General features: G+C 32.0%; 2 protein-coding genes across 3 annotated transcripts; both read left to right on the top strand.

The window, feature by feature from the left end:
• The first annotated feature begins 1,320 nt into the window (after nucleotides 1–1,320).
• On the top strand, nucleotides 1,321–15,750 carry LOC134685613 (eukaryotic translation initiation factor 3 subunit E-A-like). Its single transcript, XM_063545525.1, has 13 exons — nucleotides 1,321–1,430; nucleotides 2,456–2,573; nucleotides 2,917–3,034; nucleotides 7,776–7,818; nucleotides 8,123–8,227; nucleotides 9,311–9,436; nucleotides 9,894–10,018; nucleotides 10,301–10,421; nucleotides 11,580–11,681; nucleotides 12,285–12,394; nucleotides 13,111–13,213; nucleotides 14,264–14,398; nucleotides 15,574–15,750. Exons 1-13 carry the CDS (start codon nucleotides 1,341–1,343, stop codon nucleotides 15,595–15,597), a joined length of 1,320 nt encoding a protein of 439 aa, XP_063401595.1. The 5' UTR covers nucleotides 1,321–1,340; the 3' UTR covers nucleotides 15,598–15,750.
• A 19,495-nt stretch (nucleotides 15,751–35,245) lies between these two features.
• On the top strand, nucleotides 35,246–71,434 carry LOC134685650 (R-spondin-2-like). Of its 2 annotated transcripts, XM_063545602.1 has the most exons (5): nucleotides 35,246–35,613; nucleotides 58,944–59,114; nucleotides 64,063–64,212; nucleotides 64,896–65,081; nucleotides 67,913–71,434. In XM_063545602.1, exons 1-5 carry the CDS (start codon nucleotides 35,538–35,540, stop codon nucleotides 68,224–68,226), a joined length of 897 nt encoding a protein of 298 aa, XP_063401672.1. In that variant the 5' UTR covers nucleotides 35,246–35,537; the 3' UTR covers nucleotides 68,227–71,434. The 2 variants fall into 2 exon arrangements, with proteins under 2 accessions (XP_063401672.1, XP_063401680.1); XM_063545610.1 differs by lacking the exon at nucleotides 64,063–64,212.
• The last annotated feature ends 655 nt before the right edge of the window (nucleotides 71,435–72,089 follow it).

The following is a 72,089-nucleotide window of genomic DNA, read 5'->3' as shown; positions in this document are numbered from 1 at the left end:
CCCAAATTCTTATCTTCTTGGTTAATCGCAGTATCTAAAAACCATTATTTAGGGAATCGCTGAACATGGCTTGAGCGGCCAGGTCCCTTCTTTAGCTTTCAATGGCTAATATACGCAACGTAACTATGTAACAAAACTAAACTAGAGGCTCTCAAGAGCCTTGTCGCTCACCTTGGTTTATGTGCATATTAAACAATGGACACAGATAAATTCATAACAAATTTGTGTTTTGATGATGGTGGTGTGTTTGTAGATTTCACTTCTCTGAACGTTCTTGTTGCTACAATTATCTCTATCTATAATGAACTTGGCCCAGTAATTACAGTGGAAAATATTATCTGAATATCTACAAAAATTTATGAAAAATGTACAAAATTGACTATAAAGGGCTATAACTCCTAAAGGGGTCAACTGACCATTTCGGTCGTGTTGACTTATTTGTAAATCTTACTTTGATGAACATTCTTGCTGGTTTCTGTTTATCGCTATCTATAATATTATTCAAGATAATAACCAAAAACAGCAAAATTTTCTTAAAATTACCAATTTAGAGGCAGCAACCAAACAACGGGTTGTTTGATTCATCTGCAGATAGATATTGACCTGATTAACAAAATAACCCCATGCCAGATTTGCTCTAAATGCTTTGGTTTTTGATTTATAAGCCAAACACTGCATTTTACCCCTATGTTCTATATTTAGCCATAGCGTCCATCTTGGTTTGTTGACAGGGTCACCGCACACATTTTTTAAACTAGATACCCTAATAATGATTGTAGCTACTTCTAGTGCAAAAATAAACTTTTCTAATTAATTATGATTCTCCACAAGACAACCACAAGTCTGTGTCCACACTTGTATAATTTACAACTTGAAAAACTGTCTGGATTCTATAATACGACATCTACATTTTTAACACATATCGGTTATAAAGAAGTCAAATTATACACCTCTTTAAAAAAAAATAAAAAAAATAGCAATTACCCAAAAATTGGAAACTAAAACATCGAGTGGTGATATTATCTAGAAGAGTTTAAAATAGCAAGTGTTCTACAATCAATGAGACCAACTTGGATTTGTAAGATGCAAATCCTTGATGAGACAATCAAAATCCTTGTACTTGACTGAAGGTTCGGAAATCCGATTAATTTTAGCCCCGCTTTCATGTTCATCGTGTAAGAAATTAACTGTCATACCCATTTGTTTCTAAAAATGCAATTGCGTCTGAATGTAATGCATGCATTAAAAAAAAACTGTATAAAAAAATCAAAGAATATTCCTATCCGTACCCGACATTTGTTTTATGATTTATAATTCTTTTTGACAAGCGCACCGGCAGCATGGCGGAATGGGACTTGACTTCGCGAATGGGACAGTATTTAGACCGTCATTTGGTCTTCCCTTTACTAGAATTTTTATCTGTGAAAGAAGTAAGCAGTATACTAAACATACATCACACAGAAAGAAACGTATCGTGATCCCAAGCTACGATTCAAATGAAGGTTTATCCCATCTGTCATTGCTAACCTTTCCGTATTGACTATTGTATATCATAGATGGTATATCATATCAAACCCGATACCGGACGGACCCCAAGCTACGATTCAAATGACTGTTTATCCAATCTGTCATAGCTAACCTTACCATATTGACCTTTGTATACCACATAAAACCAGATACCGGTACTTTCGATTTGAAATATTTTATAGATCATTAGATGTTAACAATAAAAAATAATAGAATAGCAAACCAAAACTATAAACAACTCTCCTATATTATTATTATCAAGATTGAAAATTTAGACCAGATTTGATCCCTTTTATGGTAGTGTATCTAAGATTAATGCACCTTATCTTTATTTCCCGCCATTACTGGACAACATACAGGTTCCCGTACAGTTTTGACACCACAATTCAAAATATCTGATGGCACTATTGAAAAGTGATTGTGGTATGATGTCGGTCAATAGTTCAAGCGTGACAGATTCTTTGGTCAGGAGGGAATAGCGATAAGGTGTATACTAGAATTAGATCAATTTCTGATTTGACCACTTTCAGAAATCCCTCATCAAGCACAGAGTAACTGGAAATGTTAGAAAAATGTTTTATGTCAAAACAGTGTTCAGTTTCTTTAAGTCGAGCTATTTATTTGTAGAATAAGGTGTTTGATGATAAAAATCATCCTTATAGTTATACATAGAAAAAGTATTAATATTGTGATATAACAGAGACACATAATTCAAGATAATTGCAACTTGGAGAACTACCATCATATCTCTTGTGTCTTGTGAGATCTTCTTAGGTAATTAAAAGTATTGAAAGCAGGGAGTAATGATGAATGTTCTAGAAATAACTTTATTTTAACCATTGTTCAGGTTGTTTGAGATAATTTTGTTGTCTATAATCCTAACTGCACATATTAGACCTTAGTTAAGAACATATTTTTATGTTTTCAGCTGTATGATGAAAAACAGATGTTAAAAGGGAAGTTGGATCTTCTCAGTAATACAAACATGGTGGACTTTGCAATGGATGTTCATAAAAATTTATATCCTGACAAAGATGTTCCACAAAGTAATTATACAGTAACATAGATATGTCGACAATAAAGACAACAACACTCAGGTCCTGATGACGCCTATTTATACTTTAGAGCCCCTACATTTTGTAGTTTTATGGTCTCAAAACATTTTTGTATGAGCTAAAAAGAGTTAAAAAAAAAGACATGTACAAAATACAAGTTTAAAATTAATTTTCTTTGGCTGCATTTATCATTCAGACCTATCAAAAAGAGTCAAAGAAGCTAACAGTGAAACTATATAATTTTTTTATGAATCAATAATCGCTTAAAACTGACAGGATCTTAACAGCTCTATGTTCCTTTGTTATATAATTATGCTTTTGCATTTTATTTTAGCTCTAAAGGACAAAAGAACTGATGTAGTATCACAGTTGAAATATTTACAGAGTGAAACCGAAATTATCACAAAAATATTTGAAGACCCAGAGGTCATTAGACAGGTCCAGAGTTCAAGGTGAATATTCATCATGAATTTACCGTGTGGATTTTGTAACCCTAAATTAATTTAAATGGCATTTTGAATTAACCTTCATTATGCAAAATACTTGATGATTCATCAAATGCTATTTATTCTAAAGCTAGCCTTCAATACTTAATCAAATGTTAAAGGATTTTTTTCACTAGTGTGTAAAAAGATAATGGGGTAATTTTACAGTGTTAAAAATGGATATATGGACTATAATTTGCTATTGGGCTGGTTTCCTATAGGGGTAAATTCAGTAAAAAATCTCCCATTGACTTTAATGCTAATCTATGTGTGGAAATAAATTTATGCCTGATTTACCTTTAGAAATTAAAATCTTTCCTATATCATTCATGAAAGTACAAATGTAGCCCTATCTTTTGAAACAATAAAAACATAGGGTCATGTGGCATTTTTGGGCATTCACATGGCCTTGTTTACAAACAATGTAGATTCGCACTGAATTCCCATACTGACCCCCATTACTTTTCAACCCTGAAGGGGAAAAAATTAGTACATTCAGCATTTATTTTTTATTTTTTTTCAACTCTAGTTTTGATCCATCTACCAAAAAATATTTATTACAAACATTATCTGCCAATCAGAAGACCATATAACTTCAGTGTTATACAGAAAGCTCTCCCCTAAATGGGCGGTCCCTGATGACGTATATTTATTTACTGAATTTACCCCTATAACTATAGAAAAGTGAAAAAAATGTGAATTACTGTAAGAAAAGTGGTAACTACATCTAAAGATGCCATTATTTTTATCAAAATACAAGTGTATGCTACTCTTCCCTAGAAAAAAAATTGAAATATACAAATTTCAAAGATTCTACAACGGTATTTTTGTGTCGTTTCTCGCGTTACTTTTTGCGTCCGAAGAGCATAACGCTGACTGATTTATAGATTATCGTCACCGGCAAATTCGTAACTTTTGCTTTCAAATAACAAAGAACATCGACCGATAACAATAGTCAGAAGAAAATGCCGAGAACTATAAGTATTTATGTAGCAGATGTAAGAACAGTGGCGTGACTTTTGTGTCCGATTTCGTAACGCAAATTTTAGATGATGAAATCTGCTTTGTTGTAATAGAATTCTTAAAAAACAATATGGAAATATGAACTCTCGCAAGATGTTCAAACAGGTAAATCAGAGATGATTTACATTCTTGTTTTGATCTTCAAAATAATTAAGTAAGAAAATGACGTTATCATTATGCGTTACATTTCACATGAAACAGAAGTCCAGTTATTTATTAAAATTGTTTTTGTCCTTAAGTTCTAATCATTTCCGGTCATACGAGAAACATGTGACTAACATGTGATCACGCCCTTACAGCCGGACATACGATATACTAGTTCTAAACATTGTTTTTGTTTCCAACGGGATGTTAGCAAACATAATCTGTAGACTTGTTTCGACTTGCTTAAAAAAGGAAAATACAATGTTTAAAGAGATTGCGCCGGGGGTCTATTATTTTTCCTATGTGCATAATGTTACATACGATCTTGTGTGAAAATAAATGCCCAATGACTTGACAAAATCGATTTCAGATTTGACCGACGTTTAAACACACTACGTTTCCCAATAACGATGTAAAAGGTCCTTGGAAAATTCAATCGAAATACGTCTCTTATCATGGTGCCGATGTTCGTTGGATTGATTTTGCTTCAGCAGTAAATATTACTGGATATTTTAGGTGAATAAAGATAATTAAATGAAAAATGCATGTTAATATACCGTTACACTTGGAATGTACAAAGTTGGTAACTTTGTTACAATTTTTAATTAATTCTTTCTATTCATGTTCTGCAAACACTTTTCAGAAACGCAATAAATTTGTCAAAGGAAAAGTAAACTTTTACCAGGCATGACTTGAAAGGAAGTACTTTATTGATTTTAGCCCACTAAAGTAGGTTAAAATGTGGAAACCATGTAGATTGTGTACAGGTCACAAATATCACATGGTGCCTATTTTAAAGATTTTAATTCAAAGTTAAAAGTTTTTTTTCTTTACTGGATTTAAAGAATTTTACATTGCCAATGATTTGGAATAAATTTTATATAATTGGAATTTCAAAACCAAATATAAATATATGTTTTTGGCCAAAACATCAAGATACAACGATTATGGTATCCTGTATCAATGAAGAAAATATGGAAAATTCTGAATAAATTGTACTATTTGTTTTCAAAACAAGCACATATTTAGGAGTTTTATAATACTGTTACATTTAAGATGGATTTTAAGAAAAAGTATACTGTTCAGATTATTTTAAGCAGATTTTGCAATAAAATAAAACTAAAAAAATGCTTTCGGTTTCTTATGGTTTCCTGTCACTTTTAAAAAAAACTTTAATATAACATTGAAAATAGATTTTAAATATTAACATGAAGCAAGTAACACTAGTAATGGTGTTTATTTATGCCTTTTGAATTATATTGTGCAAAATAAAGAAAAAAAAGATTGGTTTCCTGTTTGGTTTCCTGTCGTGAAATGGTGAATCAAAATGTATTAATTTTTTCTCGAAAAACTCAATTGTTCCATTCGTACTGTACGAATCACATAAAGTTTAACTTAGGGCGAAGAGATGAGTATGCGAGTTAACCATGTATCTATCTTTTATTCTTTTATAAAAATCATATGGTCGCTAACAATCGATTCTCTACAAATAAAGAATAATTCTACATAAGTAAAAATACATAAATTATAATAAGATGTACATGTTTAAGTATTCACATTAAACTAAGCAAACAATAAAACCATTTCATTCATGTATCATAATTTCTCTCGTAAGTTAAATTACGTTTAAAATAATAATTAAAAGTTACGCATATTTCTAATAAATAGTATACAATGTTTTCTCTCTTTAAATAAGTTTTGATATAATAAAAAGATAGTATACATAAAAAGTTTCTTACCAACTTTAATCTGTCTAATAAAACAATGTGCATCCGTATGTTATCAAAATAAAGTCTAGACGACAAAGCGCACGTCAAAGGCGTAACGTCATAAAACAGAAACGGGAAAATGTGTTGTTCAAAAGAGCGCAACGTTACATTAGCGCTTTCATAAATAAATAGTAAAAACTGTGTTTCTTATTCTTACAAGAATAAATGAATATGTTAGTTAAACATTTAATAAATAATAAACTTATATTTAAAATTTGAATATTTCAAATCTTACACGTACTATTCTAACACCAACACAACCCACAAAATAAAAGTTGAAATTTTAGAACTTATAAAAAAGGATACAAAAAGAAACCAAAGGCCGAATACTAAATTATGGTCCATATATATTTTAGATATTTTGTGCTAAGAATAACGTTTTTAGATCATAGATCAGTCAATTTTATTTTGTAATGAAAAGTGTAACAGAAATAGCAAAATTATTGGACAGTACAACAGACCATATCAACCAATATGTGGTAAATATGAAATATTACCTCAACATGAGAGGATATGTTTATATTGTAATTCAAATTGTATTGAAAATGAAATGCACTTTCTTCTGGTATGTCCTCTTTACAATAACCTCAGAAGAGATATGACTGATAATTTAAAAAAATACCCCAGTTTAGATCATTTAAATAGAAAAGATATATTTTCATGGATCATGATTAATTTAGATAGCAGATTTTTATCAATCTTATGTGCATACCTGGATAAAGGCCTGCAACTTAGAAAATCAGAAAACTAGTTAACTCAAATACTCTAAATTATCTCCCCATGACCAAGGATCCTTTCCTCATGCATTTGAATTATTATTTTATGTTTCTTTAATCGCTCTGTAATGTTTATGTCATGTTGTAATTAATGTAATGCTCTTAATTGGCCCCTCAATTTGGAAAATAAAATTTTAAAATAGCACCAAGTGCTCTTTTCACAAAATAAATCTTTTGAGAAAAAAGATATTTCTAACATGTCTAATTAAGGCATGATTATTTTGAACTTCAATAAATGTTTTGTGAAAAGAGCTGCAGACTCCTCCATACAAACAACGCATAGTCTAGAAAGCCTGACTTGTTACAGCCACACATTATGGTCTAATTCAATTATATGTGCTTCAATCTCCTCTGTTGATTGTCTTGGTCTTTATTGATAAATATAAAACACATTTATCATAACACAATTCTGAAGGAGGGGTAGACTGGTTTACATCTGTTTGTTTGTCCCATAGTATGTACACCACTTTTTTCTCTTGAACTATAAATCAGACCTCCTTAAATTTAGTAGCAAGCGCCATAGTATGCTGTGTAAACTGATGCATTGCCACATTCACTACTTATTAAATTTCTGTTTAAGAAATACTTGTAATTAATTTTAACATATATTGGTCAAGTACATGTATGACCTACGCATTGCATTTTGTCTGAAACTGTGGAGAAGAGCTTCCTGTTAATATGAAAATAAGATTGCCAATTAAAAACAACTATCCACATCTGAAGCATGCTATTCTGTATGATGTGTTTTCACATTGAAAGTTCTCCAACTACCTGTTAACTGAATATTTATCATGCTTATAGCAGGAATATCACAATGAGCAGTTCAAAGTGTCTAATCAGCTTTAAAATTATTTAATTCAGTACACATTTAATAGATGGTGACTGACCAAATTGAAGGCAATAGTCTAATGAATATTAAATGAAAGTCTTGGCTATAAAAAATGTAATTCAAATTATTAAACCATTGACACATTTAAACACACTGACATATTTCAGAGATGGGAGACAACTCTTTGAATTCCTAAGTAAAGAATTTGGGGTAAGTTTTAATGATGTATTAAGGAATTCATGCTTTTTTTCCACCTTTCTCTTTATATGCTACATGTTTGGTCTCCAACAGTATTATTGGATACATATGCTAAAAAAAAGAAGAAAGATAAAGAGTGCGCTTGCCAATTTGATTTCTTCTTAATTATATTTCATAAAGAAAATAATTTTTAGGAGTTGAATTTGTCATTGCTAATTATAATTTCTACATAAATAATAATATAAACAGAAATTTAACGATCTGTCTATTTTTTAGGATACATGTATGTATGTGCTATTATTCATTTTCTTTACAGTTTCAAAGTAAAATGATTGACACTCTATACAACTTTGCAAAGTTTCAATATGAATGTGGAAACTATTCTGGTGCAGCAGAGTATTTATACTTTGTCAGAGTTCTGGTAAGTGAAATTTCAATAGTTTTATTGAATATTCAAATGCAAAGGTTATAGACTTCTTGTTTATAAAACTATACTGTAAAGTTAAGGAATTTAAGTAAGTTATTTATTTGTGTACTTGATTTTTATGAGCTGTAGAATAACATGTACACAATTTATATCTACATGAAAAATAAGTGAAACTTGAATCTTCTCTTACATTTAAATACACAAACAAAGTATAAAATTATTTTGCTAAAGTGAATTGCCAACGAGTGCTGGAAAGCTACAAACATTTAAAACATATTTGTGTATACATTGGTTTATAGCAATTAAAGCCTGGTGGATTTAGAAAATCGATTACGATTTAGATATATTCATTGTAGTAATGGGATATGACCATCGTCTTTTGTGTTTATTTGATACATTCAACATACCATGCAATCTTGGAGAGTTAATGAGTATTTATGATTTGTTTGTGAAGAACTGTAAAGGAGTTGGTCTGGTAAGGACTGATTTTGGCCTCAAATTTCAGGTTCATCTAACGAAAATTTTTGGACACTTTTGAAACACTTTAAGTGTCCATTTCAATTGATTTGATCAGTTTATGTGAAAGATTTTAACTGATTTAGCCATTAAAAACGCTCTGATTCAAGCTTAAATAAGAAAAATCTATCAAATATGCAAAAAAACGTCACTTTTCAGATGGTTTCTGTCAAAATGAAAGTGGCAGCATCTGTGTTCATCCTCAACCTTTATTTATGTTTTGTATTATCATCAAATACAACTTACATTTCAATATTATGAATGAACAGGAATGTGGCCACTTTCATTTTAGACAGAAACTGTCAAAAAATTAACCAAAATGCTAAAATTTTGAAGATTTCAGTAATTTAGCCTGACTTAATGATGCTAAAACGCGATATTTGTTCATTGTATTGTCAAAAACAGCACATATTTATGTAGCAGAAGCATTTTACTTTCAACATTATAGCTTTAAGATTTCATTTTCACAATTTTATATAACTGCTATATTTTGGGGCCAAAAAAGGGTCTTACTGAACATACTCCTTTAAATATAACTATAAAAATATTTTGTTTTGACAGTTACTGTCTACAGATAAGAACTTTTTAGATGCTCTGTGGGGTAAGCTTGCCTCTGAGATACTTATGCAGAACTGGGAAACAGCATTAGATGATTTAACTAAACTGAAAGAAATCATTGATGGAAATGTAAGTTAACTAGGTATACATGTATCTTGTGTTAGACACTTTTTAAAGTATGTTTTTTATAAAGTTTATGTTTATCTTAATACAAATTCAATTACTTGCTGGATACAGTGAAACATTCCACAGATATGTAAAACTACTAATCATTCAACATTTTAGTTTCTTCTAAAAAAAATCATTGCAGATTTGCTGGCATCAGATGACACAATAAAAAATGATGCTGGTAAATCTTTCAATACAGCTCTTTATTTCCATTTTAATACAACTGAAAGAAAACACAGCTAATCATACATTTTAAGGTACATATTATGACGTTTCTGCTTGCTAACTACATAATCATACCATCAATTGTGAGACTGATGCCTGTGTAGCATAATCCAATTGAAAGGAATGTCATTATAATGATACAAACATTCTTTTAATAATAAGCACTTCTATCCCTCTTCTTTATTTATTTCAGACTTTTGGATCAGCTTTACAAAATTTACAACAGAGAACATGGTTGATACATTGGAGTTTATTTGTTTTCTTCAATCATCCAAAAGGACGAGATCTTATCATAGATATGTTCCTGTATCAGCCATTGTAAGTACAAATATTTATTTTTGTTTAAAATTTATTCTGAGTCTTATTGATAATTTGTGTCATTGGATATTTTTCTCATTGACATATATGTATACCCACATTTCCTTTTACACTCCTCTTAAACTCTATAGATATACACAATTATATATAAATGCACAAGAGTTCACCCTCAGTGATGTTCTTGTTGTCCAATCTGATGTTTTCTGTGTATTATATAAGATTTGATACTGCCCATGATTTCATTGCTCCATCTGGTTAATACTTATTTTTATTAATACATAGGTATCTTAATGCTATACAGACCACCTGTCCACATATACTGAGGTATTTAACAACAGCAGTTATCACCAACAAAAGTAGACGGAGGGTTGTACTCAAAGATTTAGTCAAAGTGATTCAACAGGTAACTAGTGTACAGATAAAAATAACATGGTTATGTACACATACAAGTTTAACATTATTTAAAGGAAAAAAAAAATGTTTTTTGGGTTTTTTTTTAAAGGGGCACTAGCTGTCAAATTCATGGTAACCGATTTGACTCAAATTCTCATATTTGATTTATAACAATGTAAAACATTTATCCAAACTATCAAAAGTCTAAAATAAACAGTTTACAGAGCATGGGGTAGATAATATATAGGTTTGTTTCGTGTGTATTTTAGTCAAGACATCATCTAATTAACTATCGATTTGACCTCAGAAGACCATATAAGCGATGTAAACATAAATAAATATATGAATAGATTAAACCAACAGGTGCAATTGAATTTTTATAGGTCTGCTTGATTTTATTTATAGATTAAAAATAGATGTTTCTCATTGTTTTTAACCGTATAAGAATGATTTTATGTGCATCAAATTTGTAATCAAATGATTTACCGTATTTTCACTTTCATAGTTGACATTCTTTTTCTTTAAATAACCAGTACACGTACAATGACTGCGTTGTCAATCTCTAGCTAGGGGTTGAATTGAAGTTCACATGAATACAGATTTAAAGAGGTCGACTCATTCACTTGCAAGTGAATGACTAATTATCAATGTTTCTTAGCATAATTTGACAAAATTGAACCTTTTTGGCTGCAAAAAGCGAATTGTTATTTCACTATTGATTGAACAGAAAAAAATCAAACTTTCGATTTTTTATATACCTCGTAGCTAGTGCCCCTTTAAGAATTATTCTTAATAGTATTTAAAAAAATGAAGAAAATTCCTTTTAGAACTTGTTATAAGATGAATATCTTCAAAGTGATTTGTTTGAAATCTTCTACATGTTAAATAGAACATTAACATGAAAAGTGTTTAAAGACTAATAGTCCCTCAGCAAAGAAGTTAGAACTTCAACATGAGAAGTGTGTTTAAACAAAGTTAGACCTTCACAAAATGAACTACCCAATACAAATATAATTTGCACCACCACCATTGATCAATACAAAAAATGTATAACAAATAAGAAGATTGTAAAAAAACAGTACATTTGAGTATTTAGTGCTAAACAATTAAGATAGAATAGAATTCTCTCTCAAAAAAGTTTGCATATGACCATGATTATCTCTTCTAGGAATCCTATACATATAAAGATCCAATCACAGAGTTTGTAGAATGTCTGTACGTCAACTTTGATTTTGATGGAGCCCAGCAGAAACTCAGAGAATGTGAAGAAGTAAGTGTATAAAGTTTGATCCATATCTTCTTAGTTTTTTACTTCAATTAAATCAATATTTTCAATACCTATTTATTACACATTAGATGAAACTGTCCTCTCATTTAACTATACAGGCTTTTCATTTTGTATATCTATAGTCTCTCTCCCCTAAAATGAAATTGTATTATTAATTACAAACAGTTTTGTTCAATTTCTCTCAGTGTCAGATAGAGATGCTGTTTATGAGAAGTTATAAGCTTTCAAAACTTTTATATTTTCCCGCATTTGTGCAGAAATCTCTTTCTTCCGGTCTTGTTTGTCATGAGACCTTGAATATCCTTACAGTTGAATTTTTTCAACAGGTACAAAAATATGAAAAAGCATTTCACCAAAACATCTACATATTTTGGATTAATTTATTGTAGTGGATACCAATTTCTTTCATTGATAATTGAATTTGTAGTTTTGCCAAAGATGGCATTCAAGCCTTTGGAAATTTTGTACTTCATTGAACATTTGAATTCATGGTTTACTGTCAGATACAAAGAAAACTGGTATATTTATCAATTATAAAAAATGACTAAATGACTTATAAATAAGTGAACTTTATCTTTCTTTCAGGTTTTAGTGAATGACTTTTTCTTGGTAGCCTGTTTAGAAGATTTCATAGAAAATGCCAGACTGTTGATATTTGAGACTTTCTGTAGAATCCATGAATGTATCAGTATAAGGTTAGTAGTTTAAATTGTCTTGTGTATAAATATGCAATAAATAGTAAAATTTATAACATGTATCAAGGGCTTTCAGAAGTTATTTGAGCCAGCTGGACATTTTATATCTGATCCTGATTTTTATCCCTTAAGACTGAGTCACAACAGGCAATTTGGGTAATCAGATGGCCATCCCAATGTTTGACATTAGATTAAAAAAAAAAGATTTTAAACTTTACTTTGATATGAATTTGATGTTCGGATGTAAACTGTAAAATTGGCAGTGCATCATTCAAAGTGTGCACATTAGTGTGCTCATATCTGCCTTAGACTCTTTATTTGTGCAAAAGGACATTGTCAAAAACTTTACTTTTGTTTTTAAAATTACATTTTTCTATAACCGGATGTTGACTTGACAATGGTAAAACATGGACCATAAACGAATACGTAAAATCTGTGTACGTTTACAAAGCACGACTGAGTGAAGAAGCTCTTTCCATGTTATTTCTTCAACAAAGTACTTGAAATGAACGTTAGATACAGGTACGAACGATAAAAAAAGTTTTATGAAGGATAAAATTACATTATAGTTGTAAAATATGGGCCTGGTATAAAAAAACTTATGTAATATACACAAAACAAATTCAGATGTTTTTTGAAAAAGAAAATAACATACATGATAAAATGCTCCCTAAAAAATCAATAGTTATAAGAAATGAATTTCTTTTTGAAAATAGAATGTTGGCTGAGAAGTTGAATATGACAGAAGAAGAAGCAGAAAGATGGATTGTTAATTTGATACGAAATGCCCGTCTAGATGCTAAAATTGATTCTAAACTTGTAAGTATTGGTGGAAATTGATGTTCTCTTTGTGTTAAAAGCTAGTCTAGTACCAGCTCCTCTCTGTTTTATTAGACATAAAGAATGGTTTGTGTTGTACTTAACATCAACAGATTTTCTTCTACATTATGCAAACCTTCCATGTAATTACACAGACATTGAAGATGTTAAAATTTTTGATTTTTTTCTCAGGGTTTATTGTTTCCTGAATTAAGTTGATTTTACTATTGAATACTAAGGAAGGTACCGAGATTGTGCAACGTCAGTACTTTTCTATTTTCTGTGTATTATAAATCACCAATTGCAATTTTGTTTTTTACAAGCAACCTGACATGTTATTCAAATTGTACATTAATTAGTTATATCTTGCCTAAGTTTTATAAAGATGATACCATCCCTTTGTTGTAGACTTTGATACAACAGGAACTTCTGTCAACTTCAATCATTTGGATGTTTGAACCTATCTCAATTATATAAATTCTGTTTACTAGTTATGTTATATAATTAAATAAGACACGTCACCAATGTCTGTCAGTTGCCAGGTCTACCATTTTCCTGGAGACAAAATGGTTGAGACAATTATTTAAATGAATATGTAAAAATTAGTGAATTACTCGAGACATGTAGAAACTGATTATAGCACCATTTTCCATGTTGTTGCTGGTTCATATATCTATTTTTGACCAATTGTATGCCCTATAGCTTCAGTCAAAATCTCAGGCTTGACATTGTAGATAATAATGTGTTTTGTAGAAATTTTATAGTCTCTCATAACTCTTTTTAGAGTGGCTCATGTTGTTTTAAATATTACTGTAATTTTATTAATGTATAAATGTATGTTAATTTTGAGGTGAGACTCTAATAAAGTATTTGTCTTTGTCTTGTCTTGTCTGGGAGTGTTAGATCAATGTTATTTCTAATATGAACAATGCAATACACTTAACTACATTATTGTACTCTTGATATCTAACTTTTTGTAAAAAATAAAGCATATATTTATATATATACAATAATAACAGTAAGAGTTTATGTTTATTTTTATATCCACAGGGTCATGTTGTAATGGGAACACAAGCTATTTCCCCTTACCAACAAGTTATCGAGAAGACTAAAACATTGGCATTTAAATCTCAGATGTTAGCTATGAATATAGAGAAGAAATTAGGTCTTAAAACAGACACTACTGTAAGTATATAATGTTTAAAGTGCATAGTTGGGCATAGTTTGACATACTATTATGTTAATTTTGATATGGAGAAAAGCTACAATTGAGAAATTTATGAAGTGTAAACTTATGTCTGTGTAACTAAAAAATGATAGAAATAGTAGAACTGCAATTTATAGAATTGAATTTGCATGAAAGTTTTAAGACGTTTAAATATACGCAAGATCAAGGAACTTTTATCATCTAGTTAACTTTGTGCTGTTGAGTTTCATCTACAGATCAACCTATATCATATAAAAAGTAGACTGCAATTTTCAAATCTTGTATGAATTTAAGTTCATAATAAAGCTGATGCAAAAAGACTTGCTGGGAATTCTTTTTGATGATATCTTTCCATTTCTATGGCTGGCATGCTGATACTGATCATTTTGCATTTTGGGGCATAGAAATACTTGACCTCCATATGCTCATGATTGATCTCTTGTGTATTCAATTCTTGCCAGTATTTCATAAAACATATCTGAAGTGTATGTTAGCAATGTCTCAGAGTCAGACAAGTCCTAATCAATTATTTTAGGAGTTATGTCCCTTGGAAATATGAAATACAGTCAAATCTGCTTAAAAGACCACCTGTATTAAGCAAAAACCTATGTTAAAAGACCACCAACTTTAGATTCCCCTGTAGTATATTTTATATGAATTAAATCTGTATTAAGAGACCACTTTTTTGCTCTCCCCTAAGTGGTCTCTTAAAACAGGTTTGACTGTATATTGAAATCTCTTTGTCAGCCCTCTCATGTGTACAACTCTTGCTAGATTATTTGAAACATATATCATAGGTTTATATCAGCAATGTCACAGACTAGTTTGAAATACAGTGCCAATCTATTATTTTTCAAATAGTTATGGCCTTTGATAATTTTAATTATATAGGAAATAACGTTGCTTTTCTCTCAGTCCTACATTTTGCTTTAGATATTTAGCAAAAGTTTTAAAGCACAAAAAAAAAGATAATTTTTAAATTATTGCTCTTGGACAGATAAAATATTTGCAACACAGGGGACATTGTAACTCTGTTCTGTTCTTTTATTGTATTTTATTTTCTAATGCTTATTTCAAGACTTGAATTTTACATTCAAAAATAAATAACTGCATTTCTCAATAAAATATAAACTAATGTACTTTTTAATTTCAGACAAATACCTGGGGTCAAGAATAGTTGCCATAGAAACCAGTTATCAGCATTAAAGTCCTGTTCAATAAATTAGACTGTCAAGTGTTGAAATAGAACTGATATTTTTAAAAATAGAAAATGACATTAAAATATAAAATCCATCATATGCTGTCAATAATAAATTATTATTCTCGGAAAGTCTTCATTCACTTTTGTAGAACCTGCAACATTTGTTGGGGAAGGAATACAGTGATACTACACTATGTCTTCACCAATGCCAATATTTAGATTCAGTGTGTGGTTAAGGTCTTTTAAACAACAATAATTTCCATTATCGAATTTAATTAAAGGTAGAATAGAAGCAATTTTGCATTCAAGTCTGTTTTACCAGAGCATATTCATTGTCTTTGGTCAAAGGAGTAGGTCCGGTAAGGGCCGATTTTGGCCTCAAATTTCAGGTTCATCTAACGAAAGATTTTGAACAGTTTTTAAACACTTTTAAGTGTCTATTTCAATTGATTCAATTAGTATATATGTGAAAGATTTTAGCTGATTAAGTTATTAAAAACCCTCCGATTCAAGCAAAAATATGAAAAATCTATCAAATATGCCAAAAATAGTCACTTATCAGATTGTTTTTGTCAAAAATTAAAGTGGCCGCATCCGTGTTCATCCTCAACCTTTATATATGTCATGTATTATCATTAAATACAACTTACATTTCAATATTATGAAAGAACACGAATGCAGCCACTTTCATTTGAGACGGAAACCGTCTAAAATTTAACCAAAATGCTAAAATTGTGAAGATTTCAGTAATTTAGCATGACTTAATGATGTTAGTACCTGATATACATGCATTGTATTGTCAAAAATATACCATATTTTTGTAGCAGAAGCATTCCATTTCTCAATAAATAGCTAAAGGATTACATTGACACAATTTTGCAAAACTGCTATATTTTGGGGCCAAAATGGGGTCTTATTGAACCTACTCCTTTGAATAAGAAAAAAAATCAAAGCATCCCCAAAAAGATTCAACAAAAATCATCAACCTCCTACAATTTTCAACATACCATTGAGATCAATAAGTAATAAAAGAAGTTTATCGATTCTCACACCTAAACCAGAAATAATCATCCCAAACACAAAGTTTTATTTAATATCAATACACACATAGCCAGTGACCCAACAACATTAGTGGCAGAATACTTTAAAAATCAAAATGTAACACCAATTTTAATTGGTTGTAAACAATTTATGACTGCAAACACAAATATAACAAGAGCATACAAAAAATGAAAAAATACAATAAATGGAATTGCATACCAATCTTTCACACTTGAAAAAGAAGGAACATGTCATTGCAAAACATTTAATTAACTACATAAAAATATCAACCTATGAAATCCAAACTTGGCATATGACCCCCTGATTCTGAAACATAAGTATCATTTTATGTATAAGAAATTGTTTCCAACTGCAACAAGAAATTTCCAAAATAGATCTTATCATTGTGGACCTTTCCAAACAGTTAAAAAAGTTCCACACCAGATTTGAGGGCAAGCTTAATTTCCTTTATTATATATGTGTATTCTATATGTTTCCATTTCATTGTTGCCCCAAAAATTGTATCATTTTGCTAGAGGTTATGGCATTTAGAGGAATGACTGGTGAGCTTTGATTCAAAATAATGTATCTAGGTATGACGAATCTTTGTAGCATGACTGTTATCTGGTAGACAAGAATATTTTAATTCGGATTCAGTGTTTTTGACACAGAAAAAGATAACAAGGGTTTGAAATACATTGAAAGTACTGGTTACATTCATTATCTGCCAATAAAACTCTTATAATTAAAATCTGATCTTAACTGTAATTCATTCGGGACTTATTATTATTGACCAAAAAAGGTCAATCTTGTAACATCTATTACTAGTGTATGATAGTTGTCAGGGTTATAATACTTGGGTTAAAAGATTTTGAATGAATATCATACCTGTATTCTATTTTTCAACTGACCAAAATAAGATTGGCTGCATGTATTTCCTTTTCTTTTGACAAAGTTTCAGTTTTTGAAGTGTTAGCTGTTTCCGTTTTATTTTTTTTATACAATATGCCTTCAAGAATGGTATCATATACATATAACAAATAGAGAAAATTGAAAATAATTGTAGAAAAATAAAATATAATTTAGATACATTTATATTCCCACCTTAAAGAGGGTGGTGCAAATGTTTGTATGTCCATCTGTCACCTGTTGGTTTCATTGGGACAAATATTCTGTAATTTGTGGACAGTTTGTAGGACCATGAAACAAAAACATAGATTTTGATGGTTTTGACATCATATCATTCAAGAGATATGCCCCTTAGTTACACTAGAAATAAGAACTTATATGGCTATCAGATTTGTTTGTTGGTAATATTTAAATAAGAACACAAACACGAATTTTATTTTTGACTTTCAAAAGTATCAAGTAAAAAAGTATAAGTCTGAGAATTCTGGACCGTTGGCATATATGTTCCACAATCAATAAACATTGTTGATCGTAAAGTTTAACTGAACATACAAAGAAAGATAACTGATGAAGATACAGGTAATCATACCTTGGATACCTTCAGTAAAATCATTTTTAGCTAAGGCAGTCTGTAACCACCTAGTTGTGTAGAAATGGACTGGTGACGAGTTTTTGAATATTGAACTATTCTATTATGACAAACATAAACATCGTTCTGATGCAATATCAAATAAGGCTAAGATTGTCTGGTGCTCTAAGCCAGTTTCTTTTAATTTATTCTAAGGTATAAGTGTATACCTACAGCATATTTGTCAGAACGAAAGATTTGGCATTGAACACACAAGGAAATACACATCATTGGATGCCATTTCTAAGGTTGCGTACATTTGGCTACATATATATAATGTTTTCCTTGTGAATTTTCTATCCCATTGTGTTTCACTACCTGTATTTATTCGTATACAAATGTCTCACTACGCATAAAAATGTCATAATTTTTAAACAAAAAGAACAGAAGTTATAGCATATAGATTAATAATGTGGCTTTAAAATTCTGCATAACGATTTTTATGACAATTTAATAATGTGAAAGTTATGAAAGGATTGTTAAAAGTTTATTTAGTGTGCCATTCACACTTTTCTCGCCCATTGATTGCATCATTTACAAAACCATAAACTTTTATTAGAATTGGAGTTCTATTTATAAAGATGCATTCTGCTGTGCTACTGTACATGACTCCCTAGTCGTAAGACTACATTTTTCATATATGTAAAATCTTTTTTTCTTCAAATATTTCCTATTTTGCAAGGAATTTTATGTATATTTATTTGGGATGAATATCCTTGTAATGCTTTGAATTTACGAACCAAGTTACACATTTGACTTTAATGAAGTGCTATCGCTGGAGTAAAGTCAGTTTTTAGTTCCAAAGGGTATCATCCGTCTCAGTAGACGTGTTATTCTTCTGCACCAGCTTTGTTTATATCATAAGTTTCAACAACTACCCGTTTGATAAATTTTGGTAAAAGTAATTATTCAGTATGTTTTTCTACAGATTAAAACGATGTAACACAGCGTCTCTTATGTTTGAATCGTGTTAGCACCAAAACAGTAGAGTTTCTGTAAGATGTTAGTCTATGTTTAATCTCCGTATACTGTTGTGGTAATACACTTGTTTTGTTTGAAACATTTCTGTATGATTTGGTTTATTTCATTTCAGTGTTTCATAATGTTTGGTTACATTTTGAGGGGTTTACATAGTCCGAGATTACTCTGACGTCCGACGGCTGTTTTGCCAGACAAACTGGGGCCGTTGGACGTCAGAGCTCGTCCCATATCAAAAAGTGGATATTTGCCCACCCAAAATAGATGCGCTGCTTTGTCGCTTCTGGAGCCGACTGAGGGCCTTGGAATTATATAAATAGGGCTTCAATCTCTTCATTTTTCATTTATCTCTTCATTTATGTAAGTTTCACCTACCTGCCAAACCTTTGTTTTTCTATATTTTAACATTTTTCACACAGACCCATGATTGCTCGGACGTCAGAGTTATCTCGGACTAGGTTTACAGTGGTAGCATAATCATATTTTTTTTACAGTAGGAACTCATAATATATAAAAACTGTGAACCATGGATGATATGATATTGACAACAAGGAATGACTGTTGACAACTGGGAAGACCAGATGAGAGCCAACAATAAGAGTAAGATATGTCAGAACCCAAACTTCATGAAGTGATATCAACTATAAAGAAGGCGATAGCAGCATCAGCACCAGGGCAAAACGGTATTCTATACAGAGTTTAGAAGAACTTGGGGTTCGTGTTGTTTATTCTTTAGTTTTCTATGTTGTGTCATGTGTACTATTGTTTTTCTGTTTGTCTTTTTCATTTTTAGCCATGGCGTTGTCAGTTTGTTTTAGATTTACGAGTTTGACTGTCCCTTTGGTATCTTTCGTCCCTCTTTTACAAACCTCGTAACACAACTATGTAAACTTATCAGAGTAATATGAAAAAGATATCGGTTACCAGATGAGTGGTTTCAATCAGTTTGCTGTTTTATTCCAAAGGAGAAGGTTCTAAAGAGCTAAAACAGTTCAGGAGCATATCACTTCTCAATGTTGAGGGAAAGGTTTCTTGCAATCTTGGCGAAGCGGGTCACAACATATATGCTTGAGAACAACTACTAGTATATAGACAAATCAGTTCAGAAAGGTGAAGTACTAGGAGTATTAGAGTGCCTCGAACATACAAGCGTTTAAAAGAATATATCCCAGAAAGCCATGCAAAGAGAACAAAGTTAAGTTGACTGTCCCGTGGTTATACTTGTCATACAAGCTAGTAGACTTAACCCTGAAAAAATACCACATACCTGGTTAGGTTAGAGAAATGCTTCTGCACTGTTTCAACAGTTGCAGACTACACAATAGCGTGTCAAAGGGTAGAAGTAGGAATAGTTATAGGATGTACCATATCAGTTGTTCTAATTTCAACAGCAATGAATTTACTTCTAAAATCATCAGAGAAGATAACCACAGGACCTGTAATGTCATCTGGGGTCGTTCAGACACAAACAAGCACATTCATGGATGTCACGACAATACAACAAATTCAGTCCTGGAAGGCAAGTAGATGCTGTAAAATCATCAGAGAAGATGAGCAGAGGACCTGTTATGTCATCTGGGGTCATTCAGACACAAACAAGCACATTCATGGATGACACGACAATACAGCAAATTCAGTCCTGTAAGCCACGTAGATGCTGTGAGATCTGGATGAGCTTATAAACTGGGCACGTATGAAGTTCAAGCAATCAAAATCAAGGAGTCTGAAATTAAAGAAAGGAAAGGTGCAGGACAGAATTGAAGGAGACATCATTCCAACAATCATATGGAGAAACCGGTCAAAAGCTTGGGCAAGTGGTTTAGAGACTCATTGAACGACAGAGAAAGTGTAGATGAGATGGTATCACAGGCAGGAAAGTGGATGGACATTATTTACAAAACTGGTTTATCTAGGAAGTACAAGGCATGGGACTATCATCATGGAACATGATCAAGGATAACATGGCCTCTGTAATGTACGAAGTACGTCTAACTAGAGTTGAAAAGTTTAGAGAGGATGTTCAATAGACACTTACGCAAATGGCTTAGGGTTTCAATGAGTTTTAGTAGCATTGGTATGAACAGCACCAGTTCACAACTTCAAATATCACCGTCTTCTTTTATTACAGAGGAGTTTAAAGTCACCAAAACCAGTCAATTCATGATGTTAAGAGACAGTAAATATGACAAGGGGAAAGAAGGAAATGTTGATGTCAGGACAAAAAGGATATGGGTAGCTAAGAGCGCTGTTGAAGATGCATACAGCAGATTAAGACAAAGGGAAATAGTTGGAGTGGTAATATTAGAACTACTTGGTTTGGCAACATTCAGCAACCATTATGGCAGTCACCATATGCAATGCATAGATGGGAACTTGTTTAGCAAGAAGTTCGTCGGGAGAAAGAGTAAGAGCCGTCAGTATGAAAAAACAAGGGAACGATATGAAATAGGAGATGACAAGACCAAGAAGATCAGTTGGTATGAGATGTGGAGAATGGACAGACAATATATAAGTTTCCTACTTAGATCAGTATATGACGTGCAACCAACACCCAAAAACCTTACAATGTATAAACTTATGGAAGACCCTAGTTGTAAGTTGTGAGGTAAGTCAGCAAATCTAGAACATATTTTGTCGTTTTGCAGGCCAGCTCTTGAGGATGGCAGATACATGGCGCCATAATCAAGTCCTTTGAGATATAGCAGCAGTCTTGGACACAGAGGGGAGGAAGAGACATTAAGATATAAAAGTGACACTAGTTCATCAACTTCACCATAGGAGGTGGAGAGTCATCCAGAAACACACACAATAAAGCCAGTGGTATCCTAGCAACAGCAAATGACTGGGAGATGCAAGACGACATAGGGAAAAAAGACTACCTTCCCAAGAGATGTTTTAATAACAACCCTCAGAATAGACATTGTGATGTGGTCCAGAATCAGCAGACAGGCCATTCTTGTAGAGCTTACAGTGCCACAGGAAACAAGACTGGAAGAAGCCCAAGAGAAAAAGCTTGCCAATAACCAGGATTTGGTAACAGACATTAAAGAGAAGAATTGGAGGACATGGTATTTTCCAGTGGAGGAAGGTTGTAGAGGCTTTGTTTCTCAATCTTTTTAGAGAGCCTTGGGGTCCCTTGGACTAACTGGACCAGTAAGAAGAATTTTGATAGAAGAAGTTGGGAGACAGGCAGTTTGGTTGGGTATTGAAGAATACAGAAGACCAGTGGAATAGAAAGCTGGTTCCTGGCTGATCCTGATCAACTCGGACCTCCTTGAGATTGCCACGGACAGCGCCGATACAGTCGAGGAACAGGGATCAACCTGATGATGGAACCAGCTGTGCAGTGGAAACACTGATTAATTGCACTGATAATGATAACATTGGTTGCCTGCTTATGGTAATATTGGATTACTGGTAATGATTACATCGGTTGCACTGCTTATGATTAAATTGGTTTCACTCTTAATGAAGATTTCAGTAGCACCAATACGCTTTTCATTTATGAAAGAAATAACAACATTACCAGTTTCCGTATCTGCAATGGTTGCAGCGCTAAAGGTTATATTCGTTGCGTCACCAAATATTACACTGGTTGCACCACCAAAGATTACTCTTGTACCACCAACGATTACTCTTGTACCACCAAATATAACATTCGTTGTACCACAATACTGAACATATTTTGCAATAGTTAGGTAATTACCATCTCAAAACGGATAGTCACATTGTTGCAAATGATTTATTTTACCATTTGACAGAACTTGAATATTAAATGTTGTGTTTTACACAATAGTCAAACGGTTATTTTAGGTTTTGATAAGCATATTTTTATTTTCATTTTTCATATCATTTATCAATTCATAATTAGAGAAAAGTCGTAAAAGTCATAAAGTTTCTTGAATTTTCTGACAAACCCATAATGCTTTCCTAAATGATTTATATTGGCTATGCTAAAACATTTTACATATCACAGATAACTATCATATCCTATGCTCAGTCGAGTGAAAAACATGATTTTTTTGTAAGACCGACGTTTAATTTTAATGTCACTTTTGATGAAAAATATACTTGATATAATGATAACAATTACACGGGTTTTGTCAAAGTGAATGCAGTTTAATTTGTAGTTGTTTACTCTGTATTAACACCGTATATTATTCAATTACCGGGTATTTCTTTACCGTTATAACCATGCACCAAAGGATCGTATTTAAGGACTTTGATGGATTGATCCCGACGGTCTTTACACTTGTGTTACGTTATTTAGTTAAATTATCTTCTGGTTATTGTTACCTCATCTTACAAGACAGCAGAAAATGGTTGTAACTAGTACACTATGTAATTATTATTCATCTGTTCGTTTGTATTGACTGTATTATGTAGAGATCTTTGTGAACGATCCATGTCACATCTTTTGAAAGGTAGTTATTAAACTAAGCTTACTATGTGCGTATGTCTGGGTTTTCTTTAGGGGGAGGGACTGATTTTTCTTTCCGATGAATTTCATGGCAATCGTGACCTTTGAAGTAGACGATTTAAATCAAAGGGACCACAGGCAGTGAAAAGAAAATCGATTTAAAATTGAAAATTAAAATGTCTTCACTTTTATTCAAAAATGTTTGTAATAATATTTTGACTGCATTGGTGTAATATTCGTTGTTATTTAAATGAAGCGATATGTTCAATAGACTACTTATTTAAAAGTTGTTAGCAAGTCTTATGTGAGGCATGAAGGAAATAAAATACAGACATTTGTAGTCATATTATGAGAATTTACAATCTCGTACGATTTTTTTTACAAAGAAATCATTTACAGAAATTATAGTCCTTATACTAGGACAGAGCGTGGGCCAATTTCCCCTGTGTGTATATATGTCTAGCTGGACGGCTACAGTGCAGGCTATTTGGTATCACGATATCTCAGTAGCATGGGTTCGAATCCCGGCGAGGGAAGAACAAAGAAATTGCGAAAGCAAATTAACAGATCTAAAATTGTTGGGTTGATGTTTAGACGAGTTGTATATACATAATGTACACAGCCATGTATCACCATCATTGCTGGTGATCCGATGGACAAATCTGTTGCAGAGTTGTCACTGACTCAGACGTACTTATAAATATAATAATTTTCTGTGACTGTATCTTGCATTAATTGTAAGATCCTTTACTATTAATAATTGAGCTGATCTGTAACAATAATATATCCATGCCTTATATATACACAAAAATAAAGCTTGCGGTGGCCGTGTGTTACCTTTCCTCGTCAGTTTTAATCTAGCGTCGTACTACAGTACATGATATATAAGGCATGGAGATGTTATTGTAACATATCAGCTCAACTATATATAAAAAATAAGAAGACAAAGTATACTTTCCAATGGGACAACTCTCCACAAATGACCAAACGACACAGAAACAACGATATGTTTTAATATGGCCTTCAACAATGAGCAAATACCCGATGATGCCGCATAGTCATTGATAAAAGGCTCCGAAATGACAAATGTAAAACAATTCATACGAGAAAACTAACGGTCTGATTTATGTACAAAATAATGAACGAAAAACAAATATGATACACAGCAACAAACAACAACCACTAAATTACAGGCTTGTGATTTGGGACAGGCACATTCATTAAGTTGTGGGGTTGAAATTGCACAACAGACACTGGTATAGCGAACGAGTTGTAATATATAAACAATGTAAGATAGTGCTAAAGGAATATCACCGTCCAAAAAAATGAAATTATTCTATTTGTTTAATTCCCAGGTCAAACTTACCTGAAGATACAAAGGGATAGTCAAACTCATAAAACCTACTTGTTGAAGGTTTTGTACGATTACCTACACTGAGTTACTCACATCCACAACATGTTGGTTTTTATAATTGCATCGAATGACATCTCAAACAAAGATGAAATAATTTGTATCTGAAAGACAATATGTGAATAATTTATTTCCAGTAATATTTTGGCTTGATTAAAATTGTCTTCTTCTACATCTTATGAAAACTCATATAATGGGTTACATGTTCTGAAATTGTCCCGAAATGTTGTTAAATCCTTAATTAAAACATACGAAAATGAGTTTTTGATTCTTCAAATTTAAATATTTTTAAGAAAATAGTCTTAGTGTTAAATTAATGCATGTGATATTTAAATATTTATGTTTGCACCTGTCCTAAGTCAGGAATCTGATGTACAGTAGTTGTCATTTGTTTATGTAATATATACGTGTTTCTCGTTTCTCGTTTTGTTTATATAGATTAGACCGTTGGTTTTCCCGTTTGAATGGTTTTACACTAGTAATTTTGGGGCCCTTTATAGCTTGTTGTTCGGTGTGAGCCAAGGCTCCGTGTTGAAGGCCGTACTTTAACCTACGCACCACGGGTAAATTATCACGTTGTGATTGGTTTAACGCCGTCACGTGGTGACCCCCTATGAGACCGTAGGGGGTTAGTAAGTTTCATAGGGGGTTCGTGACGCGGTAATGGTGACGTCATATATTAATGTTGTTATGTTTCGTTGATTATTTTACAACAAAACGCAGCCTAAAAAGACTGGCGTGCGATAAATTCGTTATACGGTTAACTACGGCCTCACCCCCTATGGATTTTACTAACCCTCTATGGATCCGTAGGGGGTCAGTAGCGAACCATATAACTTATAATGGTTTACTTTTTAAATTGTTATTTGGATGGAGAGTTGTCTCATTGGCACTCACACCACATCTTCCTATGGTAGCAATACACAGTTAGAAGTTTAGTTTCGCATTATGGCCCGTGTGAATATTTTAAATATGAAAGTTTTTGTACAATAAAATTGATTTTTAGATAATTGAAGAATAATATAGCCTTCTTAGTGGGTTTATATGAACATTTAGATTGATTTTAACATGTTTTATAGGCCATTTCTATGATTGACAGTCCGTATTTTCCTATCCGTACCGTTCATAGGTCCATAAATTATTGTAATGTTTATCAACAAAGATTTTGCGCTCGATCTTTTCAATTCAATTTTATGGAAAAAGGAGCAGGAAAGCATATGATTTTTTTTGGACCACTTGATAGATATAAACCTATGGATTCAGGAAAGGTATCACTGTAATTCATTGAAATTTTCCTTTAGACCAAATTTTTGGGACTTTTGTGACATGTTCACCCCCCTTTTTTGCTATATTTTGTATCTAAGAAATGCAGATTGTTGCCATGGTTACACCCAAAAGGGATTATATTTCACCCTTATGACCATTAAAAATCAAATCTATGGAAGATTTTCTTTCTACAAGTATATACATGCATAACACACATATAAAGCCTTCTTTGTTAGACAGGAGGGGAAAGAGGGTGTTTAAAAATTATGAGTGTCAATTTTAAGTTTTTTTCCTAACTGTGTATTGCTACCTATATCTATAGAGTAGAGAATGGAAACGGGGAATGAGACACATTTGGTTACATTATGATGTGTAACTCAAAAGTTGCATTCGTTCCTGTACAGTGTTGAGCTTTAAAACGTCGGTGATGTGGAGGTACATTACTAGTAATTGATTTGCTTTCCATCGTTTTTTGAGATTTTGCTGGAACTAAATCACTTTGCCTTAAAATATGTGCTCTGATTCCTGTTATCTTAACATCAAGTCATTGCTTTTCTCGTTTGAAGTGTATTATATTTTGTCAATGCGAGGCCTTTTATAGATTGCTATGCGGTATGGGTTTTGCTTACTTTTAAATGTCGTACAGCAGCATGTAGCTGCTTACATCGACGCATATTTGGTCTCAGATTAACTTGATACCACATCTCCTTATTGTATTTATGAAGTTCTACAAACAAAAATTATTACTAATCTATAACCGAATTTGCTATTCCTTTTCTTTTGCATATGTACTGTCAAGTATTAATCATAAATAAAATACAAAAATAACTATCTTGATAAAGAATAAGAGTCATGCATTACACATAAAGTATTCAACGACCACAAGTATAAAATGAATGAAATCACTTTTCAATTTCACAATTTTTATTGCATAAACCTTCCTTATTAAATGGTAATTATTCGTGTTATATCGTCTGTTAAATATTTTCCACTGTACATAAGTTCAATAGAATAAAAAAATACTTTATTAAGAGTAATATTAAAATCACCCATGCGACTGTTTCAATTGCACGTCGTCGGTTCGTACCGAAACAAATTATTTCAATTAAAGACGAATATTTTACGCTTTCGCTGATTTTTATTGCTTATAATACAATAGTGAATTTCAATCGAGGATGACAAATAATACTCTCTGAAGAAAGCGAATAATAATAGATAGTAAAGTGAAATAAATATGTGGAAAATGTCTTATAGGAGTTGAAGTCAAATAAGTTCAAAGTCAATTAAAATAAAAGGTCTGGTTTGCCGACATCAACAAAGAAAGCGTAATTCAATATTCAGTTTGCACTTCCTTAATGAATGTGCAGTTGACGGTAATGTTGGAATACATTTGTTCTCTTTTTACAAATCAAGACGATATAAAATATAGGATAACTGTTCCGATTTAAATGCAAACAGAAGATACACATTATAGGGCTTTGGGGGTAAATCTCGAGTTATTGAAATGTCTGTTGCGGGTTAAACGTGGGCGCATCTGGCAAGCGCCCCTTCCCCTTTATAAAACAACAACAAAATTTAAAAAAATGCAATAAAGGCATATTAACAGCCAATTTGGCATCACAATAATGTCCTCTTATTCCTTATTCTGAGGAGGGCCTCCCTAAAATCTAATCTTGGATCTGCGCATGAATATAAACAAGCGAAATATATGCTTTTTACGCCAAACACAACAAAAAAAAGTTGGATATATACTTGGTAAACAATGAAGATGAAAATTTTTTTATATATTACGCACACGTTTAAAAACATCCCCAGCAATCTACCATTTGTAAAGATAATAACAAACAACCCAAGCACTCTATAATTTGTAAGGATAAACGTAAACATCCCAAGCATTCTTCCATTAGAAGGATAACAGCAAACATCCCAGCTCTCTATCATTCATAAAGATAACATCAATCATCCCAAGACACTATCATGTGTAAGGATAACAGCCAACATCCCAAATCTACCATATGTAAAGATAACAGCCAACATCCCAAGACACGCTAGCATGTGTAAGGATAACAGTCAACATTCCCAACTCTACCATATGTAAAGATAACAGCCAACATTCCCAACACTCTACCATTTATAAAGATAACAACCAACATCCCAAGACACGCTATCATGTGTAAGGATAACAGCCAAAATTCACAACGATCTACCATATATAAAGATAACAGCCAACATTCCCAGCACTCTACCATATTTATGGATAACAACCAATATTCCCAGCTCTCTATCATATATAAAGATAACAGCAAACATCTCCATACAATCTATCATTTGTAAGGATAACAGCAAAATCCCAAGCAATCTATCATATTTATGGATAACAGCAAACCTCCCCAGCTATCTTCAATATGTATGGATAACAACAAACATACTTAGAAATTTGACATTTGTACGGATAACAGCAAATATCCCACCACTCTTTCATTTGTAGGGATAACAGCAAACATCCCCATCACTCTATCATTTGTAAGGATAACAGCAAACATCCCCAGCACTCTATCATTTGTAAAGATAACAGCAAACAATCCTAGCACTCTACCATATTTATGGATAACAACCAATATTCCCAGTTCTCTATCATATATAAAGATAACAGCAAACATCTCCATACAATCTATCATTTATAAGGATAACAGGAAAATCCGAAGCAATCTATCATATTTATGGATAACAGCAAACCTCCCCAGCTATCTTTTATATGTATGGATAACAACAAACATACTTAGAAATCTGACATTTGTACGGATAACAGCAAATATCCCCAGCACTCTATCATTTGTAGGGATAACAGCAAACATTCCTAGCACTCTATAATTTGTAAGGATAACAGGAAACATCCCTAGCACTCTATCATGTGTAAGGATAACAGCCAACATTCCCAACTGTACTATATGTAAAGATAACACCAACACCCAAGACACACTATCATGTGTAAGGATAACAGCCAACATTCCCAACTCTACCCTATGTAAAGATAACAGCCAACATCCCAAGACACGCTATCATGTGTAAGGATAACAGTAAACATTCCCAACTCTACCATATGTAAAGATAACAGCCAACATTCCCAACACTCTACCATTTATAAAGATAACAACCAACATCCCAAGACACGCTATCATGTGTAAGGATAACAGCCAAAATTCACAACGATCTACCATGTATAAAGATAACAGCCAACATTCCCAGCACTCTACCATATTTATGGATAACAACCAATATTCCCAGCTCTCTAACATATATAAAGATAACAGCAAACATCTCCATACAATCTATCATTTGTAAGGATAACAGCAAAATCCCAAGCAATCTATCATATTTATGGATAACAGCAAACCTCCCCAGCTATCTTCTATATGTATGGATAACAACAAACATACTAAGAAATCTGACATTTGTACGGATAACAGCAAATATCCCAGCACTCTATCATTTGTAGGGATAACAGCAAACATCCCCATCACTCTATCATTTGTAAGGATAACAGCAAACATCCCCAGCACTCTATCATTTGCAAAGATAACAACAAACATTCCTAGCACTCTACCATATTTATGGATAACAACCAATATTCCCAGCTCTCTATCATATATAAAGATAACAGCAAACATCTCCATACAATCTATCATTTGTAAGGATAACAGGAAAATCCGAAGCAATCTATCATATTTATGGATAACAGCAAACCTCCCCAGCTATCTTCTATATGTATGGATAACAACAAACATACTTAGAAATTTGACATTTGTACGGATAACAGCAAATATCCCCAGCACTCTATCATTTGTAGGGATAACAGCAAACATTCCTAGCACTCTATAATTTGTAAGGATAAAAGCAAACATTCCCAGCACTGTACCATATATTAAGGTAACAGCAATCATTCCCAACACTCTACTATATTTAAAGATAACAGTGAGCATCCCCAACACTATCATATGTAAAGATAACAGCAAACATTCCCACCACTCTATCATATGTAAAGATAACAGCAAACATCCCCACCACTCTATCATATGTAAAGATAACAGTAAACATCCCCAACACTCTATCATATGTAAAGATAACAGCAAACATCCCCACCACTCTATCATATTTAAAGATAACAGTAAACATCCCCAACACTATCATATGTAAAGATAACAGCAAACATCCCCAACACTATCATATGTAAAGATAACAGTAAACATTCCCACCACTCTATCATATGTAAAGATAACAGTTAGCATCCCCAACACTATCATATGTAAAGATAACAGCAAACATCCCCAACACTCTATCATATGTAAAGATAACAGCAAACATCCCCAACACTATCATATGTAAAGATAACAGCAAACATTCCCACCACTCTATCATATGTAAAGATAACAGCAAACATTCCCACCACTCTATCATATGTAAAGATAACAGCAAACATCCCCAACACTCTATCATATGTAAAGATAACAGTTAGCATCCCCAACACTATCATATGTAAAGATAACAGCAAACATTCCCACCACTCTATCATATGTAAGGATAACAGCAAACATCCCCACCACTCTATCATATGTAAAGATAACAGCAAACATCCCCACCACTCTATCATATGTAAAGATAACAGCAAACATTCCCACCACTCTATCATATGTAAAGATAACAGTAAACATTCCCACCACTCTATCATATGTAAAGATAGCAGTAAACATTCCCACCACTCTATCATATGTAAAGATAACAGCAAACATCCCCACCACTCTATCATATTTAAAGATAACAGCAAACATCCCCAACACTATCATATGTAAAGATAACAGCAAACATTCCCACCACTCTATCATATGTAAAGATAACAGTAAACACTCCCACCACTCTATCATATGTAAAGATAACAGCAAACATCCCCACCACTCTATCATATGTAAAGATAACAGCAAACATCCCCACCACTATCATATGTAAAGATAACAGCAAACATTCCCACCACTCTATCATATGTAAAGATAACAGCAAACATTCCCACCACTCTATCATATGTAAAGATAACAGTAAACATTCCCACAACTCTATCATATGTAAAGATAACAGCAAACATCCCCACCACCCTATCATATGTAAAGATAACAGCATACATCCCCAACACTATCATATGTAAAGATAACAGCAAACATTCCCACCACTCTATCACATGTGAAGATAACAGCAAACATTCCCACCACTCTATCATATGTAAAGATAACAGTAAACATTCCAACCACTCTATCATATGTAAAGATAACAGCAAACATCCCCACCACCCTATCATATGTAAAGATAACAGCAAACATCCCCAACACTATCATATGTAAAGATAACAGCAAACATTCCCACCACTCTATCATATGTAAAGATAACAGTAAACATTCCCACCACTCTATCATATGTAAAGATAACAGCAAACATCCCCAACACTATCATATGTAAAGATAACAGCAAACATTCCCAACACTATCATATGTAAAGATAACAGCAAACATTCCCACCACTCTATCATATGTAAAGATAACAGTAAACATTCCCACCACTCTATCATATGTAAAGATAACAGTAAACATTCCCACCACTCTATCATATGTAAAGATAACAGCAAACATCCCCAACACTCTATCATATATAAAGATAACAGCAAACATCCCCCAATCTTTATCATATGTAAAGATAACAGCAAACATTCCCACCACTCTATCATATGTAAAGATAACAGTAAACATTCCCACCACTCTATCATATGTAAAGTTAACAGCAAACATCCCCACCACTCTATCATATGTAAAGATAACAGCAAACATCCCCACCACTCTATCATATTTAAAGATAACAGCAAACATCCCCAACACTATCATATGTAAAGATAACAGCAAACATTCCCACCACTCTATCATATGTAAAGATAACAGTAAACACTCCCACCACTCTATCATATGTAAAGTTAACAGCAAACATCCCCAACACTCTATCATATGTAAAGATAACAGCAAACATCCCCAACACTATCATATGTAAAGATAACAGCAAACATTCCCACCACTCTATCATATGTAAAGATAACAGTAAACATTCCCACCACTCTATCATATGTAAAGATAACAGCAAACATCCCCAACACTATCATATGTAAAGATAACAGCAAACATTCCCAACACTATCATATGTAAAGATAACAGCAAACATTCCCACCACTCTATCATATGTAAAGATAACAGTAAACATTCCCACCACTCTATCATATGTAAAGATAACAGTAAACATTCCCACCACTCTATCATATGTAAAGATAACAGCAAACATCCCCAACACTCTATCATATGTAAAGATAACAGCAAACATCCCCCAATCTTTATCATATGTAAAGATAACAGCAAACATTCCCACCACTCTATCATATGTAAAGATAACAGTAAACATTCCCACCACTCTATCATATGTAAAGTTAACAGCAAACATCCCCACCACTCTATCATATGTAAAGATAACAGCAAACATCCCCACCACTCTATCATATTTAAAGATAACAGCAAACATCCCCAACACTATCATATGTAAAGATAACAGCAAACATTCCCACCACTCTATCATATGTAAAGATAACAGTAAACACTCCCACCACTCTATCATATGTAAAGTTAACAGCAAACATCCCCAACACTCTATCATATGTAAAGATAACAGCAAACATCCCCAACACTATCATATGTAAAGATAACAGCAAACATTCCCACCACTCTATCATATGTAAAGATAACAGCAAACATTCCCACCACTCTATCATATGTAAAGATAACAGTAAACATTCCCACCACTCTATCATATGTAAAGATAACAGCAAACATCCCCACCACCCTATCATATGTAAAGATAACAGCATACGTCCCCAACACTATCATATGTAAAGATAACAGCAAACATTCCCACCACTCTATCACATGTAAAGATAACAGCAAACATTCCCACCACTCTATCATATGTAAAGATAACAGTAAACATTCCCACCACTCTATCATATGTAAAGATAACAGCAAACATCCCCACCACCCTATCATATGTAAAGATAACAGCAAACATCCCCAACACTATCATATGTAAAGATAACAGCAAACATTCCCACCACTCTATCATATGTAAAGATAACAGCAAACATTCCCACCACTCTATCATATGTAAAGATAACAGTAAACATTCCCACCACTCTATCATATGTAAAGATAACAGCAAACATCCCCAACACTATCATATGTAAAGATAACAGCAAACATTCCCACCACTCTATCATATGTAAAGATAACAGCAAACATCCCCAACACTATCATATGTAAAGATAACAGCAAACATTCCCACCACTCTATCATATGTAAAGATAACAGTAAACATTCCCACCACTCTATCATATGTAAAGATAACAGCAAACATCCCCAACACTCTATCATATGTAAAGATAACAGCAAACATCCCCAACACTTTATCATATGTAAAGATAACAGCAAACATTCCCACCACTCTATCATATGTAAAGATAACAGTAAACATTCCCACCACTCTATCATATGTAAAGATAACAGTAAACATTCCCACCACTCTATCATATGTAAAGATAACAGCAAACATCCCCAACACTCTATCATATGTAAAGATAACAGCAAACATCCCCAACACTTTATCATATGTAAAGATAACAGCAAACATTCCCACCACTCTATCATATGTAAAGATAACAGTAAACATTCCCACCACTCTATCATATGTAAAGTTAACAGCAAACATCCCCACCACTCTATCATATGTAAAGATAACAGCAAACATCCCCAACACTATCATATGTAAAGATAACAGCAAACATTCCCACCACTCTATCATATGTAAAGATAACAGTAAAAATCCACAGCACTTTACCATATGTTAAGATAACAGCAAACAACAACAGAATAAAACACACATATATGTAAGTCTGAAAATTACACCAAACAGTGTTAGAATTAGATTTTCTACTGACAAATTTTTGTCCGTCCCTCAGCGGGATTCGAATTCACACGTTTGATACACTACATCACCAATCGCTTAGCCTCATGTCCAGCGCTCTAGACCACTCGAACACATCCGCTATATATAAATGCATATAAAGATATGTGGTATGATTCCCATGAGAATGTGACAACTATCCATAATGACAAAACAACAAAGATGTGAACAGGCACATACGTGTATGTGTGTGTGGATAAACATCAAATAAATCAGCAATTTAACATATGTGAATATATATATAAACGACAAACAACAAATATATCTCAACCAGCTCTGATACAGGGAGAACGCTTGCATAAAAGCACTGAGGCATAACAGAGTCACAAATAGTTATAGAAAACTAACTTTAATTTTTGAAAAACCAGGACTGAATTTCAAAACAATTAAATTTTGCATGTAAAACCTGTCACTATATTTTTGTAAACTTTTATGCCATTACTTTAGACAATCTAAATGCATAACCAAAAATCAAGATAAAACAAATACTGGTAGTTGGACTGGTTCGCATATGTTATATATATTTTAGCTGGGTTTTTTTAATTTTAATTCCTTGCTTAGTTATTCTGAGCATCTGATTCAGGTTTGAAATAAATATCATTCTTTCATCCTCAAAATTGTCGAAAGGATATATATAATGAAACAAAACCCAGACAGCACTTCAAAGGAATCTGAAATATCTTCATTGTTATTTTTCAATTCGGGATATGTGCAAGTTGTTGTTCAAAATAGACTGTAATTAAGTCGTATATTTGATTATCAGCTAGAGAAGTATATAAAATGCAGTGAAAGTTTTTGGCAAGATCTTTCCCTTACGATACAACACGTAGATGGTATAGGCGACCTTTAATTTGAAAATGAGCAGACGTACGTAGCTTCTTCTACAGTCACGAGGTGTGAGGTAGGCGGAGTTTGTTAAGAACCTGCAATCTATTTGTATCTTTCATGCTAATGTTTTAAAAATTTTGGATTAATAAATTCATTCAACAATTTTCTCCGTAAAATGAAAAGGAAAAAATATATATATTTTTAAGATTTTAGTTATAATGGAATATATCTAAATTATCACTTCACGTCTGATAAAAAAGGATTAGTAGTTGGTTTAAAAAAATATTATTTATATTTATACAAACAAAATGTGACAAAATGTGGACGTTTATAATGAAAATATCATGATTCTGCGGATTTTATTAACTTTAAATCTGATGCTTTATTGTACAGTTTATTCTGAAGAAAGGACAAAAAGAAGTAAGTCTAAATATAAATAACATGTAAATTGTATTGTAATCACAAAAATAATGGTCCTAAAACACCCATTAGCATGTGTCGTAAAGGGAAAAGCATGAACCATTGATACTACTTTTACTTTATGTTTGACTTACACGTTTTTAACAGCGACGATAGCACAAAGTTAAGACAGGAAAAGGCAAATAAAACTTAAATACAATATATTTTAATTTTTTAAAATTTACATGAAATGTTCCTTATAATTGTTTAACAGAATGGGCTTTAGTTAAAAATGACTGAAAAGGTAGAAAAAAATGAATGACGAATTTCTCGTATTGTTCTGAATTTAAACGAGTTTTCTCAAAATGAAAATATTATTATAATGTGAAAACAAGGTATAAATCAAAATTATTACTCAAAAGACTAATGTACAAGCGTCCTATAGACGTTCTGTAATAGAGTTGACATGTTATGAAAACGGAGAGAAGAAAATTACAAATCGTCACGGTATCCTTTATATTAACACAAAACAGTTCAGTACAAAACATATTTAAAGCAATTACAAATAGGAATGCTTTTTATCTAGAATATCAATGACAACATTTTGTTTTATTATATTCTCAACATTACACACTTTATCATAAATAATACTCAAACCTTTAATTAGTATCTTGAGAAAATGTCCCATTGTACAAAGGGGCGTGCATACAAGATAAAAGAATTCTAACACCAAACGTAACGAGCTTCATCTCTTGTCAAAGGATAAAAAATCTTCTTCTAATTAGTTTAGTGAGACAGAGGGTGTAGATAAACAATTTTTTTTTGCTGGCTGTTATTTATGAGCGGGAATAATGGTGTTACACGTGTTTTAAATCACCCTCTGTAACTGTGATACATGTAATTTGCCATGTCAACGAACGAAGACCTCCATGTTTAATCTGTATCATTTTCTCTTTTTAATTGGGTCTATAGTTGATTTTTTAAGCTTTCCCATGACACTAAATTCCATTTAGAGTCACATTAAAACATTTATTTTTAGCTATCGTTTTAACACAGAGGATAGGTTCTTCGGATTTTTCTCAACCTTAGACAATGCCCTTTGATTTAATATTGGCATTGCACCTGGAATCTTTCTGACCCTGACCATTTATTTATATATTCTCTTACCAAATTGATTTGACTATCTACATTGTACTGATACTGTTAATTTTACTTTAGATAACTTGCGAACAAGACTACCGTAATATAAGATCTAACAACTGTTTTGTCTCAATTAATTAGGCATCAAATAGCGATTACACAATATTCAAACCTCTATTATTATCATTATCAATCCGACACTTTTTCCCATGAATTCAGAAAAGATGTGATTGGAGATTTTTTTTCATATGTGCAGTGATTCTGTTATATTTACTATATGGCCATTCTTTCTTTGAAGTTCTCGTTCTGCAACTATTGTAAACGATTAAGAGACACATCATAAGGAGATCGTGTTAGTAGGACGGGGAAACCCTGTTTGATTTAACAAGATGATTTTGCTTTTACTATGATTTTTTTTAAACAGCCATGGATCGTATACTAGCTGTCTTCCTTAATTAACCGTAAGAACTTAAATATGCGGGGTGTGAACACCGGTAGGTGGGATCCATGCCACGGGGGAAGATAATTACCATATCATAAGTATATCAAATATTTACACCCCAAAGACACAGTCTGGTATGGCACTTTAATACCAACAAATCATTGGAGCATGATTTTTGTGTTAGTGTTTTACACTTAACTTGATTTTAGTCTCATCCCCAGGGCGGACAAGAGGTTTTACCGACTATATTTTGAATATATACAATGTGTAATGTTCCTTGTGAAGATTTTGTTTTGTTATGTGTCAATCCGATCATATACTCTCTCAAAATTGTTAATTATAGGAAAACTAAGATGATCTTTAAAGCCTTTAAACTAACAAGCAATTGAATGGGATGAAAAGGGAATAGACTTGTTTTTAGAATATTTCGGTCAAGGATTTTTAAATTGAAATTGTCTACAAAATAGCAAGACACATTTTTAGTTTTGACTATGCATTATTTTCATATTTTCATATTTTCATCACTAACTTTTTTTTCTCGAAAAAGGAAAAAAAGGTGAATGAAAATGAATAGCAATTCCAAATCAATGATAAGCCATATCATCTAACCACTACTAAAACACGACTATCCACAAAAATCTATCATTGTGCACGTGTACGTTAAGGCGAAGTATATATGTAATTGGGCGAATCTCATATTTTTATTAAATATGCATCTAGAACTCGTTGAACTGCATCTGAATATTGAAAATATGATATATGTAGTATTCATTCTTAAATAGATACAATCAATCTAAAAAAGTAGGAAATATATCTATAAAGTAAAACTTGACGAAAATTTGCAATTGTTTCATTGTTTTGATGAAAAAATCATGCAAGTTCATGTAATATATGGCGCTGGGATAATATTTTTCAGCGTAACTCTGTTATTTTTTTCTTCATTTTCTTTAAAATTATTTGGTATCCTATCGAAACCAATTGAAAACTGCTAAAAAAAAAGGATTCAGTTCCCGTAATATTTTCATTTTTAGTAAAATATATGTGGAAGAGTCGGTTGGTTGTTGCATTATTCATATCCTTGCTTTTGTTCCAATTTCGCAATAGTTTGATCCTCATTTTTTTCCTTCAATTTATGATATAATTCTAGTTTGCTTTTGATTATTTGAAATCTGTAAATAGACGACGTTAAAAAGTAAAAAAAAAAAAAAGTGCTCGAAAGTTATTGCTTTATTAAATAATCATTTGATCAGCACTAAAACATGTAATAGAACCATATGTAGATTTTATCATAACGAAATTTAACTTTTTTATTGGAATTAAACTGGAACAAATTATCATAATGATATAAATTTGAGAATACGAGCATCACATTAATAACATTGCGAACGTTGTGACGAAACGGTTTAATATTTGGATATAGTATACAAATATAAAAAAAGAAGATGTGGTATGATTGTCAATGAGACAACTCTACACAAGAGACCAAAATGACACAGACACTCTCAACTATAGGTCACCGTACGGCCTTCAACAATTGGCAAAAAAGTCCATCTGTTTCCTAACAAAACAATTCATAAGATATTTAGTTTGAAAGACGAAAATTTGTGTTTTTCTTCTTCCAGACTTTATTATCAATGATCAACTCATATTTTTTTGATAAACAACCGGTCGAAATCTCGATTGGAAAATGAACCGTTCTTTTTTGTCGCTACGACAAGATTGCTATACTTTTTGATGTCATTGCTGAAGTAACACATGTGTTCCGCCTGAAAATATCATTAACCATGAATATATTAAACGTTTTTATACTAAAGATTTGATTTCTCTAAGTTTCAAGATTTGAATCCACAAACTAGACATTTGCGAACCTTGCAATTTCCGTTAGTCAATTTTATACCGTTTCCAGCTGGTCATTTTTGGTTCCAGAGACTTTAAATATAACCGAACAAAAAAATAAGTGTGATATAAGCAGTATTCTAAGAAATTGTTTTCGAAGTTTGAAAAATACGCTATGATAGATCGAAACACAATTCTGACTCAATAAGTCTTTGTGTAAAACATGAACATGTCGTTTCTGTGTGAAAAATTGACTATTATTATCATTAATCATAATTTTTGAATTCTTAATCTTTAATTGTTATTTTCACATTTAATGCCATTAAAATGGCCATATCTTTCAGGCGCGTAGCTACGTTTACGTCAAAACGCCCGTGCGTACACTTGATTTTTTATAAAAAAAAAAAAAAAAAAAAAAAAAAAAAAGAATAGTTTAATCAGAGACATATAATACGTATTATATGTCTCTGGTTTAATCTATATAAAAAAAGATCTGATTAACAGCACATCGGCCTTGTAATTCTTTTTTCAACAGTTTGTAATTGGAAGTAAAAGTGACGAAATTTACTTTTTAACCAAATGGTATCATAATATATATTCGTTCTTTTAAGTAGGGCTCCGTGTAGAAATCATGCAATGGGTGATACATGGGGGTCAACAGATTATCACCAAATTTGGTATGTTATTTTGCCTTCAATCAAGATTGATGAAAAAAAAATATTCATTTTTGTTGCTAGAACACTTTATATTTACCATGGCAACCAAGTGTCAGATTGTGGGTTCTGGTTTAGACAAATATACACAAATTACAGTATCTTAAACATTCATTCAGAAACAATACATAAAAAAGCAGACATATTGCTGTGATATTGTATTTATTTTCAGATATTATCTAAACACAATAACAAAAAATAAAGAGATATTTTAAATTTTTTTCCATTGTTACCTCTGTACCAAAAAGGGGTAAAACACCATTTTCTTAATATTGGATTTTTTTTGTTTTTGACCAGTTTTGTCTAAATCCACTGTGAATTCTTTTGTTTAAAGCAGCCTATTATCTGCTGAGATTTGCACCTTTGTCATACTTGTGACATAGCAATCCTCAATTTTGTCGGCGGCGATAAATCTGAGGATTTCTCAGTTTTGCAATTAACAAGAAGTTTCAGTTTGGTGTTAAAGTTTGTTAAACGTCATTTACTTTGTCAAACCTACATCGAATTTTATGTTTTAGCAGAAGCTTTTTATGATTTTATGTCTGAAGCAAAATTTTGAAAGAATTTTTGTCAGTTCGTTCATTTTTCAGTACCATACTGACAAACGGACTTATCTTTACGCAATTAACAGACGATCTGGATTTTTTTTACATGATTATTTTATAAACCTAAATTTGGACTGACGTACAGACAGTTAAAAACATAATGCCCCACGGGGCATAAAATACACTAGTTATATTCTATAGTATGTTGCTATGGATGAGTTTTTATGACCGGAAAGGTATCTCATTATCGATATCTTGTTAGCTTTTGGGGGGTTCGCCCCCTCGAGCTTTCTACCACCTGGTGCTATGATCTGACCCACTTTGGACCGTAATACCCCTTGCCGATATTTGGGCGTACACGTTAAAATGACCTAGCTACGCCACTGTCTTTATCGATCTGACATACGACGCATAGTTTCAATAAAAAATAGATACCATATATTGCAACGTGTTGACTATGTGTATGTCGTAAGACGAATGTCAGCTAGAAAAGATATGGCCATTTTTTTGGCATTAAATGTAAAAAATATCAATTACAAATTTGATTTCTATAATTGTATATATATGCAATTATTAATACTGTATGAATAACACCTCCACGCAATGTAAAAATACAATATGTATCTCTTATCATTGAGAAAATATGTTTTTTTTTGTTTATTTGTGTTTTTTGTTTGTTTGTTTATTTTTGTATTTGTATTTTGTAAATGTTGGCTGGTATCATTTCTGTATAGGAATTTACTCCAATAGAATAATTTAATTTGATTTGATCTATGTTATAAATAAATATTAAATTCCCATTTAAGATTTTGAAGCGAAGAATTTGTTCGAGACAATTTCAAGGTATGAAAATGTATGAATTTTCATAGCCTTCGATTTAAAGTACAGAAATACTGTCCAACAAATGTGTTACTATTCAATCTCAATTTATTTACCATTTAAAAGATATCCGATCGGAATTCAGACATTTTTGAGAGATGGTATATTTTTCTGTTCTTCCAAAAGAATGTAAAGGCTTAATAATTTAATAACAATGTTCGTGACATCTACAAATTAGTCAAAGAAATAGGAGATTTTACAAATTATGTCTAAGGATTTAAATCTATTAACATCTAATAAAGATAAAGACGTTTATAATTGAGATATAATGATATAATTTTGAACAAAATTGCGTATTATATTTAATTGTATGGCATTGTGGTTTTAGGTGAGAAACAATCTTGTTGTATACGTGTGATCCCGTACTTAAGAGATATACATTTTACTGATATCAAAATATCCTTTTCGCTTATTATTATTCATTTCAAAGAAAAGAAAAGTGTACAGTTATTCAACAGTATATTTTTTTTATGGATACATCTATTTCATATTTCCGGAGACACGGATTAGTTCTCAACGCCCCACGGAGGTAAACCTATTGTGTCGAGCGAATAATAAAACAGATATATCCCAAAATTCCTGTGAAAAAGCTGTTTAATTATACCGAACTCTCTACGAAAAAAATCTTAATCCTATTCAAAGAGATACAGTACTATACCAGCTGCGGTATTATGATAAAACGTTATTGTAAATCTTGAATATTGAAGTAATTCAGTATAGCTGTTTTTTTTTATTCTTCTATGAATTCTTATTAGAGGCCCTTATTTTCCCGTGCAATACGTTGCAGTGACAAAGAATTACCGGGCGTCCGTCCGTCAACTGAACGTCCGTCATTCTGTTCTTGTTAACGTGAGATAGCGCTCTACAATCATAGCCACATTTATTTGAAACTTATAGCAAAGGTTTATATCAACAATCGCATGGACGAGTTCGAAAATCAGTGCCGATCAATAATTTTTAAACGAGTATTGGCCCTTGGAAACATTATTTGTATGCAAAATGTGCATTGATTACTTATATTTTTGCCAAATTTTATAAAACTTAAATAATAGGTTTATATTAGTTATGTATTTGATGAGTTTGAAAAGCAATTTGGATCAATTATTTTCAAAAGAGTTTTGCCCCTTGGAAATATTTATTTATATGAACTATTGTATGTTAGCGCTCTCATGCATTTGTTCAAATCTTTCCAGCAGTTTATGTAATTATATTTTAGATTTATATCGGCAATGTCTTTGACACTTTCAAAAATAAGATCTGATCAAATATTGGAATTACTAATCATCATGAAATCGCATTGCATTTGCTCCAAAGCCCTTATTTCTCTATATAAGATGTTGATAACAAATTTTAAAGAACCAAAACAAAAGTGTATATTTTATAAATAAATATGTGCAACGTGGGTAACGTTGGAACCTTGTTCTTTGATACAGGCAACCTCATTAGTTTTCAGATTACTAACTTCCGAGCTATAACATGTCCAGCAATTCTTTTAGTTTCATATTATATGTTAGTTAGTTTAAAACCGATCTATATATCAATATGTTTTATGGTGGCAATTCAAAACCATTTCCCAGAAAAAATATATACAATTATTTTTGAATGCTTGTATTAAAAAAAGAAGAAAATAGCATAGAACAATCCCCTTATATATACTAAGTTTTTTCTTTTTCTTTCCAAAATATTGAAGATTTTTTTAATGAATTTAAACATTAAAAATCGTTGAATATATTTGGCGAACATAGATAAAATTCAAAGGAACAAGTATTGAATTGTTGATATAGCTAATACGTCTGCTTCTGCCGTATGAAGGCTGCCACCATGTTGTATGTGTCCAATCTATCTTAATAATTCCGTATTCTATGATCACTGATATTTAGAGACAGGGTAACAATTGACATTTCTTTACAAAGTATAACAATACTGTGAGTCATCAATTATTTTATTTATATGTAAACTCTAATCACTGTAAATCCAAAAAATCCAATATTCTTATTTCAGACTTTTTTTTATATGACATTAAAACATTTAGATTATTGAAATGTAATAAAACCAAGAGCACACAGACAAAAGAGTTAGCTTAATTTTTTGTCAATTCTATATATATTTTAATCAGTTAAATTGTGTAAGTTTTTTGCGTTGTGAATTTTTGCCTTTCCAAACTTTTGGGGGTCTGGCTTACTTGTCGAGGGCTTTTAAAAAACATGACATGCACACGTGACACTGATGATTGTTCCAGTACCACAGTGACGTGCACCCATGCACGATAGGCATTGGTTGCTTACGTTTTGGTTAAACGGTTCATTCGTTTATGATAAATAATAAACCCAATAATCTAATAGATAATTGCGAAAAATAAGATGTTGTTTAGTCTAGTGAATGTTCTAGTTGTTTGTATATTCTTAGAACATGTAGAATGGCTCTGGCTCTGACGATAGATATATTTAACCTTTTGGAGGCTTCAATAAACTCATTATAGATACCAGGACTACATTTTTGTATATTCGCCAGACGCGTTTCGTCTACAAAAGACTCATCAGTGACGCTCGAATCCAAAAAAGTTAAAAATGCCAAATAAAGTACGAAGTTGAAGAACATTAAGTACCAAAATTCCTAAAAGTCATGCCAAATACAGCTAAGAGAATCTATGCCTGAGGTAGAAAAGCCTTAGTTTTTCAACAACTCAAAATTTTGAAAACAGTTGATTTATAAATATAAACATATCAATGATAATTCATGTCAGCACAAAAAGTGTGACTACGGGGCTGGTGATACCCTCGGGGAAATAAATCTCCACCAGCAGTGTCATCAAATGGTATTGTTGATACTGGACGTGTTCTATACTATCGGCGAGGGAAGACGTTAAACATTTCATCAATAAGATCAAACTGAGAATGGAAATGCATGGGGAATGTGCCAAAGAAAAAATAACCCGACCAAAGAGCAGACACATTTGTATTACCCACCTACTGGTAGTAGAGGGGCATTATGTTTTCTGGTCTGTGCGTCCGTCTGTCCGTCCGTTCGTCCCGCTTCAGGATAAAGTTTTTGGTAAAGGTAGTTTTTGATGAAGCTGAAGTTCAATCAACTTGAAACTTAGTCAACTTGTTGGCTATAATATGATCTTCTAATTTTAATGCCAAGTTAGATTTTTTTAACCCGATTTCACGGTCCACTGAACATAGAAAATGAAAGTGGGAGTTTCGGGATAAAGTTTTTGGTCAAGGTAATTTTTGATGAAGTTGAAGTCAAATCAACTTGAAACGAATACACATGATCCCTATGCTATGATCTTTCTAATTTTAATGCCAAATTAGATTTTTACCTAATTTCACGGTCTATTGAACATGGAAAATGATAATGCGAGTGAGGCATCCGTGTAATTTGGACACATTCTTGTTTTTTTGGTGTTTTGCATCATCATGCTCATGTTCTATAGATGGAATCATAACGACAAAAGAAATGATCTATTTTTAATTTTTCATCTAGTGCTTTCCACATTTGTGTATTTTAAAACATTAAATCAGCACACAGGCACTTGTTTCTATCCACGGGAAGACCCACTAGCAAACGTATATATACGTTGATAGCACTGGCACTTGGATAGAAATAAAGGCAACAGTAGTATACCGCTGTTCAAAAATCATAAATCCATGGACAAAAAACAAAATCGGGGTAACAAACTAAAACCGAGGGAAACGCATTAGATATAAGAGGAGAACAACGACACAACACCGAAACGCAACACACACAGAAACGGACCAAGCATCAGACAAAACACCACGAGAATAACAAATATAACATCAAAACCAAATACATGAATTTGGGATAGACAAGTACCGTGCCACGTCTTATCTCAATATCTCAAAAATAAGAGAAAACACAAACGACTCAACGTTAAAATGCAACACACACAGAAACGAACAATAATATAACAATGGCCATCTTCCTGACTTGGTACAGGACACTTTTAAAGGGGAATAAAAGTGGTGGGTTGAACCTGGTTTTGTGGCATGCAAAACCTCGCACTTTAATGGCAAAGTTAAATATAACATTGAAATGATAACATAATATTACAGGACTACAATACAAATAAAAAGTAGAACATATTAGACAAAGAAAAACATGATTAATAGATAACAAAGAGCATCAGATTTAAAATTCAATACGCCAAAAACGCGCCTTGTCAACACAAGACTCACCAGTGAAGCCCAAAGTTGTACAGCACTGAAGATCAAAAGTTTAAAAGGTTTTGCCAAATGCGGCATTGTTTTTATGCCCGGGATAAGATCATCCTTATTATATAGAACATGTGTCTGTGAATCAGCACCTGTATTTGGAGATATAAAAAACACTAGAACACACCCGCGAAATCGCGGGCATTCAGAGCGTAGATTAAAGAATGTAAAGTGTTGTTGGAAGAATTTTGTAAAATATCAAATGACTGGAGAATTTCAGCAAAAGTATCATCTTTATTGGGGACAGGAAAATGCTTTTTTTTTATCCCTCCTCCTCTATTTCCAATATTCCCATTTTTTTGTTTTCTATCAATTTAATATGAACATACATTTAGTATGTTATGAACATTCAAGTAAGGAGCCTGTAATTCAGTGGTTGTTGTTTGTTTATGTGATACATATTTGTTTTTCGTTCATTTTTTTGTACATGAATAATGCCGCTTGTTTTTTAGGTTTGAACTGTTTTACATTGTCAGTTCGAGGCCTTTTAAAGCTGAGTATGCGGTATGGGCTTTGCTTGTTGTGGAATGTCGTACGGTAACCTATAATTGTTAATATCTGTGTCATATTGGTCTCTTGTGGAGAGTGGTCTCAACATGGCAATCATACCACATCTTCTTTTTTTTGTAATCAATGAATTTTGTAAAAGATTTAAAGAATTTCAGAAAAGGTATCAAAAGTTCACATGAATACTTTTAGCGCTTATCTGTATATTATGAACATTCATTACTATATAAATATGGTGTATTTACTTTCAATTCTAAGTTTACAAATCGATTCATAGTTGTCATTGATATAGTATACAGACCCTCTCTATTTAATAAAATCTGTGACTGCCGTGGACAGTAAACTTGAAAATGATAGCAGATAGAATTCTGAAAATACACTTTATTCTTTGTATATGTATGTTCAAATTATACAGAAAAACGCAAACCGGAAGTATAATATGACTTAAAATTTCGTCCAATGACGGGACAATATCCGGATGACTTTTTTCTCGTTTTTCTCCCAAAATAACTCAATCTGAATAATCTTATTAATGGATGACAAATGGCACTATGCACTGTACCTATAGGACACAGAGACGTGTTGATCAATTAATTGTGGAAAGAAGAGAAGCGACACCCAAAATGAGGTCTTCTCGTTTAATAGTATAGATTGTATTCAAATCATTGTAATCATTTGTACAAAAAAGTAAAATCACAAAAGCACTGAACTCCGAGGAAAATTCAAAACGGAAACTCCCCAATCTACATTCTAAGTTGACTATGATCTGTCAAACTTGACCAATACTCAACGCTTCCGGTCGGTGGGCGCAAGAAAAAGAGTAATTTTGTAAGATAACAAAAGAATATACAATCGACTATAAAGTATGACAGAAAAAAATAAAATAATAATAAAGCAATGTATATGAAAAAAGGGGGTCACATTTTCTTTTCGTTCATCTAGCCTGAACCAATCCTGCTTCCGTGGCGGTACCAGGGAAACAATCCTGCCTGCACAGTTCCAGTCCATCATTCGACTTACTTGGCAAACGGGGGACTGTGAAGGTTAGATATAAAGTGTTGAAAGTCCCCTTTTGAATGTTACCAAGGAGAAAGACTCAGCTATAGTTGCTGGAAGTGAGTTCCACACGGTCACTGTTCTTGTGAGAGAAAAAAATGTATTTGTAGCCATTAGTCTTGGTTGAATATTGCCGGAACTTCTTGGTATGTGATGATCTTGTTCTCGATGACATGGGTGTTAAGTAAGTGTCGCATGGTATATCCACAAGATCATTAACCACTTTGTAGAGTAATGTTAGCTGTAATTTAACCCCTCTGTTTTCCAATGATTCCAAGTCTAGTTGTTCTAACAGGCAACCCACTACTGGTGTTCCTATAGCGGTTGGTGGCATAACGGGCTACGCATCTCTGGACCATTTCAACCCGGGCCTTTTCACTTGCTCTTTTTGGCATGGATTCCATACATTTGCGCAGTAGTCTGGGTTGGATCAGACCATTGCAACATATGCGTTTGTCTTGGTTTCAAATGGCAAAATCGAAAGCTGAAACACATCAAACGAATGGACAACAACTATAATATTCATTTTTAACTTGTGATTATCCTGCCTGTAATGGGTGTCTTTACAGTAAAATATACTAAAACACACCCGCGAAATCGCGGGCATTCAGAGCGTAGATTAAAGAATGTAAAGTGTTGTTGGAAGAATTTTGTAAAATATCAAATGACTGGAGAATTTCAGCAAAAGTATCATCTTTATTGGGGACAGGAAAATGCTTTTTTTATCCCTCCTCCTCTATTTCCAATATTCCCATTTTTTTGTTTTCTATCAATTTAATATGAACATACATTTAGTATGTTATGAACATTCAAGTAAGGAGCCTGTAATTCAGTGGTTGTTGTTTGTTTATGTGATACATATTTGTTTTTCGTTCATTTTTTTGTACATGAATAAGGCCGCTTGTTTTTTGGTTTGAACTGTTTTACATTGTCAGTTCGAGGCCTTTTAAAGCTGAGTATGCGGTATGGGCTTTGCTTGTTGTGGAATGTCGTACGGTAACATATAATTGTTAATGTCTGTGTCATATTGGTCTCTTGTGGAGAGTGGTCTCAACATGGCAATCATACCACATCTTCTTTTTTTTGTAATCAATGAATTTTGTAAAAGATTTAAAGAATTTCAGAAAAGGTATCAAAAGTTCACATGAATACTTTTAGCGCTTATCTGTATATTATGAACATTCATTACTATATAAATATGGTGTATTTACTTTCAATTCTAAGTTTACTAATCGATTCATAGTTGTCATTGATATAGTATACAGACCCTCTCTATTTAATAAAATCTGTGACTGCCGTGGACAGTAAACTTGAAAATGATAGCAGATAGACAATTACGATTGGTTGACCGTTTATAAATGATGACGGCGGGTAAATTCGTCCACTTGTCATTGCAAAAATCATGTCCGTCTGGTCCAATCTTACTGCTGGTACTGTACTGTTTGACTGCTCGGAAGTTTTAAATGGCGCTGCACTGGCATGATTTAAAACTTAATTCTCTTGAATTCTCTGTAGATGAGATTATAAATTATTATTTGACATCGAAATGGAAAGTTGACTTCATGTGATTTAGATATTCTTTTGAGACCCCTTAAGTCATATACAAGTATTCATATATCCTAGTCTCCGTGTGTATCATCAGTTCTGTTGTCCGTGCTTCTGAGTTGACAAGATTTATATCAAATCTTTCTTAAATTCACAACTATTGAAGCATGATTTCTATAATGCATCGGCTCATCCGAGTTCACCCTATTTGTATGCCCTATTTTTATGGGATTACGTTCTTCCATATCTGCGTCCATCCGACCGTCTGTTCCGCTTCAGGTTAAAATTTTTGGTGAAGGTAGTTTTTGATAAAGAAGATGTCAAATCAACTTGAAACTTAGTACACATGTTCGCTATGCAATTTTTTTTCTTCTAATTTTTATTTCCAAGTTAGAATTTTTTACCCCATTTCACGGTCCTCTGAAAATAGCAAATGATAGTACGAGTGGGGCATCCTAGTGCTATGGACACATTCTTATTTCTTTGGAGTTGGTATTGCTCAATCTTTATTTTTGTGTTCAGTTTTTGTTGATTTGTTTTCCTGTCTGATCGTTTGGCGAGGGCTTCTGTTTTTTCCCCGACTTTTTGTTTTTAATCGCCTCTTTGTTATCATTCCTTTAAATTTAATATGTCCTGATAATTTCCAACGAATTATTAAAGTTGATCTTAATTTGAGTTGCGGCTTTATCATATATGTTTCGATATTTTTAGTATCTTCTACATATAAATGTACAATATAAAACTCATCCAATTTGGACATAATCAGTGATAGTCGTCTGCATGTATTTAATATCAAGCTAAACTTTATTAAAGTTTGGACGTGGTTCTAATTTGAAGTAAAGTAATGATAAGTGCATTCTTTAAACATAATTTAGTTTCTATTTACTTGTAATTATAATTGAATTTAAGATTATTATGATGATCATTTGTTGCTTTCATTCCCTATTCTACTGATAAGTTTACATTTGAACTAATTCATTACTCCTTCATTGAGATATAAACAGATGCTAATATCTTATTGCGTAACATTAATCATATTGTATCAGCAATACTCATATACAATAGAGCTAACGAAGGGGTTTGAGCACGAGTAATGTTTCATAACCCCACGGGTTCCTATATAAAGGTATATACATATGTGCCGCTGGAATGGGTCCCTTTTTTGATCCGTCAAATATATCAATGGGGTGCAATTTTACCGAGGAAATATATCAATAGGTAGTAATTGACCGATTGTGATATATCAATGGGTCATAAATTTCAGTTTGTTGTGCAACGATCTTCACTGTGAAATATATGTATAGGTAGGGATTTCACAATTATTCAATATATGAATGGGGGGTGTTTTTAAAATCCCAGCTGCACACCTGTACCCAAAATCCCATGTTGAGACCCCCCCGTGTATAACCCATTCTGCAATGACAACGATATGCTGTATACTAAAGTGAGTTCCAATAGGTCCTGGATCGACACAATGTGAATTTATTTAACAAATAAACTAACGACCGAACGTGGTTTGTGATAGAACAGTAAATGCAAAACAAATCTAACCACTGAATTACTAATGTTTTATAACAGTACCATACTGATGTCTGTTGTCTTGCCATTCCATTTTAAAGGCAAGTATCACATGTCGATTGAGAGCCATGGTGTAGTGGTTGGTACATCGGACTTCTAACACAAAGGTTCCTGGTTCGATTCCCGTTCCGAAACGAACATTTCAGGGACTGAATTTGCTGCTCTCCATTGACACCATTTGCGAGTATGGTCTTGAAGGGAAGGGGGCGATGAATGGCTGACCTGGATAAGAGAGAGCAATATCTCTTGCACGTAAAACACACCCATATTGATTTCGAAAAAGAGCAGGATAATGCCGCTACAAGGCAGCACTCACACCCGCAAAGTGGAAAGGGATTAATATAAGTTGCAAAACTTGTTTTCCAATTGACTATAAAGAAATATGTTTAAACTAAATTTCGATTGATTCTGTGATGAACTTTATGGTCTTTTCGTGTTTTTGGAGGTGGTTTGCAATAGTAATTCCTTGCATTTCTAAAATCCTTAATATACAATTGAAGATTTTTACAAATTGAATACATCGTTCATCTTTCTCACTGCCTAATTACCAAATGGTAAACATAAATATGTAAAGCATATAAACAATTTGTGTGAAATACATTACAGATTCTACACAGGGGTCTTACAAAATGAAGATACAAATAAACATTTCAAAACAAAATTGCTAATTGAATAATATTCCATCTTATATATTGCACTCTTTCTGTGTCTTTATTTTGATTCTGACTTGAATTTAAATGATCTTGGCTTTTTTTGTTTTTGCCCATGTTTTAAAATTTCGATAAAATGAAGTCTTCTTAGCGATATGTCATCTACGAAATTTTTTTTTATCATTTGAATTATGATTATTAGACATAGCAAAACCATGTTCATATAACTGTTGTAGCTGGTATGATATGACAGAGCAGATATTCACAAATAAAGGTCTACTCGTAACCTATAATTTAAATCACTACTGCTCCCTTAGCGTTCGGTGAAAATGATTTCATAAATATTCACAAGGACGAGAAACTATTTACAATTAATACAAAATGTAGGTTCTACAAAGTTGGAGGGGTGATTGACTGTTATAAAGGATGGAAAAGACTGCAACTGGGAAAATGGAATATTGGAACACTTTTTGAAGGAAAATCAAATGAAATGATCCCTTTGTATTTTTTTTTACAATATCACGAATTGCTAGATTTTTACAATATCTTAATGTTTAATAGAACTGCTGATATGTTTACTCTGTCTTAGATTCCACGTGTTCATTTTAATAATAAGCGGTGTTGTTTACTTACCGGTGAAACTCTCCACACCAAATGACTTCGAATTAGGATCAAAGATGCTGCTGCACGAAGAGATTTACCTTTTCCACCAACTAGGGTTTTTAATGTGATTTCAAACCTTCGATCAATTTCATAATTGTTCTTTAATTAGAAAATATTATTAGTCTCAAATATGTTGAATTTGCAGTTTCCTATAAAATATATCACTTATTAAAGAATAATGGAAAGTTAAGAAGCGAATTATATTAAAAACTGAAATCAGGTCTCACGTATTGCACATTGTTTTTTTTTACGTACAGAAATGATATGATTACAATTGATGGAGCATTTACCATTGAAGACAGTGATATGACAAGTCTTGTCTCGATTGCAGCCTTGTAGAACACAACTGTCAAAATACTTGCTAAATAAATTTGCTTTAATGACCACTCATGTTCTATTGAACGTGTTATGTATTTCCGCTACAATATAATATTTTTTTTTGCAGTAACAATCAATATAAACGACTTTGGAGTACACAAGAATTAACAACAAAACACTTTCCTATGACTTTTTTTAAAACTTTATAATGGTATTCCCAGTTTTAATCTGGGTATTTTAAACGCGTTCATTTTGTTAAAGTGAATATATACCTTCTTTGTTGCGAACAATTCTGCTTGTTTAATGGGTTTTAATTGCGGATTGTTAATTGCAATTATCAAATTAGCAAAAAATGACATGAAGGAACTTTTATTTTTGCAAATGTTAATCTATTACCTTTCATAATATTTTACCGCTCGGTCTGATTGGTAATTCCTAAGGTGCAGTCAGTCAGCATAGGGACTTTCGGTTTTGATGTTTCCTCGGAGTTCAGTATTTTTATGATTCTATTTTTTGTTAAAAGTTTCTGATTCTGATATATTTTGGCTTTGAACATAAATCTTAGGACTATATTCTGTAGAAGTACTTGAGTATTGTGGTTTATAGAAAAATATTGTCGATGTTTGCATAATTCGTTGTATGTTTTAAAAATCATCCATATTGTTGTCTAGTGGAATGGAATTGTCATAACGTAAGTACACCCTTTTGTTTATTCGCAACATAACTTAACAATGGCAGGATGTCTTGCGAAACATCGCTTAAAAAGTAATTACACGATTTCAGATCAAAGAAAATATATAAGTACCAACATATCTGATATGCTATCCTTTGTTTGGGGGTTAAATTCAGGGTCATTAAAAGTACACGGAAAACTAATTTCTAATAATTGTTAATGCAAGAATACTTATTGTTTTGCATGCATTATCTTCTTACTTTTCAAATTGGTAGTACCATTAATAGAAAAGGTTTCAATGTAGCTATCTTTCTGATAATGAGAAATTTATTTGCGTAGCGAATTATCCAGATAGCATTTTTCGAGTGGAAAGATTAATTTTGACGTTTTAAAATACACGTTTACAGTTTAATTTTGTAACATCAAACTTAAAACAGAAGTAACTCTGAAACAAACAAAACTTTATGTTTAAATTTTCAGCAACAAGCTTAAAACAGAAGTAACTCTGAAAAAAGATCAACTTTATTGTTTATGATCACCAGCCCAGTAGTCAGCACTTCGGTGTTGACATGAATATCAATTATATGGTCATTTTTATAAATTTTCTGTTTATAAAATTTAGAATTTTTCGAAAAACTAAGGATTTTCTTACCCCAGGAGTAGATAACCTTAGCCGTATTTGAAACAACTTTTTGGAATTTTGGGTCCTCAATGCTCTTCAACTTTGTATTTATTTTGCTTTTTTAACTATTTTGATCTGAGCGTCACTGATGAGTCTTATGTAGACGAAACGCGCGTCTGGCGTATAAAATTATAATCCTGGTACTTTTGATAACTATTAACACCACTGGGTCGATGCCACTGCTGGTGGACGTTTCGTCCCCGAGGGTATCACCAGCCCAGTAGTCAGCACTTCGGTGTTGACATGAATATCAATTATATGGTCATTTTTATAAATTTTCTGTTTATAAAATTTAGAATTTTTCGAAAAACTAAGGATTTTCTTACCCCAGGAGTAGATAACCTTAGCCGTATTTGGCACAACTTTTTGGAATTTTGGGTCCTCAATGCTCTTCAACTTTGTATTTATTTGGCTTTTTTAACTATTTTGATCTGAGCGTCACTGATGAGTCTTATGTAGACAAAACGCGCGTCTGGCGTATAAAATTATAATCCTGGTACTTTTGATAACTATTATGTACAAAATATATATTTTTTTGTTTTTATTGAAATTTCCAAAAACGTTGATTGAAAAAAACAATCATTAATTCGTATGGATGTTTCCCATTGAAAGAACTGCGTACATTCAATGTGATTTTTCACATGTAATGCAATGGATATAAGAATTTCTACATTCTATAGTTTTTAAATACTTTTGCAAAGTGAACATCGTATTAGGAACAACATCAAAAGTTAAATGAAGGATAAAAAACTTAATTCACGTAATTTTTTAACTGACCCCCCCCCCCCCCCCCCCCCACCCCTCTTAACTTAATGTAGGAAAAATTGATTTACCTATATGGTTATATGTAAAATCGATTTTAAATTAACAAAACTTGCAGCAATGTTAACCCTCCACCCCAAACTACATTGATCTTTTGATGTCGTCCCTAAAGTAGCAGGTTTACTACGACATACCTCATAGTGAGATTATAAATGTTTTTTTTCATATTGCCATATTTCTTTCCAAACCTTGTTTTTTTTTTGCTGTTTCGACTTGATGGCTGTTCACTACTTCTAACATACGAATTATATGATTCCTGTAAAGACAAAAAAGTACTTGAAAATCGACAATAAATCTGTTTAACAAACTGTTGAAACTATAAGCTTTGTAGGTAATAACGGCTCATTAACAGAACAATTTGTAGAAAAGAATAAACAAATGTATATATGCATAGAACATTAAAGCGAATCATTAACAACCTATTAATACCAGATACACATGGTTTAGGAATCTGCCAGCGAGATCTTTGACAGAGTTGGACAATCATTCAATTTTCTATCGAACTGAATTTCCTGTCATAGGAGTGATTGGTAACTACTAGAAACACCTGTCACAGGAGTGATTGGTCACTACTAGACACATCTGTCACAAGTGTGATTGGTAACTTCCAGAAACACCTGTCACATAAGCTACTGAAAACTGCCAGACAAACCTTTAACTGGAGGTATATGAAGCTACTAGACACACCTGTCACATGAGTTTACAGTAGCTACCAATCCATCATGTGACAGGGAGTAGAAACACCTGTCACAGAAGTTGTTGGTAGCTACTAGGGACACCTGTCTTAGGAGTGATTGGTAACTACCAGACAAACCTTCTAAGTATTGATAGACAACTACTAAAACTACTAGTAACAACTGTCACAGGAGTGGTGGTAACTACTAGAATTATCCATTAAAGGAGTGGTTGGTAACTTCTAGACACACCTGTCACAGGAGAGATTAGACAACACGACGGGAGCCACATGTGGAGCAGGATCTGCTTACCCTTCCGGAGCACCTGTGGACTATTGTTTTTCTGTTTTTCTTTTTCATTTTTAGCCATGGCGTTGTCAGTTTGTTTTAGATTGATGAGTTTGACTGTCCCTTTGGTATCTTTCGTCCCTCTTTTGGAAACTACTAGCTAGAAACACCTGTCACAGGACTAATTGGTAACTAGTAGAAACACATAACACCTGTCACTGTTGTGATCGGTTACTGCTATAAATACCTGTCAAATGAGTGATTGGTAACTACCAGAACCGCCTATCACCTTTAACTAAAATGATTGGTTACTACTAGAAACACCTGTCTTATGAGTGAATGGTTGCTATTAGAAACTCATGTCGCCGGAACTATTGGTAACTACCAGAAACACCTGGCACATGTCAAATGTGTAATTTATTATAAGACAGAGATATTTTTTTTAACTATAACAGAACAAATAAAGACTCAGTAAATGATAGTCCGATACCATCAATGTTTTTTTTTTTACATTAAATGGCCGAAAGAGAAATTGCAACATTACATAGATAATTATCACAACTTTCAGCCATACTTTTACTCGTGAGAATAAAGATGAAATCAAGATAACAGTTTCAGTAAAATATTTCCAGCTTATGAAGAGAGAAAAGATACCAAAGCAGCAATAACAAAAAGACCGACATAAGACAAACAACAATAAGGAAACACTACAGGAAGAACAGTAGATTAAAAAAATACAAACCACACAATCAATCAAAGGTTGAACTTAGACGAGTGATCCTGTAGGGTTATTTAATCCCCTTTCAGACTATCATATCGTGGATTACAAATAAAATTCGACTCTCTAAAAAAAAAAGCACACTAGAATGAAAAAAATCTAATCTTTTAAGAACAGCTGTATGGGAAAAAAATAAGAATTGGCAAACGCCAAATAGAGTAATCGAAAAAGAAAAAAATATTAAGATATTTGTATAATTCTAAATTGCAACACAAATTAACAGAATTATTGATTCATCGATCATAACATATTAATCCATATTCCTTTTAGAAATATATATATATCTGAAATTTTACTGTTTTCATTATTTTTGTCTGGAAGACATTTAATATTATCTTATAATGAAAAGTCGGCGATTAAACACTAGCAATAAAAAGTTGTAATATACAGTAAAGCATTCCTTCAACGTTTTGTATATGCAAAATACTGAAGGAAAATGAATTTTAGATTGATTAGTATTAGTCTATGAGACATCAAAGATAAGAATAAGAAAACAAAATGTATCTGACGAGATTAAAGCTGTAAGAAGTATGTTTACCAAATGTATAAAGATGTCGAGTGCTTCATGTCTTTAAGACGTGAAATCTAAAGAATCATACAAAAATAAATGGATGTAACTATCTTTTATGAAACCAATTCATGATTTTATCTTTCATTAACAAACAAAGGTATAAATGTAAATAGACTCCTGGTAATTCTTTCAGAGGATAAAAAACAGAACCAAAGGTCGTAGGGTTTTTTTTCAAGGGAAAAGAGCAAAAAAGCGAATACGTGATGAATCTTTGAAGTATGTCTGGCAATATGTTTGGGATTTTGGTTATTTGTTTTCTAACTTGAGCGGTGTAATGAGTGCTTAGATTATCCTTGCTACGATACGTATAATTTAACTTCCGTAAAAATGAAGAAGTTATACAAAGAAAGATATCTTAATTGACGAAATAATTTGATCATCTGTCGTTACTTAAGTGAATTGAGTTGATTTTCATGCTATCACCACCGCAAGATACCAATAAATTAATGATTCTAACGATGAAATACTTAAGCGTGCAAAAATTGGTATTTTATTGTAACAATCATTATAATTATCTACGATTACTTTTATGAATCACGAATATGATTTGCATGTTAAAGTCTTGATTATCGCAATACAACTTGGAAAGTTATATTGACCGAAAAGAATTTCAGAAACTAATTAAAATTCTAATGAACGATACAAAACGATTTTCTGTAAGTTTTAACGATGGTTGTACAAAAATGCTAAGCAATTGAAAATAGATTTAAAATATTTTATTTTAAACCTTTAGTAGATATATAGGTGTATGGGACATTGATTATATTCCGTACATTGTCTTATTGTCAATTATAAGGGGTTTATAAGAATATGAATTCAGACAGGAAAGTTTTATAACTTTTGTGTACAGTCTCAGTTTTACCGTTCCATCTGACTTAATGTTACATATAACAAGGATTATACCTCTGCAGTGAATTATGGAATTACATCCTTGGTTTGTGGAGGATAAATGTTAATTCGCTTAAGTACAATCCGAAACAACACTAAATTGTTTCCAGTTTGTCCTGATATATTCGGATTTTGCGAATATAAGACTCCGGGTAATGCCAATTTCTCATGAATTTATTTCACAAGAGGGTTATTTATAAAAAAAAGACTTTCGATCTGAACTTAAGTTCACAGTATCAATCAAAGTCTAATGTGTGTACTGTAAGGTTTTATGAAGATCATAGATTATTGATAAACCGACCCAAAACCTGTAATTAAACAGATTTTGTCAATTTTTGAGTATCTATCTCCAAAATATATGAAAAGGACTTCATTAGTCGAAAGCAAAATTCTGTTGGAAGGGAGTAAAGACATAATATATTATGTCTCTCGGATTAACATATATTAATTTTGATAAGCGACGTCCTCCGATTAAACTTTGACAATAAATATGTATAATTTGCAGGTCTTTTTTTTTTATCAGAATGTCTTCATCAGAGACATGTGTTGCGAATTGCATGTTTATTTTATGGAAATATTTTAAATTGTAGAAAATTCTGATTTTATTACATGATCATGTGATAGACTCTTTACCATATGGAATTTGAATACATTTGGACCTTTGAATGAAACAAATTGGTCCTACCTCTTAATCATGACTAGTGGGCTCTTAATTTGATATACAGAGTTTGTTCTTATTATTCAGTTCTTTCATGTTGGCGAGGAACAACCATTTCATACGCAGGAATCGTTCAGCATTTTCGCAAATTTTTGTTTGCTTTAGATAAAGAATCTTTTGATATTCTACGAGGTATTAAATCTAACGTCATAGTCTAGTTATATATAATAAAGTACTAGATGATAAAATACCGGTGAACGACTGCACGTTTTAGCTAGCTTTGAAACCAGGGAACTAACCATTCCTTACGAAAATTCCTGCACTAGCCAGGAAAATGACAGATGTTTTCCATCGTGCGTTTTATTTTGTCCGGTTTATGGACTGGTTTTTTTAATAATTTTACTTTGCTGTTTGGTATTTTTGTTAATACTTTAGTTTACTTTTAGTTAACAATAAGTGGCTAAGCAATAATTATCTACCTGATAAAACTAACCTAATATCTACAGAGTTATTGTTGATTTTTATGTATACAAAGTGTTAGAAAGTAGATAAAAAAGGTATAAATGTTCTAACTACCTCACGCAGCTCGTTATTAAAACCATGTGTCACCATTCAATAAAAGATGTAAATATCTGTTTTAAACACGATAAACATCATTGCATAAGACTTTGCATCTCAAATGTAACACGGCAATCATGTATTGAATTCTTTGCTCATTTAAACCTCGTTTCGTTAATCAATGGTATTTCAATCAAATTAAATTGAACTAGGAACAGCAATATCGTGTTGGGAGATTTATTTCAAAATAAGACAATATAATTAAAACTGTATGGTTTCAGGATATTAAAGAACAAATTGAAATATACTGTCTTTACAAATTTAAATATTGAAAATTGAGCCTTTTTTTTTTTTATCACTTTAGACTTGAGAAAAATTAAAAAACATTTTTTTTCTTCGTATATGTCATTTATGTTAAAAGCATTAAGCTTGCTTTTGCTAACCTCGAATTTGATTTTTTTAGTATTGTTTTTCTTTTACCCACATGTATTTTATATCGTCTGTTATATCGAAGATAATCTAGTATGGCAAATGCAACATTTGACTACTAATGCAAATTTAAGGTGATAAAGACAACTTTGCATTGCGCACTTTCCCAACCAACAGGCAGTACACATGTAAGAACTCACCGATTCTCTATTTATTTCAGGTTGTAATAGTGGATGTATAAGGTGTTCAGAAGTGAACGGATGTTATAAATGTAGACCACGATTGTTTTTGTACCTTGCACGTACAGGAATGAGGCAGACTGGACATTGTATACATAGTTGTCCTAAGGGGTATTTTGGGGTTCGACATGAAGACTACAGTATTTGCAATAGTAAGTTACTTAAGTTATTTGTAGAGATATGTCATAGCTCACATGTCATTTTTGTTGTCCTTGGTCTGTAAAGTAATTTCAAATCTAATGGATTCAAAGAATGGGATAACGTTTATTCAGGCATATCCAATAGATAGAAGGAAAAACAAATCCACACCAATTCTGAAAAATATCTGTCAAATTGTCATGTGAACAACTCTATATAAAATAAATGATTTATAAAAAGCGCCATTTTTAAAGTGATGTCATGCACGTGTTGTTCTTATGTTGTGCTGCAACACCAAGCCCCCATATTAGTGGAATGGTTGAACAACCCTAACAAGCTGCATATGCACGTCCGGAGTCAGGAGCCTGTTATTTAGTGGTTATCTGTTATAACTGTAAATCATATTTGTTTTTACTTTTTGGTATCATATTTACACAAAAATGTCGGTTTCCCTTTTTTTGTGTGAATATTTATCATGGGACAGGGTTTTTAAGCAAATCTTGTGATGAAACAATAAAAGAAAAACAAAAAATACAAAATATTTCCTTCTTGTAACATTGAAGGCTGGTTTATAAAACATTACACATGAGTTTACCACTGAATTTTAAAATACCTCAAAAGTCTCATCCCTGTTGTGACGGGCTAAGTTTTATTACATTTCATGGATACTATACATTGTTGGTAAAGTCAATAAGTGTTGATGAAATATCAGATGTTTTTCAAAGCTTCATGACCAAGTAATTACTTTCTTAAAATATCTGAAATTTCTTGATATCACACAGGCTGCTGATAAATTATTTGTTTAAAATTTAACTTTGAGGATTTAAACATATTTACATTCAGACTAAGAAATAAATCGAAAATATTGACAATTAAATGAGATTTTATTAATACGAATAAATTGAGACGTGGATGATACACCATTTAGACAGCAACCTAACGATACAACAAGTCAAAAACATCATGACAGCAATATTCAATCTCTAACAATAGATAGGACAGGTGTCTATATCACATGTTGAAATCTATTTTCAACTGCTATTTATTTAGTTTTTATTCTCGAAATAACATTTTAGAATTTTTACATAAACAACACTTAAAAAGCGATTTTTGATTATTTCATAACATAACTCTCAAATTTTTGGTGATTAAACAATCTGTTTTATATTTATCTTAGTCATCGTAAGTTTGTTGTACGAATTGCTTAAAACACGACTTTTCTCTTACTCACTTAAAAACAATGGTTTCGAAGATTAGTTTGAAAGGAAAAACGGTCATAGTGTAAACCGTGTTTGTTCTACCATAATTAACAACTGTTCTAGGCTTTATCCGTTTTTGAAGCAACTATTATGGCAACATCCATAGTGTAACCGTGTCAAAGGCTACCATTCTTGACAACTGTTCTAGGAATTATCGGTTTTTGGAGCAACTATTATTGATAAATGTCATACTCATAGTGTTTACCGCATTTAGGGATACAATTATTAAAAACTGTCATATTGTTTATCGGATTTGAATCGAGCATTATCATCAACTATAAAAACAAATGTAATAGTGTTTATCGTGTTCGGGGCTACCATTATTTAAAACTGTCATATTGTTTATCGTGTTCGGGGCTACCATTATTGACAACTGTCATATTGTTTATCGTGTTCGGGGCTACCATTATTGAAAACTGTCATATTGTTTATCGTGTTCGGGGCTACCATTATTTAAAACTGTCATATTGTTTATCGTGTTCGGGGCTACCATTATTGACAACTGTCATATTGTTTATCGTGTTCGGGGCTACCATTATTGAAAACTGTCATATTGTTTATCGTGTTCGGGGCTACCATTATTGAAAACTGTCATATTGTTTATCGTGTTCGGGGCTACCATTAATGAAAACTGTCATATTGTTTATCGTGTTCGGGGATACCATTATTGAAAACTGTCATATTGTTTATCGTGTTCGGGGATACCATTATTGAAAACTGTCATATTGTTTATCGTGTTCGGGGCTACCATTAATGAAAACTGTCATATTGTTTATCGTGTTCGGGGCTACCATTATTGAAAACTGTCATATTGTTTATCGTGTTCGGGGATACCATTATTGAAAACTGTCATTGTTTATCCTATTTATGGCGAGCATTATTGTCAACAACCATTTAACTGACTTTCCTTTCGAATTTTCCTCGGAGTTCAGTATTTTTATGATTTTACTTTTTATCATAGTGTTTATTAAGTTATTGACAACTGTCATAGATATAAAGGTGAGCGGTCAAGATTTTCAAGAGTATAATTATATTGCTATATGTTATTAACATTTAACCAATTTAAAAGTTAACCTCTGTTTACATGTTCCCTGAAGTTGTACAAGAAGAGGAGATTGTTAATTTGAAACGTATTTATGTTTGTTTATGATAATATAACACTGAGTTCAGGTTATTCGGAAATGCCAAAGGACGATCGTGTTGTCGAATTTTCCATATCGTGATTGCATAACTACGTGACAGTTTGACACTGCAATTCAGTGAACCCATCACAATTTCAGTTTATTGAATAAAGATTGAGGTTTTGAATTTAAAGCTATCAATGTAAAAGTCCTAGAGAAATGTATTTGACATAAACTCAAAATTACTCATCTCAAGATGTGAGGTGATATCTCATTAATAATTAATAATTAAAAATCAAACCATTAAGCGTTTGAAGTTTAAAATAAGCCTCACGATAGAATGATATATTTTTTTTCTAAAAAAAAATAATTTAATTTTTCTTTCAAATATGACCATTTAGAAAAAGTAGTAAAATTAGCATAAAGGCAGTAGTCAAGATTTGTTTCTTTTGCAAATACTTCCAGGTATTACAATTCTTACAAGCAGAAAAAAACACAAGACCAAAAGAAAACAATAAAAGAGGGACGAAAGATACCAAAGGGACAGTCAAACTCGTAAATCTAAAACAAACTGACAACGCCATGGCTAAAAATGAAAAAAAGACAAACAGAAAAACAATAGTACACATGACACAACATAGAAAACTAAAGAATAAACAACACAAACCCCACCAAAAACTAGGGGTGATCTCAAGTGCTCCGGAAGGGTAAGCAGATCCTGCTCCACATGCGGCACCCGTCGTGTTGCTTATGTGATTACACATCCGGTAAATAGTCTAATTCGGTAGGTCAAATTCATGAAAGGGAAGGGGATTGTAGTAACGACGTAAGGAACATAAGGAACACAATAACAATGCACCCAGAAGTCGTTTGATAAAATTGGATAACCTGAGATTATCATGCTTTTCGATAACATATTGTCAAATTGCTGAAATACTCCCTCCTTGATAATTGAAATCTATCATTCTGCATTGACAATAATATCTTGGTGTAAATTAGAAACACTCGTCTGGGATTACTTCCAACGGATGTATCTAATCATAAATACAAAACAAAATCTTAAACATACGAATATATAAACCGGTATACTATTGTTGCCTTTAATTATGAATATAAAAAAATATTAAGTTTTACGAAAATGTGTGCTTACTTAACCTGTGATGCAAAGTAGAACAGTCTGATGATGAATCAATTTTTGTAAGGATAAATTATTGAAATAACTTGCATTCAAGCGTCCTTTGTAAAGGTACGGTACATCAGATCAATTTTGACACATTCACCTGATAATGACACCCATCTGATTAACATTGACCAATTTGTAAACATTTTTAGAGATACAATGTAGTATTAGTTTTTTTGTTTCACCATTGTCCTTGGTTAGAATTTGTATTGAGCCAACAGAAACATGTTTTTTTTTTAAATTTTGTGTTTCTGTTGTGTGTTGGTTTTTCTCTTATATTTGATTTGTTTCACTCAGTTTTAGTTTGTAACCCGGATAGCGGTATACTACTGTTGCCTTTATTTATCCGGTCACAATTTATATGCGTTTTTCAATGCTTTCTGTGGTATCTGATTCATTCATTGTTCCATGCATCAGGTCGTTGTTATTTTAATGTTTGATTTTTACCCATTTTTGTCATGTCGGGGCATTTATAGCTGAATATCTGATTTGTATTTTGCTCAAATGTGAAAAACCAACAGCAGACCTATAATTTTTTTAATCCAAATTATTTAAACCATGTTGGATACTTGTCTCATTGGTAATCATATCGCATCTCCTTATTTAATAATGGAGTAAATATAACCCTTTAATGGGAACAGTATTAGTTTCAATTGAATATAAATCTTTACCTGGAACATTTTAAGTTCAGAGTAAATAAAACCCTTTACTGCGAACAACAACAGTATTGAGTAAATAATCCTGGCTGGGAACAGTTATTTACTGAGTATCAGTGTGAAATTTTTACATTGGATAGAAAAGGAAGGTACAAGTTTTTAATGTTCTTCAACAGAGTTTAAATTTAATGGCATTTTCAAACAGAATCAATATCGGTGATACACCTTGGACAAATATCGTTTCATTCAAGATATTAAAAAATATTAGAAAAAAAAATTAACGATAAAAGTAAGTTGACAAATATTTCAACTTAAATCAACGAAAATTGTATTGATAAGTTCTTATTGGCAATTTCATATTCAAATGAAAACAACCGTTGTCTTATTTCTATTGCAACTATCCAAACCACCTTGAACGAAAAGGCAGTGTAACGATCCGAGTAGAATAAAATGTTGGTGGTATATAAAAACACTTGTCTATAACAAAACAATCATTTTGAATTAAGCCAAAAAATAAAATATAGATAAATGAAAGAAAGGTTGTTTTTAAAATATTTTCTCCGATATAGATATTTTTATGAATATTGCCTTGTTTTTTTTTCGCCTTCTTTTCAAACAAACAAAACTAAACTGCAAAACGTGAAATGAAAACAGTTTTGACCCCCATGCTTGCCAACGTTAGTGTGTTATAATATTCGTGCACTACAAAAATACACCACTAAGGAAATTAATATTTACTTTTTCAGAATGTCAGCTAGATCACTGTAATGCATGCTTTAGTAATAGCTATTGCACCCAGTGTAAACACCCTTACATATCATACCGTGGACGTTGTACTGAAAGTTGCCCAGATGGACTTTATTATGCTAATTACTCAAAAGACTGCCGCCTTCTTGGTAATTTTTATTCTTGTAATATGTAGTTATGATGAAACAATTATAGACATTGACAAAATTGAACATTTTTTTCATTGGTGATGTGGCAAAATTTTCAGTATGTTTTGATTTTTCTGAATGAATTGGAATACATGTTGTTTATACAAAAAAGAAACTGGATCAATCAAGACAAATTTTCTATGTATATATATAGTATAAACGTTTCTATCAATAAGAAAACACTGGTTGGTAGTCGGCCAGGAAATACTATTACTAGTTTATATCTTAACCGTTACTGCCTATCACTTTTTTATAAGTAATTTACACGCCGTTCTACATGCACAATCATTAAAAACAATAATACATTTCGGCAAATGAATTAAATTACTGGAACTATTTTAAACGGCTAGGGTGTAGCGCCGTATGGTTAATATTATCTTAAGTTATATACAATAGCACTGAACAAAGTACTGCCACGGAACCCATGATATCACAAGATGTTTTTGCTGGAGTATTATTTAAAATAACACATATTTAAACAGCATGTGAATATTTAATTGTTAAAACTGCTTGCTTTTATTTATTGTTTGTCACTCTGCTAATGCAATATAAGCTTTTGATTCATTTAGTTAATAAAACGAATTACTAATCTTTATAACCATCAATTTTTTGTTTATAAAGAAAATTTTGTTTTTCATGTTTAGTGGACTGTATGGCTGGACCATGGTCCTCTTGGACCCCATGTGCTAGAAATGGTCAAACTTGTGGTTATAAATATGGTATTACCACGAGATCTCGTGAGATTCTAGAACACCCTTCACCAAATGGAGCAACATGTCCATCACTTGTAGAAAACAGGTGCTGCAGGATGGAAATGAGACACTGTGCAGGTAATAATACTCTTTACTATTTCGTTTGGCGAAAGGCTGAAATACCTCGTTTATGGTAACACTTTTTGAAAGCTGACACCTCTATATAAATAGAAACTTACTTTAATTGCATATTGCCATTAAAAAAAAAGAAACTGTATTTTAGCTCTATGTTTTATTTAAGAAATTACAATAACTTATCTATCAGAAACAAGTAATATCAGAGAAAGTTTGAGCAAAAACCCGATTAAAAAATCTTTTTTTGGATAACATATTTTTTCGGTTTAAATTCGAGTGCAAAAATGGCCACTTTGAAGTTATAGATGTTTAACTATAAAACAGTGTTAATTGTTGCTTTGCCATACATAATCTCCATATTTGAGCACACATGCCAGATTCAGCATTATAAACATTGTGAAGTTATTTCAAGTATTCTTATCGGCATGTGTCTGGATGGTCTTCTTTTTTGATTTAAAAATTCAAATGATTTTTTCCTCGAGCAGCTTTTACAGTATGTTATTATTATTTTGTACCTTACTCTTCCTCTGTATACTAATTGGCTCTTCATCAGCACCTTCTATGCTGCCAGCATGCATGCCAATTTTAGTTTGAAAAGACTAAACAGTTTAAAAGGAGATGAGAATGTGATTGTTCCAGACAGTTCAGTACATATCTGTAAGGGTATCAGTGAACTGAAGATTTTTTTGATAAAAGAGTTTGAGAAAAGATTAAGTTTTGCACTGAAAAGATTTTCCTGTCTACACAACCATTTGGTCCATATTTGGGACAATAATAACGCACCAATGTCCTTCCAGAGTTTTAATTGGTTGTAATTATGGATGGTGTATATTGATGATAATATTTGACTTTCGAACTCCGCTATATATATGTTTTTTTTTTAATTGAACATTTTTTGAAAGGGTAACTATTTCAGCAATGGATCGACTAGTGCTATTAAGATAACAGATATTTCAGATTTATATTTCAAATCTGACACCAATATGAAAAAAGTAAAATAAAAAAAATACTGAATTCCGAGGAAAATTCAAAACGTAAAGTCCCTTATCAAATTGCAAAATCAAAAAGATAAAACACAGTCAACAACTGTATACATAAGTGTAGTAGTTTTACATACTGTTGCAGGATTATTTTTTAGATACTTTTGTTTAACAAATTATATATATTTTTTTGAATTGCAAATTAGTAATTCGGTTTTAATTATCCGAAAATACATTTAGATCAAATGTTTTAATGTTTTGTATTTGTCTATTCATCATTTGAAACAGGGTTATGTTATCAATTGGAATATGCATACCAAGAATTAAGCATGCCATATATCTTTTGTTTTGTTAAAGTTAAGCATGCTAAGTTTGTTTTAGTTTAAAAGCAACGTCATTATCAAAATATTTAAAAAAAACAAAACAAAAAAAAAATAAAAATAAATAAACCATCCAAAATACTCGATCTGGACTAGCCAGGATATAAAATTTCTTACATTGGTAGTACATATATATTGCAGTACTTCAACTATAAGACTGTTAAGAATATATGTATTTTCCACTCGTTTTTATTTATTTAATCCAAAAAAGGTAAATGGTAAATAAAAAAACAACATTTTCCCCCCAATTAAATCTAAAAAAATAAGATCTACAGTATAATTAACAAAAAAGATTTTTGATTTTTCGTTTCCCGATTTAGGTTTTTGTGGTTGATGGTTTTATTTTCTTATTCTTTCATTATATAAGACAGTCTCCGCTTATTTTTACTTATGCTTAGCTCACTAATAATATATTTATTAACCCCTTATACTTTTCTAGTTTGAATCTTTTCAGAAATATCATAAAAGCTTTGAATATTTTTGAAGTAAAATATTATTAATTGCTTAATTGCTTAAATATATACGAGTGCTTGATACTTCCGAAAAGATTCTATAACATTAAATATTGTCTGTCAGTTGAAGCATGAAATTATATAGTAAAGAGGCTTTGAATTGTGCATGTTTAGAACTTAGTGATTATATCAAAGAACTTGTAACAAGTTATGAAAAATGAAGAGCACTGAAGGCAAAGTCACACTTATTTGCAAAATGTTTCCACCATGCGAAAAGTCATATCTGTTTTTATTACATTACAAGACATAACATTGAATATATAAAGACAATTTTGCTCTTAAAAAGTATGACACAGCCGAAAGCATTTTGTTATTAAAAAATAATAAATTTGATATTCAAACACCTTTTATCAAAGAACAAAGTATTACAGCTATCTGATAAAAATAAAGTAGTAAGTTTTGGCAAAAGATCTAAGAATGAACTACTTTTTCTCTACATTTTGCTATTGGGTATTTTCCCCTTGATGTCTATTTTGTGAACTTACTACTGAAATTCATTGTAGTTTACGTAATAAAGTTTATTACTAAGGAGTTTATTGACGTGTAAACTCGAACGACTCACAATCTTGAAATAATTCGAAGATTATAATTGTTTGAGTATCTCAATGACAAACTCATTTAAGTCTGAGGGATTTTATGTTATGAACTTTATAGTGGTTTGAGTGAGTCAGTCGAATTAACAAATCCATGAACTACTTTTAAATTCCCTTTATTACTTTTAATGATAAATACACCCAAATCATATCTTTATAATTTTATCAACACTTCTTGAATCAGTTCGCCTGTGTCGAAATTTATAATTGTGACGGTATAAACATGTTTTAGTACCTACGAATAAGACTGAGCATTCAACGTTGGAATTATTTTACCAAAATATTTAAGATGTGACTCTGACTTTAGTTTTCGATGGAAATTATTCTATTCTTTATTTAAGTAAGACAATATTTAATGTTTATTTGCAGATATTCTTCACAATCAATCTGAGTTTACAAAGTGGAAATCCTTATCAAAACACGACAGAAAAATACTTCGTCGTCGGTATAGGCGACGGAGGAGGAGGAAACACAAAAACAGGCACAAACAAAGAAAAAGGAAGAGGAAAAATGAAACAAGAAAAGGAAAACAAAGAAATAAAGATAAAAAGAGACATAAAAAGAAAAATCGATTAAAAAATAAGCGAAAAAGGAGATTAATGCGACGAAAAGAAGCGTGGAAAGTTTTTTGTGGGAATGGAATCGTGTTTAATGATCTTAACTCTATTCCTTTACTGGACTAATGGTCGCACCTGCAAAGTATTTCTTTGTCACATTACCAAATGAATCCGTAAAATCACAGTGGTTTCCTAACGCAATCGTTCTTGTTAGAATATATTCTTCCAACCCTCCATTGATTGTTAATTATGTTCCCTTTGATGGTTCTCATTTCAGTTGTGTGTCTGATGAAAAAATAAAAGTATTATATGAGAATTTCAGCATCAATGCAACATAATGTTTGACTGGAAGTCCTTTATAAGAACTGCATAACTAGAGAAACCATTCATATGCTGATTAACCAACTAATATAACAGTGTTTGCATACACATTTAAATAAATCTGTAGAAAATTTTAAAATGCCATCAATAATAATAACAATGCTGAAATTTGTATAGATAATCAATCTAAATTTTCAAAAATAATTCAATAGAGAACTTGTGTGGCAGTTTATCGATTTTTTTTGCATATACCATTACAATTGAAACCACTTCACTACAGAATATGACTGAAGTGCTATAAGCTGATTAAAGAAGGGGTAACATTTTGTTCAATTATTTCGATTTTAATCCTGTATTTTGTAGTTCCTCTGGGCTTTTCAGAGATTGATTGAATTCAAGAATGAATGAAAATGAATGAAAAATAGAAATTTTAATGTTCACTTTGTCTTTCGTCTATTTTTTAATAATCTAGCCAACACCACATAGGTATTTGGTGCACAACTTGTAAATTGGTAATATAAAAAATTGGATCGCAAACCTGACTGTTTTAGCATTGTATATAATCTAACATTATGTATATTTTGAACAGATTACGATTTATTGGATTCATTGACCGTCACAACACCAGGAGAAGGCCAGTGTTCTATTGATAACGGATAATTGAAGTTTGTTTTATTTGTATGTAAAAAACATGCATAACGTATGCTAATAGAAACATTTAAACGAACAATGTGTGAAAAACATTTTTGTTTGAATTTATTAACTATTGTACATATTGTAGTAATTTTTGTATAATATTATGAATTGTAAGTTTAAATTTTTGAAACTCATGACACGACTATATGTTGTTTCTTCCATTTAAAAATGCTTATCCAGCAGAAAAAGCTGAAAAGGGTTACAAGATTAATAAAATATCCATTGGATTTTATGACTGAAGATCTCTTAATCTGGATTCTGCACAACAGTAACGTGTTTAAACTATTCAGCTTAAAGTCATAAGAAACCTCAAATAAAAAAAAAATAATGCATATGTTTTTTATAACTCAATGGATAGTTTTCATTATAAAACTTATGTACATATACTTTTTTCTGAAGAAAATTCTTTAATTTATTCATATTTAGAAGAAGTTTACTTTATTGTAATTGCTTCCTTCCAGCAAGCAATTCCCCCGATATATTTTCCGTATGCAAGGTGACCTCAATGTGACCCATCTCGTAAAAATCCGGTGACCACAATACGCATGGATGTCCTTAAAATAAACTATTATTTGAATTTACATGTTAAACACGTGCTCAAATTCCATGCTTTTTTGTTTATTTTTCGTCAATTGTTGACAAACAGGTGACAACCGTTAAACTTCGGCTTCAAAACACGAACTTTAATTACCTGCCATATTTTCACAACAACACTGACCGATTGAAAAATAAATTGACGATTATACGAAATTTACACGAAAAAAATGATAAATTCGAGCACAGAAGACTAAGTTTATGATGTTTGTATGCATTGGTTTAAGAATTGGAAGAACATTATTTTTCACCGGTCACTCGTTTCTTATGACTTTAAGATATTTCAGTGAGTACCGAATTTATTTGTGTTGATTGGTTTCATAACTGTAGGGTCGAGTAATACAATTCTCAAAACCAATACGATACAATTAACATTTCGCAGTCCAGTCAAACCATATAGTTTTGGTTCAAGTTTTCAGCAATTATATTTTTATATTAAACAAGAATGTGTCCATAGTACACGGATGCCCCATTCGCACTATCATTTTCTGTGTTCAGTGGACCGTGGAAATTGGGTCAGAACTTTAATTTGGAATTAGAATTAGAAAAATCATGTCATAGGGAACATGTGTACTAAGTTTCAAGTTGATGTAACTTTAACTTCATCAAAAACTACCTTGACCAAAAACTTTAACCTGAACTTCGCACTATCATTTTCTATGTTAAGTGGACCATGAAATTTGGGTCAAAACTATAATTTGGCATTAAATTTAGAAAGATCATATCATGGGGAACATGTGTACTAAGTTTCAAATTGATTGGACTTCAACTTCTTCAAAAACTACCTTGACCAAAAAAACTTTAACCTGAAGCGAACGGACGCACAGACGGACGCACAGACGGAAGAAGTGAAAACCACTCAACAGTTTCCTGCCTTTTGGGATACACGATAACATGGTGCCTTTGTACACTACGTTTGTTTATCCCCTAAATGCACAATTAACCTCAGTCTGTCATAAAACATGTAACAACTAAATAGTGACAAGACTGTAAATTAAAAAAAACCTATGACAAACCAATTTGTTTGTTAATGGTATATATAACATTAAAGTCAAGTTATTATAGGTTTTAAGCTTACTTCATTGATCGTTAGGCTGACGTGTACATACTTAATTCTTCCACATCTGGTTTACGAGCGGTTTTTTACTATAAAATATTGCAAAAAACAAAATTCTGATGTGAATCTGATCCGATTGCACTTTTAGTACATAAATTCACACTTCACAATAGTTGTATACTTTTCAGTTTTTGTAGTATTGTATGAGACTTTTAATCTTCCTTTCGTCTTTTATATTTATCAAGGTGACATTTCAGTGTTTTGCCTTTTTTTTCTTTTTTTTCCTATTTCTTGGCCCCGAATGTACCTATACAAGTTCATAGAAACAGTTGCCGTGCGTATTACAAAAAACCCACATTTAGTGTGCTTCATGTTTAAGAAATTAATACTCAGAAGATCAAACTATTTGCGTTGTTCCTTCAAGGAAACGATGTATTAGAGATAATAAGAAGAAATTTTAATCCCTGCTTAGTTTTGCTTACAAAATTTTATTCTTTCTTGAGGGAATATTAGAGGTTGATATGTTGTAAAGACAATTAAGTTTTTTGAGTTGTTAGTTGTTCTCGCAGTCACTCATACCTGACGTCGCCTTTTAATTTTAAGTATGCTTCTATGAATAACTGCACATGAAACGGTTATTAAAAATGGATGTATTATGTTATTTATTTATTTAAACCTTTTTTTTTAATACTAATAAACTTGTCAAGGGTTAAATGTAAAACAAAAAAAAATCTGATGTAAAATTATGACGCAATATATTATTTTAATTCAGATTAAGGAAAACTTTCAAAAATGTTTATATCATAAATGATAAAATCAGAATGAATTCATATAATAAAACAATGGGATAAATTATCAAATTACATTTTCTTACAGGAGTATGTGTCTATGACGATTTGATTAAACGATGCATATTTAGAAAATAGTTTTATCTTTATGTATTTATTTTTTCTTTTAGAATATCAGCTGTCCATAATCAATGCCATTTCTCTTGTCCAACTTGAATGTAGTTAATTATCTATAAATTAAACTTGAATATATTAAAAAAAATTCTGCAATTTTATGTTATAAATAAGGTGCCATTTCAGTTAAAAGTAACTGTTATAATTGGATGAAGATAAAAATGAAAAGAACACTTTATTTGTTTTATTTGTCCAAAGTTCTTTTCTTGATCTACCTTCATCAGGAACGCTCAAACCAATTATGTTTATGAACATACACATGTATGAAGAGCTGATTGATTAAAAGGAACCTAACTTAAGCTTTGCCAAAGGAAATAATTATTAGTATGGGTCAATTTTGGAAAGGTATGTTTTTTATA

This window comes from Mytilus trossulus, chromosome 1, assembly GCF_036588685.1.
Source record: "Mytilus trossulus isolate FHL-02 chromosome 1, PNRI_Mtr1.1.1.hap1, whole genome shotgun sequence".
Lineage (NCBI taxonomy): Eukaryota > Metazoa > Mollusca > Bivalvia > Mytilida > Mytilidae > Mytilus > Mytilus trossulus.
This window is presented reverse-complemented; position numbering and strand designations above follow the sequence as displayed.

Coding starts and splice junctions, on each gene's coding strand:
- LOC134685613 (XM_063545525.1), top strand. CDS start 1,341: ATGGCGGAATGGGACTTGACTTCGCGAATGGGACAGTATTTAGACCGT. Junction 8,228..9,310: donor TATACTTTGTCAGAGTTCTG/GTAAGTGAAATT, acceptor TTGTTTTGACAG/TTACTGTCTACAGATAAGAA. Junction 10,422..11,579: donor TAGTCAAAGTGATTCAACAG/GTAACTAGTGTA, acceptor TATCTCTTCTAG/GAATCCTATACATATAAAGA.
- LOC134685650 (XM_063545602.1), top strand. CDS start 35,538: ATGATTCTGCGGATTTTATTAACTTTAAATCTGATGCTTTATTGTACA. Junction 59,115..64,062: donor AGACTACAGTATTTGCAATA/GTAAGTTACTTA, acceptor TTACTTTTTCAG/AATGTCAGCTAGATCACTGT. Junction 65,082..67,912: donor GGAAATGAGACACTGTGCAG/GTAATAATACTC, acceptor GTTTATTTGCAG/ATATTCTTCACAATCAATCT.